Genomic DNA, 72,089 nt, shown 5'->3' on the forward strand with positions numbered 1-72,089 from the left:
GCTCAGCAGCAAGGGAAAAACCCGGGGAAAATCCCGGGGGAAAACCCGGGGAAAAAACGGCGGGAAAAGATGGCGGGAGAGGGACAACAGAGCACAGGGGTACAGAAAGCAAAACACAGGGGCACAGAATGAAAAAACAAAGTGGCACAGAAGCCAAGCGCAGTGGTACAGAAAAAAGGGAGCGAGTAGTCAGGCGGCAAAAGCGGCAACGGAGGTTCAACCCACAGGGGGCTGCGTGGCAGATGGGGGGGCGCGACCTGCCTGGTGACAGGGTCAAAGGTCGCTCTCTACCACCGCTTTGCGGCCTCCATATGAGGGCAGAGGGAGGGAGGAGCAGCTGGGAGGTGGGAGCGGGGCAGCCAATGGGAGTTAAGGGGGCGGGGCAGCAGGGGCTCAGCAGCAAGGGAAAAACCCGGGGAAAAACCCGGGGGAAAACCCGGGGAAAAAACAGCGGGAAAAGATGGCGGGAGAGGGACAACAGAGCACAGGGGTACAGAAAGCAAAACACAGGGGCACAGAATGAAAAAACGAAGTGGCACAGAAGCCAAGCGCTGGGGTACAGAAAAAAGGGGTCGAGTAGTCAGGCAGCAAAAGCGGCAACGGAAGTTCATCCCACAGGGGGCTGCGTGGCAGATGGGGGGAGCGACCTGCCTGGTGACAGGCAATTCATTAAATCTAAGTTAATTATATTTTAATAAAACATTGTTATTCTATTATGAGACATAAAAGTAACTTTATGCGTTCTTCCTAAGAGTTGCATTATGTTGTACCCTAGGGAACAGAAACCAGGGTCATGACCCACATTCCTGTTTGACTGCTTTGAGATACCCGGAAAATATCCGCACACAAAACAGCAAACACGTCCCTGCTGTCCACTCTCAATTATGGGAGCCAGTCATTCTCATTGTTGAGTCATCACTCTGTTCAGGATGATTTCTATATCCCAGGTACTGTGAATAGGAGAGGGTATATTTATCTAAAGGAACGGGATGGCCCTTTACACCCCATGGGTGTCATGCTTCCTCACTGGCCATGCTGCACTCGACAGAGAATTCTCTAATGGCGGGCAGGCCCTCTTCAAAGGCTGAGAGAATGTTCAGGGAAGTGGGGGATCCAGATACAAATATAAATTCCCCTACACCTGTCCAAAAAGAAACAATGCTTTTATTGAGGGGTGGTGAAGGGATGGTTAAAACACATGAGGATTTTTTATGCGACTCATGTCCACATTGGTCGACATGTTTAAACCCTGAAAAGTCTCTATCCAGGGTCTGGGGTTTTCCTCAGGACCGGTCCCCTGCTTATCACTATATAAATCCCTGTCTATATGCTGATACAGCCACTCAGTACACAGACATACATACAATACCAGTTCCTAATTGCTGGTTACACCAAAATGGTTTTGCTCTCTTTCAATATAGGTGTCCTAAAGAAACAGAATAAACAATTATAAATAAATATATATATATATATATATATATATTTATATATATATGTACACACACAATTAAACATACTGACATTACTACAATTGACAGACCAGTAAACAGAAAATAGTAAATTAGTGCATAGTAACTAGGACATGTGTGTTGAAACACAAGGCCAACCGGCGACTGCCAGCCTTATAAAGTCATGCTGTGCAAGTCTTGAGACAACACAGTAAACAATCGCAAAGACTTGCATGTAGTCTAATCCTCAAACCATGCGTTGATCTCTAGTGAGGGGGTGACTTTGTGAAAATAGCACACATACAAGGTCACTCAATCCGTCTCTTACCCTAACTGTGGGATATTCTCACCCCGTGGAGGAGTGAGATGAGGGGAGCCTTGTAGTCACACACTTTTGGAGAGAAGAAAAAAATACAATTTAGCAACAGGGTTTTCATGCTGCCTCCAAACGGGTGGTTCAATAAAGGGGAATGTCTTACTTTGTCAAAGGTCTCTCCGTGTGGCAGCACCTAGTTCTGCGTCCCTAATCTTCCGATGCTGCTGTGTGTTGCCGCAGATCGAGTATTTGTCTCTGTACACGCAGTAAGCGACCACACGCTGGATGATGCAGCGCTCGTTCGGCGACATGCAAACCTAGTGGGAATTGTAGACTCTCAGCCAGTTCTGGGCATTGCTAATAACAACCCAGGCTTTTCACACATGGACGTCTAAAGCCAGACATTTCTGGCAGTGCACGAGAACTGGGCATTACTGGCATAAAAATGTATGTTGAATACCAGCTGTGTGATGTAGCCAATTGGTCTGCCTAGCATACATATTGTAGTTGATACATACCATCATATCCAGATCTATAAATCCCAGGTTGCAAGCCCCTCCATTATTTGATTATTATAACACTGGTATTGTGATCTTGAATTGTAGATGGGTATTATCAAAAAGTGGAATGCCACACGCTGGTCAGACTAAAAGGTGTCCTTCATGCTGCCCAACTATTCTGTGTCCTCCAAGCATTGGAGGTATGACAAGGGGTGTACTAGCCTGATATTACAGAGGAATCCTGGGGGGAGGGAGGGCAACTGTTGCAATAATTCAAAAAAATATATAAATTCATTGTTTCAAAAATTCATTGTTTCAATTGTAGTATTGGTATCTCGTCACTCAGACCATCTATATATGTTTTTAGATGGTATACCCACCGCAGTACCCTTTCCAGGAGTATTCATGACATGTTGGTGAAAGGAAAGGTGGGGGTAACTGGCTCAAGTGCTATCAAGGTCATGTCTTTGCCGTTGTGCTGTTGATCTAGGTAGTGCTTAGTCATTCGAGTGGCATTTTTCCTACAATAGATGGGGCTCTGATGTTCGCTATTCCTCAGGTGAATCTTTCAAGTTGTCATCCCTACATACCTTTGATGACAAGGACATTAGATCAGATAAACCCCATTTTCTGCGTTGCAGTTTGTGTGGTGTTTGATGACCAAGGGATGAGAGGCAAGCTGAGCATGTCCCACATGGCCCATCCCCAGTGGAAGCCCCCACAAAGTACCAGTAGGTTTTGTTGTGATCATACTGTGTACAGTACGTATGTGTACAAGTTCATCTCTCAGGCTCGTACTTCATTTGAAGAAAAAAAGTGGTGGTGGGCAGTCGTTCCACGTTTCCTTCAATACATTCCAAGGTTTGGAAATTATCTTCTTAATCGTATTGTAAATGGGTGTAAATCTGGCAGCACGTGTAAATCTTTCACTCTGCTCTCTGGGATGTAAGTCAAGGAGTGCTTCCCTGTTATTATTCCGAACGCGTTTATTCGCTCATGTAATTATCTCGGTAGGATATCTGCGTGCTCTCAATCTGTCTGTGAATTTGTCAGCTTGTATGTTAAAAGTATTGATGTCAGAACAGTTGGGCCTAATGTACATAAGCTGGCCGAATGCTACGTTCTCCCTCAACAATCTCAGGTGGTGGCTGTCAAATAGAAGTGGACTGTTTTTATCAGTGGGTTTTTCATGAAACATTGTGACCACCTTAATGTCTACGATCCTAATAATTAGATACAAAAATGTAACGGTATCCTTATGATATGGGTACATTTTAGAAAAGGGTCTCTAGTGTTGACCCATGCAGAAAATGTCATTGCTGATTCAAGATCACCTCGCCAACAATCAAAACATTGTAAATGTATCATATAGAGTATGATTTTGCGTTGGTGTAAATGTCAGATTCAAATTGGTGGACATAAAGGCATGCCAGGCAAAGGGGCTCCGCATTGATGTGCTCTTCACATGATGGTAAAAGGTGATGTCATACTCGAAAAAGCTTTCAGTGAGGGCTATCCTGGCACAGGGTAGCACAAATTGGATAGGAGTAAAGGTGCTTTTATGCAAGGTCTGTATGGCCTGAAGGGTTTCTTCCTGTGGTATACTTGTGTGTAATGCCTCAATGTCCATTGTTATCAAGAGATCAGTCTTGGAGTTGAAGCTAAGGTTATTTAAGAGGCAAAGGACATCTTTTGTATCTTTGAAGAAGGATGACATGTTCTTGACCATTGGGCACAAGAACTAGTTGCAAAATTGTGAAAGTGGTTCAACAATGGAGTTAATACATGAATCAATAGGTCTGCCTGGTGGAGGGAATTTGTTCTTATGGAGATTGGGCAAAATATAGAATTGTACAACCCTTGGTTATTTCAGTACCAGAAACACTGCCTCATCTGCAGCTATCCACCCCATGCCCAAAGCTTCTTCAACCATAGATCTTATAATGCTTGTGAGGTGGGGTGGGATTTTCCTCAAGAATCCAATAGCTGCTTTCATCTGAGAAAAGCTGCCTGCATTCTCTGTCATACATCTCTAGGGGTAGGATAACTGTTGCTCCCCTTATCAGCCGGTTGTATCACAATATTATGACTGCCTTCTAGATTTGTAAGGGCTCTTCTCTCTTGTATGGACATAGTGTCACACACATTGGGATTAGTGATATTGATAGCTTCAATTTCCCTTGTGACCCCTTGCTAAAAAGTTTCAACTACTGCGGGGTAGTTTAAGTGGGAGATTGGAAAATGGATGTATTCTTAAGACCTGTGTTTTGGAATCGGTATCAGTGGTAGGACGGTTAGCGAAAAAGACCTTAAGTCTTATCTTTCTGAAAAAATTCAGCCAATTCTCATCTTAACTGGAATTTGTTAATTCTGGGGAGTGAGAACAAAGCCTAATCATTAATGTAGGACCTCAAGCTCCATTTGGTAAAGGATACTATACTCAAATTTGCAACCAAGGTGCTGCTCGATCCGGTCCTGCTTGGTTGTTGTCTCTAGTCATGCTCCTTGTAACTATCACTGTTGGTTGTGACCACTACACTGTTGGTCCTCCCTTTTGCTTTTGTCTTCCTCTGCATCTTGACTGTCCTCTTCCCAAAAAAAGGAAGCCTACCGTATTGAAACAGAAGCCCTTTTTGGGTAAGGGCGGGGCTAAAATCCCATGGGGAACGCTGCATTGTGTGGGCCCATAAGTGTTGAGTGGGTGGAACTGGCCCTCATCATCACTGCTGTAGCTACTATTACTGCCAAAATTGAATGACCAGTCTTGTGGGGTAGGCCGTCTCTTATTGAAGGATGTTTTATTCTGTGGTGGTACTGGGCTGTTTGTCTCCTTTGTGCAGTTCCCATCTGTTATGTAAGGGTAAGTGTTCCCGTGACTAAACTTCTTGATATCTTTTTGCAATTAATTGATCTTAGATTGAGTGAGGAAATCCCTGTGTTGAGTCATCTGTTTGTTAATCTCATCAAGTCTTTTTTGTATCTTGTTATGAAGACTGTGGATTTTAAATTACCCTCACTCGTTTGAATTTGTATGAACATGTAGTCTGATATCCTTTTGGCTGTATTAATGTTTAGCAGCAACCAATCCCCGGTGCACTTCCAAGGGGTATATGACCATTCCCTCCAGAAGGTAATGTCATCTAGGAAGATGCATGCTTTGTTAATCATAATCAAACCGCGGGAGTGCCACTTTTGCCCTCAAGTAGTCTGTCATCATAGCACCATGCAGTGCTGTTTTTATCTGGTCTTTTTGTAGTTGGGTAAGCGATTACCAATTGCTGACCTGCGCCATTGTCTGTGCTACATTAAAATCGCCCAGAAGTGACAGGGCCATTAAAATGTTTGCAACAACCTCCTCCTCAAATGCTAATTCATTTGGTTCAGACATGTTTGAGAAAAAGACAGTCCACAGCTATTCACTATTGTTAGAGTAATTATATAACCACCTTGGGAATATCCCTTGATTGAATGTTTTTATAGGGACTTCAGATCTTCCTGTGGCTGTCTGCCACAGTACTGTAACACACCCTGCCCTTAACACATGAAGGGCTGGGGGAAGGAGAGAGAATGTTTTATAGGGGTTTGAGCTTGATACTCTCCCTTTCAATATCCGCACACAAAAAGAAAATGTGCCTCTGCTATCCACTCTCAATTATAGGAGCCAGTCACCCTCATTGATAAGTAATTACTTTGTTCTGGATGATTTCTATATCCCAGGTACTGTGAATAGGACCCAAGGGCTATTTATCTAAAATAACGAGATGGCCTTGCACACTGGGTGTCAGGCTGAAAATAGCAACAATATGTTTTAACTTGCTTTGTAGGTATAGCTGCATGAATTTTCTTCACTGCAGTGCTCCTGAATTAAGATGTTAAAAATCCAACCTTTTAATAAGATATTTGCAGAGCAAAACTACTTGCCTTTATAACACATCAAGCAACACAAAGATATAGGCCCTCATTATGACATTGGCAGTGACTGTTAAAGTGGCGATAATACCGTCAACAGGCTGGCGGTATTTACTGCCAAACTATGATCATGGCAGTGATAACTCCCATAGACAGCTAATGTACCACAGCAACCGCCAGGGCATTAACACCCCTGACCATGGCAGTAGCCATCAACAGCCAGGCGGAAGACAAGGTACCACCTACGATTTCCAGGGCGGTACGAACGCCATCAAAAGCCTTGCAGAAACACATCACAGAAGACCAAAGACTCACCAACAGAGACACAGAGAAGACCAGCACCACCATGGAACCAGAACTGCAAGACTTCCCGATGCTCTTCTACGCCATGATCCACCTGGAACACCAACGCCGACGAAGACGATGACGGTGAGTACAGCCATCTAGCACACAAGGGAGGGAGGGAGGAAAAGGAGAGTGACACACACACGCACAACACACATCATTCACACACACACCATACACACAACCAGCTGCAGACGTAAACCAATGGCACACAACGCACAGCATAATAATACAAGGACTAATGTTCGGCAGCACTGACATTGTAATAGCAAGGCAACACCCACCACATGAACCAATTTTAGAACAACAATACATGAACAATTGTCCAGAAGGGGCCAATGCCCAGTCCAAAGTACATAAGGCCCACATGGACAGAGGGCACAGTCCAAGCCCAACTTGATCCTGACGAATTCCGCACAACACTGTGCAGGGGCAACATCTCGGAAATGGACAGGCACCTCAGGGGGAAGGGGGTGGGGGTACCTCAGCTGTCTGGAACTTGCTCATTGCATCTGGAGGGGTCTCCATGCCCATTTCCCAATGCTGGGGAGTGCACGGTCACAGTCTCTGAGGTGGGGAACTTTCCCACTACTTCTGGAGGGGGCTCCATGCCCATGTCCTAAAGCTGGGGAACGTAAGGTCACAGTCTCTGAGGTGGGAAACTTGCCGATTGCTTCTGGAGGGGGCTCCATGCCCATTTTCCAATGCTGGGGTGTTCAAGGTCACAGTCTCTGAGTTGGAGAACTCGCCCACTGCTTCTGGAGAGGGCTCCTTGTACAACCGTCCCTGGAGGGTGGCCTACATTCCCTCTGCTGGAGGTGAGGGCTGCTGTGTCACTGCTTGCGGAGGTGTCCCCTGGGCAACCTCTGCTGGAGGTGAGTGCTGCATTGTCTCTGCTGGGGGAGGTGTCACCTGGGCACCCTCTGCTGGAGGTGAGGGCTTCTTGCCTGTCAATGATGGTTGAGTGTGAACCTTTTCTGACATTGGTGGTTGAGTGGGAACCTCTTCTGACTTTGGTAGTTGAGTGGGAAGCTCTTCTGACATTGATGGTTGAGTGGGAACCTCTTCTGACATTGGTGGTTGAATGGGAATCTTTTCTGACACTGGTGGTTGAGTGGGAACCTCTTCTGACTTTGGTAGTTGAGTGGGAAGCTCTTCTGACATTGATGGTTGAGTGGGAACCTCTTCTGACATTGGTGATTGAGTGGGAATCTTTTCTGACACTGGTGGTTGAGTGGGAACCTCTTCTGACATTGGTGGTTGAGTGGGAACCTCTTCTGACATTGGTGGTTGAGTGGCATCCTTCCCTTTTCTGGCTGGTGGGTGGGATCCTTCCCTTTCCTGGTTGGTGGAGTGGGATTCTTCCCTTTCCTGGATGGTGCAGTGGGATCGTTCCCTGTCTTGCCTCCACGACTAGGAGGTTCCTCCACTGCCCCCATGAACTGTTTGGCTGAGGTGCTGGGCTGGGTCATTGGGACACTGCACTTACGGGCAGGACGGGGGAGTGGGAGGAAAGAGGTCAAGACATGGAAGGAGAAGCTTTTCATGGGGTATTGAGGCAGGATGTGGGAGGAGGGATGGGACTGGAGGTTGAGGGTGTGGTTGACGAAGGAGTACGTCTGCTGGACTTGGTTACAGGTGCATGGGCAGTGTGCTGATGTGAGGTGGATGGCTGTTGGGTGCCTGAGTGCCTGCGCTTGTGTCCCCTAGGAAGGGGGGGACAGACAGGGAGGGAGAAGACACAGAGGATGCGTGGATGGATTATGTGGAGGTATCTGCTAGTGAGACGTGTGTGCTGCTTGGTGTGGTGATGCTGGTGGTGGCTGTTAAAGCAGTGCATGCAGGTGTGAGTGCGGACATGACTGTGATGGAGGAGGAGGAGGAGGAGGAGGGGGAGACAGTGGAAACAGTGGATGTGGATGTTTGTGCAACTGTCTTGTGTTTGTGTGAGTGCTTGTGGACTGAAGTGTGGTGCATGTGTTTGACTGTGCCACTCCTATGTGATTTCTTGTGTGAATGCTCATCTGTATGTGTGCATGGGATGGGTTGGGGTTGAGGAGACTGGGAAGTGGTAGTTGGAGGGGGGACGGTTGAAACAGGGACAACGGCTGTCATCAGAGAGGAGGCCAGAGCCTGAATCGATCTCTGTTGGGCCGCCATCCACTGTGGATGCCCTCCAGGAATGCATTGCATTGATGCATCTGGAATGCCAGCCCCTGGATGGCATTCACAATGGTTGACAGGAGGTCAATAGCCTCCTCACACAGGACATCAGGGCTCACTGGGGCAGGGCCTGAGGTGCCTGGGGCGAAGGAGATGTCCACCCTCCTGGATGAGAGGGCACGGGCAACTCGCTGAGGGGCTACTCGGAGGGCGGTGCTGGTACGGGGGTGGCGGCTGTACCTGCAGCTGGGGTAGTCACTGAGGTGCCTGCCACCATCAGGGAGCTTCCATCGGAGGAGGTATCTGAATCAGTGTTGTCACCTCTTGTCTCCACTGTAGTGCTCCCCTCGCCTCCGTCCCACTGGTTCTCTCAGCGTCGGTGGACTCTGCCTCCCGGGTCCTGTAGGATGCAGCTCCCTCTGTTGCCGGTGCCCCGGCTCCTCCACCAGATGATGATAATACACAGATGGACAGGATGACAGAAGGAGAAAGGGGGGAGGGAGAGAAAGGGAGCACTGGGTCAATTACAGCACCAGCACCACTGTTGGTATATACAGCACTGTCACACACTGGGATCAGGATTGAGCACTATGCATTGCACTGGCATTGAATTGGTTAGATGCCAGTGCAAGATGAGGTCTAAACACCACCAATCGCACACCTCCTGGGACCCACAAAGCCCTGACCGACCTGGAATGCAAATGAGCTAGGTTACCTGCATTTGCCATACACCCATTACCCTTGAGCTGGATCCCGCTGCAATGTCTGGCCTGGCATTAAGGGGCACTCACTAACTCACAACCACTACCCAGATCCCATGCCACCTAACAATTATTGTAGTTAGGCCCACTGTACTCACCACCTGGTGGCAGCTGTGATGCCCTCAAGTGTCCATCCAGCTCTGGGTAGGCCACTGCCAGTATGCGGGCCATCGGGGGGTCAAGTTCCGACGGGCACCCCTTCCTCGTTGGGAGGCCATCCCCAGTTGGGCCTCTGAGATCTTCCATGCCCGGTGTCTCAGGTCCTCCCACTGTTTCCTGCAGTGGGTGCTTCGCCTGCTGTAGACCCCCTGGGTCTGAACGTCCTTGGCGATGGCACGCCACAATCCCTTCTTTTGATGGGCGCTGACCTGCAAAGGGAATACAAACAGGAAGACAGCATTACACATACAATCCAGGCTGTCACACATATGGCCTACAAATCCCGTTTCCAACTGAATTTGCACACACATCACCTGGCGCACACCATGTAGACTACCACCAGACATACCATCCCACATATGACACGGTGCCTGCACACACATCTCCATGCAACCCTCCCACATGTATCGTGGCCAAGGTGTTGGCCTGTTGGTCAGGAGGCCCATACAGCTGTCCATACTGGGGCAGGACCCCATCCACCAAGCGCTCCAACTCTATCGAAGTGAAGGCATGGACCCTTTCCCCGGTCACACGGGCCATGGTACGTTCCAGACACAGGTTACAGCAGCACACGCAGTGTAGTTGTTGTCTGGTGGAAAGTCAGGAATCAAGTGAGGTTTTAGACAGAAAATGGTGGTCACGTCCGCGGCGGTGTACACAGTCACTGTCGAAGCTGATCCCCATTGGCAACTGTACTCCATAGAGCCCCATATTAGCCAATTAGAAATTGCACGGGTGGAGGCGGAGTTACCTCAATTCCACCTGTCCCTAGATACAGGACAGGTGGTCGCCATTTTATGGTGGTGTACTACATAAAGATCTTTCATAACTGTGCCATTTATGGAATTTGCACATACTTTGCCATTCCCACTGTCCCATCTCATTAATGTTGTATGCACACTGAGGTGGTGGTTTCATTGTACAAACTGTGACAGCCTACTCACTCTTATGTCCCTTAAATACCTACCACTGCGGATAAATGGGAGGAGGAGACAAACCCCTGTGTACAGACCCGTTGTGGACTTGTCTACACTGGAGGACAGGCACATTATACTCATCTATAGACTGGACAGGGCTACAATCACAGAGCTGTGTGCCCAATTGGAGCCTGACCTGATATCAGCTATCCATCATCCCACTAGGATCCTCCCTCTTGTGCAAGTTCTATCAGTGCTCCATTTCCTGGCAACTTTCCAAGTGACAGTGGGCTTGGCAACAGGAATGTCACAGCCAATGTTCTCTATCCTGCTGGCAAGGGTATTGTCTGCCCTGGTGAAACACATGTGCAGCTAAATTTCTTTCCCCCAGGTGGAAGATTTTGCCACTGTGAAAGCAGGATTCTATGCAATGGGACATATTCCCAATATTATTGGGACGATTGACGGTACACATATTGTGTTTGTCCTCCTCTCCGCCAGAATGAAGAGGTTTTCAGGAATTGGAAGAGTTTCCACTCACTCAATGTGCAAAACGTGTGCCAGTACATCTCTCCCGTTACTGCCAAGTATCCTGGGTCGGTGCATGACGCGTTCGTTCTGAGGAATAGCAGCATCCCAACTATGATGGCCCAACTACAGAGGCACAGGGTGTGGCTAATAGTTGAGCCTGAGTCCCCATCCACTGTATGTCATTGTATGCCTTAAAGTGTTATCCCCATTGCATTGTGTAAGGCTACATTTTGTCCCTCAATACTTGCAGGTGACTCTGGCTACCCAAACCTATCGTGGCTTGTGACCTCTATGAGGAATGCCAGGACAGGGACTGAGAACCGTTATAATGATGCACATGGGCGATCCAGGAGAATAATCGAGAGGACCTTCGGCCTCTTGAAGGCCAGGTTCAGATGCCTGCATCTGACAGGTGGATCACTGTGCTACTCACCAGAGAAGGTCTGCAAGATAGTAGTGACATGCTGCATGTTGCACAACCTGGCCCTCACACCACATGTGCCTTTTCTGCAGGAGGAGGGGACTGTAGATGCCCCTGTGGCAGTTGTGAATCCTGAGCACAGTGAGGATGAGGAGGCAGAGGATGAGGACAACAGAACATCACTTATACGTCAATACTTCCAATGGCACACAGGTGAGACAGCGGAACTGACCATTACTCTGGCTATTGATGTTTTTTCTGTGTGGCTCTAGCATGAAGGCAATCACTTTCTTTGCTTCTCAACCTACTGTCACCTATGGCTTGTCCTTTTATAGATGTTGGTGACATGACAACAGTGTCCTGATGTGTTTACTGCAGACAGCTACAGGTCATTATTTGTATGCTATGTGTTCAAATCATTTGCACTAGATGTGACTGTTCCCATAAATGCACGTTTTCAACACATAAAATGGTGTCACTCAAGTTGTATTCAAGGGTGCTTACTGTAGTGCAAATAATTGACTGAAAAGTGCAATGGAATGGAGTGATTGTAGAGGAAGGTCCAGGGTATTGTTCCAGTCTGTTTGTAGCACAGGCCCAGTGTCCAAGGGGCCATAATAAGGGCAGCAAAGGCAGTTTAAAGTGGACAAGGTGACAGGGTGGGATACAAGGGGGACAATTAGGAAAGTCTCATTTCCTGGCGGTGGTCTTTGTCTTGGCAAGTGTCTCTGGCTTCTGTCTGGGTTGCAGGGAATGTTGGCGGGGTGGTTCACCTTCTGAAGGGGGGGTGCTGGAGGCCTGTGGGTCCTGTGACGGGCCTCCTGCCCACTAGCTGCAGCAGAAGTGGAGGGCTGGTCAATAGACTGGCTAGTGTTAGGGGTCCGCTGGTCTGCTGTTGATTCCCTCATGATATTGGCAATGTCTGCCAGCACCCCTGCTACGGAGATCATGGTGGTGTTGAGAGCCTGCAAGTCCTCCCTGATCTCCGCTTGTTCTACTGCATGTTGTTAAGGATCTGGCCCATCATTTCCTGGGATTGTAGGTATGCCCTTGATGAGTGCCTCCTGGAGAGTCAGTTCCCTGGGCCTGTCCTCCAAAAGGCACACAGCTGTACTCCCAGTGTCCCTGTTGCCCTGTGCCTCTGTCCCCTGAACGGTGTGCCCACTACCACTGACCCCAGGTCCCTCATTGTCTTGGGGGCGAGGTGTGGACTGGGGTCCCTGTACAGGTAGGCAAACTGCTAATTGACCTGTCCTGGGGACAGAGGTGTGGGGATGTTAGGTGGGTGCTGTGGTGTTGGATACTGAAGGGGGAGGCTCTGTGGTTGACCGACTGACCAGTGGTCCCTGATGGGCCAGGTAGTTCATCCAGATCCAGATGTCCAGAGTTACTGTCATTAATGGGGGCATCTTCTGTTGGGGGACTGATTTGTCGTGGCACCTCCTCTCCGCTGAGATTAGCTGGGACACCTGTGGGGATGTAAGTGATGTATTATGCTTCATGTTTGTGGCATATTGTATATTCCTAGCTTCCCCTCTATCGTTACTGTTGCCCAGCAACCTTAGTTTGTGTATAGTGATGTATTGTTGGATTGTTAGTTCTCCATGCTGTGCATGCTTTTATGATGGATGTCCATGCAGGGCTGGGAGGGCTGTCCATGCATTGGTATAGCATGCAGGGCTTGGCATTTGGATTAGTGCAGTGTGTGGGATGGAGTGGAGTGATGGGAGTGAGGGTGAGGGTGTGAGATGGCATGCAGGTATGGGGGTTGAGTAAATGTTGACTCACTAGTGTCCAGTCCTCTGGCAACTCCAGTGAGTCCCTCAGGATGCAGTAATGCCAAGACTTGCTCCTGCCATGCTGTGAGCTGTGGGGGAGGATGTGGGCGTCCACCGCCAGCCCTCTGTATGGTGAGCTGGTGCCTTGCTGCCACGGAACGTACCTTCCCCTGTAGGTCGTTCCACCTCTTCCTGATGTTGTCCCTTGTTCTTGGATGCTGTCCGAAGGCGTTCACCCTGTCCACGATTCTCCACCATAGCTCCATCTTCCTGGCAATGGATATTTGCTGTACCTGTGCTCCAAACAGCTGTGGTTCTACCATGACTATTTCCTCCACCATGACCGACAACTCCTTACCTGTGAAACAGGGGTGCTTTTGTGGGGTCATAGGTGTTGTGTGGTGTGTGTGTAAGTATGTGGATGTTGGGTACTGTGATTGGGTGTGTGAAGTGGGGTGCGTGAGGCATGTATGGGTGTACGTGGTGTGTGTGTCTAGTTGTCACAGTGGTCTTGGTGTCAGTCTTGTGGCAATAATTTGTATTAGTAAAGGGTTGTGGGTAATGTGGGTGTGTGTTTTATAGTGCTGTGGGTGGGTGGGTGTGGTGTGTGTATGAGTGTCAGGTGTGTGTATTTGTTATTGGCCAATGTTGTGTAGCTTAGTATATGGGTGTCCATTTTGAGCGTGCAGGTGTGTACCGCCAATGGTTTACCGCCATTGAATGTCCACCATGGTGATTCATGGGTCATAATATGGTGGGCGTAGTTTTCTTGGCGTAACTGTATGGGTGTTGGTACCGCTACTTTAGCACTGACCTCTGGGCTGGCGGATTAGTGTATGTGGCAGTATTCTGTCAGATTGGTGTGTGTGTGTGTGTGTCATAATTTGGTGAATGGATGTTCGCCTCCGTGGCGGTATGTTGGTGGCCGTCACCATGGCGGCAGGCGGCATTTACCACCAATGGCATAATGACCACCATAGTAACACAATGGGGATCATTCCAACCCTGGCGGTCGGTGTTAAAGCGGCGGCTAACCCGCCAACAGGCTGGCGGTTAAAAAAATGGAATTCTGACCCTGGCGGAAACCGCCAACAGAGACCGCCACGGCGGGACAAACAAACAGCGCGGTGGTCACCGCCAACAGACGGGCGGGAAACAATGTACCGCCCACCCTATCACAACCCACCAATCCGCCACCTTTTCCGGGGCGGTAGCCCCGCCGATGAAAACACGGCGGAAACAGCCATGTCAAACGGAAAATGCTCACCTCCATACACCCGACGAGGAATCTGGACAGCATGGAACCCGAACTACACATCCTCCCAGCTATTGTATTCCTGCTCCTCTACCAGGAGCACGAACGCCGGCGCAGAAGACAACGGTGAGTACTGCACCTACGACACAGGGGAGGGGGAGGAGAAAATATTACGGGCACACACATACGCGACACACCCACCCCTACCCTCACCCACTACAACACACACATCAATGCATAGCAATACATCACAGTTACAACCCCCAAACCCCCCGGAAGAATGCAAAGACAAAAGGAAATGATCATAAACAGTCAAATATATTGTATTACTGGCTTATAAAAATATCACACATTTAAAACTATTATATACATAAATATTAAAAGTCCGATCATTTTTGCAGGCATTGTCCGTGGACCACTGGGCCCAAATCACATGGGAAAAGCCCACACAGGATACCTGACACCAACGGAGAGAACACTGCAGGGGCATCAGATAGCAAAACTACAGGCACCTCAGGGGGAAGGGAAGGGGGGGCAACTCAGCCACATGAGTACACGACGCCAGATCCACAATGGGCCTCCATGGCCACTGTGCCATCCTGGGGAGTGCAAAGCCACAGTCTCTCAAGTCCATACAGTGGGTGGGCTGCCCACTGTGACATCCTGGGGAGTGCAAAGCCACAGTCTCTCAAGTCCATACAGTGGGTGGGCTGCCCACTGTTACATCCTGGGGAGTGCAAAGCCACAGTCTCTCAAGTCCATACAGGGGGTGGTTTGCCCACTGTCACATCCTGGGGAGTGCAAAGCCACAGTCTCTCAAGTCCATACAGCGGGTGGTTTGCCCACTGTCACATCCTGGGGAGTGCAAAGCCACAGTCTCACAAGTCCATACAGTGGGTGGTTTGCCCACTGCTGCATCCTGGGGAGTGCAAAGCCACAGTCTCACAAGTCTCTACAGTGGGTGGGCTGCCCACTGTGCCATCCTGGGGAGTGCAAAGCCACAGTCTCTCAAGTGGATGACAGTCTCCACTGGTTCTGGAGGGGGATTGGTGCCCAGAGTGCTTCGTGCAGCCCTGCCCGACACAGATGAGGGCCTGCCCCTTCTACCAATGGGCCAGCGGTGCTTGAGAGGAAGGGCCCAGTGCAGCGGTGCTTGGGATGAAGGGCCCAGTGCAGCGGTTCTTGAGATGAAGGGCCCAGTGCAGCGGTGCTTGAGATGAAGGGCCCTGTTCAGCGGTGCTTGAGATGGCGGTGCCCTGTTCAGCGGTGCTTGAGATGAAGGGCCCAGTGCAGCGGTGCTTGAGACGGCGGTGCCCAGTTCAGCGGTGCTTGAGATGAAGGGCCCAGTGCAGTGGTGCTTGAGATGAAGGGCCCAGTTCAGCGGTGCTTGAGAGGAAGGGCCCAGTGCAGCGGTGCTTGAGACGGCGGTGCCCTGTTCAGCGGTGCTTGAGATGAAGGGCCCTGTTCAGCGGTGCTTGAGACGGCGGTGCCCTGTTCAGCGGTGCTTGAGACGGCGGTGCCCTGTTCACCGGTGCTTGAGACGGCGGTGCCCTGTTCAGCGGTGCTTGAGATGAAGGGCCCAGTGCAGCGGTGCTTGAGACGGCGGTGCCCTGTTCAGCGGTGCTTGAGACGGTGGTGCCCTGTTCAGCGGTGCTTGAGACGGCGGTGCCCTGTTCAGCGGTGCTTGAGATGAAGGGCCTAGTGCAGCGGTGCTTGAGACGGCGGTGCCCTGTTCAGCGGTGCTTGAGACGGCGGTGCCCTGTTCAGCGGTGCTTGAGATGAAGGGCCCTGTTCAGCAGTGCTTAAGACGGCGGTGCCCTGTTCAGCGGTGCTTGAGACGGCGGTGCCCTGTTCAGTGGTGCTTGAGACGGCGGTGCCCTGTTCAGCGGTGCTTGAGTGGAAGGGCCCAGTGCAGCGGTGCTTGAGATGAAGGGCCCAGTTCAGCGGTGCTTGAGAGGAAGGGCCCAGTGCAGCGGTGCTTGAGACGGCGGTGCCCTGTTAAGCGGTGCTTGAGAGGAAGGGCCCAGTGCAGCGGTGCTTGAGATGAAGGGCCCAGTTCAGCGGTGCTTGAGAGGAAGGGCCCAGTGCAGCGGTGCTTGAGACGGCGGTGCCCTGTTCAGCGGTGCTTGAGATGAAGGGCCCAGTGCAGCGGTGCTTGAGATGAGTGTCCAGGTCAGCGGATCCGGCCATGGCATGGATGTCACTCGCCACCTGACATGTGGCTGGCGGGGCCTTCCTGCCCATCTGTCTGTTGGCTTGCGGGGCCCTCCTGGGCTGCAGTACCGGGCCTGTGGGTGTCCTCCTGCACACCTGGGATGGGGCTGGTGGGGCCCTCCTGGGCAGCTGGCCTGCTGCCGGACTTGTCGGGCGTGCTGCCCTTCCCACCTTTCCCTGGTCGTCTGTGGCCCTTTCCCACCTTTGGCTGTGTGCCAGGTGGCACCCCACTTCCTGCCGGAGCCAGGGTAGGGATTTTGGTCCCTGGTGTCTTTGGCCTCTTGCGCCGGGCACTGGCAATCTTTGGGTGCCTTTCTGGGGGTGGGCTGGCCGTGCCTTGGCTCCTAGCAGAACTAGCTGCCCTTGAGGGTGGGGGACTCCACAGACCTTGGCAAATAGTCTTGATAGGTCCTGGTTTTGTAGTGGCTGAGGAGCTGATTGGAGTCTTATGAGATGGACGGGGTGGGGGAGTTGTTGGAAAGAGGTCAAGTTTGGAAAGGAAAAGCAATTTAGAAAGAGAGGGACGGGTAGGTGTAGTGGGTATGGGAGTGGAGGAAGAGGATGTGGTTGTAGGAGTGTGAAGTCTGGTGTCTTTGGGTGCAGGTGCTTGGGCTGGAGGCTGTCGTGAGGTGGATGGCTGTTGGGTGGGTGGCTGCCTGCGTTTGTGTGGTTTGGAAGAGGGGGTGACAGACACACTGGGAGAGGACACAGGGGACGTGTAAATGGTAGTGGGGGTGGTGACTGCACGTGGGCGGAGTGTTCTGGTGGGTGTGCTGGTGATGGACGTAGTGGCTGAAGATGTTGTGCATGCAAGTGTGAGTGGAGACGTCACAGGGAGGGAGGAGGGAGACGAGGAGGAGGGGGACACAGAAGAGGCAGTGGCTGTTGGTATGTCTGCATGTGGATGTTGCTTGTGTGAATGCTTGTGTGATGTGTGGTGCTTATGTCTGGATGAGCTTCCCTTGGGTGTTGAGGTGTGTGCAGGCTGGTCTGATGGTGTGTCTGGGATAGGCAGAGGTACAGGGATTGGGTCTGGGTGGAGGAAGTTAAAGGGGGGAGGCTAGAGACAGGGACAATGGCTGCCGTCAGTGCTGAGGCCAGAGCGTTGAACGATCGCTGATGGGCAGCCTGACCAGAATGAATGCCCTCCAGGTATGCATTACTCCGGTGCACCTCCCTTTTTACACCCTGGATGGCATTCAAAAGGGTAGACTGCCCAACAATGATGGTCCTCAGGAGGCCAATGACCTCCTCACTGAGGGCAGAAGGGGTGACAGGGGCAGGGCCTGAGGTGCCTGGGGCGAAGGAGATGCCCACCTTCCTGGGTGAGCGGGCACGGGGCAAATGCTGAGGGGCTGCTGGGAGGGCGGTGCTGGTGCGCTGGGTGGCGGCTGTACCTGTTGTTGCGGGGGGCACGGATGTTGCCGCCAACACAAGGGAGCTCCCTTCAGAGGACGAGTCGCTGTCACTGACATCAGCACGAGTCCCCGCTGTGGAGCTCCCCTCGCCCTCCGTCCCACTGGTGTACTCAGAGTCCGTTGCATGGCCCTCCAGGGCCATGTGGGATGCAGCTCCCTCGTGCTCCGATGCCACTTCTCCTCCGCCTGATGATGCTGATGCACACATGAACAGGAAGACCACAAAAAAGGGTGGGGGGGAGAAATAAAGACATGTTGAGTGCATGCATAGGTGACACCGTTGGCGGAGAGGACAGACACAGAAGCCCCCTGCACCACACCGCACACTTGGGGTCCACTACTCAATCAGTGGGACATGGCCTACAAGCCTATGGACGACAACTGCACACATAGATGACACAGGGCCATGGATACCTGTACTTGGCACCCTACAGAGGTGGGGGGCGGGGGCACAGGGCCATGCCTTACGGAGGGGCCTAGCCTACAGAAATCACCCTGGCCTAGGGATACCCACAGCCCTCCTCCCCCACCCAGACACCTCCACTGTGCGAAAAGTCAGCAGAATGTGCTTGTACTCACCCCCTTGTGTCTGCTGTGATGTCCTCACGTGCCCATCCAAATCGGGGTAGGCCACCGCCAGGATCCGGGACATCAGGGGGGTCAAAGTACGACTGGCACCCCTCCTACGTTGGGAGGCCATCCCCAGCTGAGCCTCCGCCATCTTCCTGCTCCAGCGTCGGATGTCCTCCCACCTCTTCCAGCAGTGGGTGCCCCATTTGTTGTGGACCCCCAGGGTCCGGACGTCCTTGGCGATGGCACACCAAATAGCGACTTTCTGGCGGGCGCTGACCTATGTGACATGTACAGGGGGAGAAAAAAAATCATCACCTTCTGCATGCTCGATGTGAGTGGCCCCCCATCCCCACCCTTGCCATGTGGCACATGCTCTCATCTGTCGTTTGATGCATGCCTCAATCGCTCCCCTCTCCACCATCTTTCATCCACCCGACTCAACACAGGCATTGGCCACAAAGCATGGTCCCAGTGTACTTACCTGTTGGTCTGGAGGACCGTAGAGTAGCGCATACTGGGGGAGGACCCCATCCACGAGTTTCTCCAATTCTTCAGAAGTGAAGGCAGGGGCCCTTTCCCCAGTCGCATGAGCCATTGTCTCTTCCAGACCGAGGTCACAGCAGCACTTGCAGTGTAGGTCCTCTCCTGTGGAAGATCAGGTATCGAGTGATTAAGCAGATAGAAAATGGCGTCACGCCCGCGGCGGTGCGTACCGCGGCGTTGCGTACTGCGACCGCCGGCGCACATCGTCATTGGCTCCTGAAACCCATAGGGTTCAATGTTAACCAATGCGGCTTTGCGCCGCGGACATCGACCGCCTACCGCCACGGTGTGCCATGCCAGCGCATTGACCTCACATCCCACTGGCGCACTTCAGAGGTCAGGCAGCCGCCATTTCAAGGGCCCACATGGCTTAATACTACTGCGTCACACATACCTAGGCCTTGCATCAACACTAATACAAGCCATTCAATGCATAGTGAATAGTGTTATGTGCAAGCTGTGGGAACGTACATGTGGGTTGAGTGACTCTGTGCTCGCTGTTGTCCTTCATAGGCACCGTCCGCTGGGACATGCGAGGAGATGGAGGAATCTTCCCGTGTACAGACCGCTGGTGGACCTGTCGACAATGGAGGAACGACATGTCATACTGACATACAGGCTTGACCGAGCCACTATACAGGAACTGTGTGCCCAGCTGGAGCCAGACCTGATGTCACCCATCCGCCAACCCACAGGGATCCCCCCCTCTAGTGCAGGTGCTGTCAGTACTCCATTTCTTTGCAAGTGGGTCATTTCAAACAACAGTGGCCATATCATCAGGGATGTCCCAGCCCATGTTTTCCAAGGTGTTGTCCAGAGTGTTGTCTGCCCTGCTCAAACACATGCGGAGCTACAACATTTTCCCTGAGGTGGGGGATTTGGTTACAGTGAAGGGTGATTTCTATGCCCTTGGACATATTCCCAACATCATTGGTGCCATTGATGGGACACATGTTGCTTTGGTCCCCCCCAGCAGGAGTGAACAGGTGTACAGGAACAGGAAGAGTTATCATTCCATGAATGTACAGATGGTGTGTTTGGCAGACCAGTACATCTCCCATGTTAATGCCAAGTTCCCTGGGTCAGTGCATGACGCCTACATCCTGCGGAATAGCAGCATCCCGTATGTGATGGGTCAACTCCAGAGGCACCGTGTGTGGCTATTAGGGGACTTTGGTTACCCCAACCTGTCATGGCTACTGACCCCAGTGAGGAATCCCAGGACCAGGGCAGAGGAACGGTACAATGAGGCCCATGGGCAGACTAGGAGGGTGATCGAGCAAACCTTTGGCCTCCTGAAGGCCAGGTTCAGGTGCCTCCATATGACAGGTGGATCCCTAATGTACTCACCAAAGAAGGTGTGCCAGAACATTGTGGCCTGCTGTATGCTTCACAACCTGGCTTTGCGACGCCAGGTGCCTTTTCTGCAGGAGGATGGTCCAGATGGTGGTGTTGTAGCAGCTGTGGAGAGTGAAGAGGAGGAAGCCGAAGAGGACGACATAGGGAACAGGAACACAGTAATACAGCAGTATTTTCAATGACACACAGGTAAGAGTACACACCGGCATATTACATTTACTTAAAGACTTCTACCTCTCTACTGTCTGACTTTTTCCCCCAGTGTATGGTAACTGTGTTGTGACTTTCCCTTCCGTTTTCAGAGATGTGGGCCCCACTGCGTGACATCTGCTTTGTTTCCCCATGGACTACAGCTGTGTGACAGCGGTTTGTTGGCATCACAATGTGAATGAACATTTTGGCACGGTCATGTCTAATACATTTGTTAAAATCACAGACAGACTCCAGATTGTTTATGTGCAATAAGTGTGTTTATTCAAGTGCTCTAAATTGGATGGGTGGTTGCAAATCGGTGAGGGGTGATGGTGGAGGATTGTCCATGGCAGAGTCCAGACTATCAGTATCACAGGTGCATTGTCCAAATGCCTGTGGAAAGTGGAGCAGGGGCAGTTTAAAGTTGGACAGGGTGACAATGTGGGAGAGTGGGATGACAATCAGGGCGGTATCCTTTGATGGCGGGGGTCTTGACATCTTACTCTGTCTTCTTCCTGGATCTCAGGGCCCGCTTGCGGGGTGGTTCTCCTTCTGCAGGGGTTCTGGTGGCCTGTTGGTCTTGTGTCGGGCCTCCTGTCCACTAGCGCCGGCAGAGGTGGTAGGCAGTTCTTGGTCCATGCTAGTGTCAGGGGCCCTTTGAGGTGCCACAGTGTCCCGCAATGTGGTGACTACCTGATTCAGGGCCACTACGATGGTACCCATAGCGGAACTGATTTTTCTTAGTTCCTCCCTGAACCCCATATACTGTTGCTCCTGCAGAAGCTGGATCTCCTGAAACCTGGCCACGACCGTCACCATCGTCTCCTGGGAGTGGTGGTATGCTCCCATGATGGAGGAGAGGGCCTCGTGGAGAGTGGGTTCCCTGGGCCTGTCCCCCCCCTGTCGCACAGCAGCCCTCCCAGTTCCCCTGGGCCTCTGTCCCCTGGACCGTGTGCCCACTACCACTGCCCCCAGGTCCCTGTTGTTGTTGGGGTGGTGGGTTAGCCTGGGTTCCCTGTAGTGGTGGACACACCGCTGATTGACGTGTCCTGGGGACAGAGGTATGGGCCCGCTGGGTGGGTGCTGTGCTGGTGTTCCCAGAGGGGGGAAGGTCTGCTGTGGCCTGTGGCTGTCTGAGGGGAACCGACTGTCCCGAGGTCCCCGATGGACCAGGCTGGTCATCTAGATCCAGGGAGACAGAGCTGCTGTCCTCACTGTGGGCCTCTTCTGGGGGTGGAGTGGACATTTGTGGACCCTCCTGCACGGTGACCTGGCGTTCGGGGCCTGCAGGGGTACAAAAGTATGGTTATTGCTTCTGTGTGTGCCAATGGCGTGCAATGGGTGGGTGCCCGTGTACCCCAGTGCTGGCATTCCTTTGTGGGGGCTGTTGTGACAGTGGTTTGGGGGGGGGATGGGGATGTGCAGTGGGCATGCTTTGGTGATGGGTGTCCATGCTTTGTGGTCGCATGCAGGGCTAGGTTTTGGGATGGGTGGGTTGTGATGGTGAGACATTTGCAAGGAGTAGGTGTGATGGGGGTGGGGGTGAGGGTGGGGGTATGATTTGGCATGCTGGTGGGGTGGGGGGGATGAAGTAGTGAAGATGAGACTTACCAGAGTCCATTCCTCCAGCTACTCCTGCGAGGCCCTCAGGATGCAGGATGTTCAAGACCTGCTCCTCCCATGTTGTAAATTCTGGGGTAGGAGGTGGGGGTCCGCCGCCAGTCCGCTGCACCGCGTTGTTGTGCCTGGATACCATGGAACGCACCTTCCCCCGTAGGTCGTTCCACCTCTTCCTGATGTCGTCCTGATTTCTTGGGTGCTGTCCCACAGCGTTGACCCTGTCGACTATTCTGCTCCATAGCTCCATCTTCCTGGCAATGGTGGTGTGCTGCACCTGTGTCCCGAACAGCTGTGGCTCTACTCCTACAATTTCCTCCACCATGACCCTGAGTTCATCATCTGAGAACCTGGGGTGTCTTTGAGGTGCCATGGGGTGGTGTGGGTGATGTGTAGGGTGGATTGTGTGGTGCTAAGTGTGGTGATGTGTATTGTTGTGTTGTGTGAAGTGCGTGCTAATATTGCTGAGTGACAGTGAATTGGGCGTCTGGGTGCTCGGATGTCTTTTCTCGGTGCGTATTCACGAATCTCTAGGAGAGGAAGTTTGTGGGTGATGTGAGTGTGTGTTTTATATTGTATTGGGTGTGTGGGTGTGGTGTGTGTATGTGAATCAGGTGTGTGTATTTTGAATTGTCCAATGTGGTAGTGTTGTGTACAAGTATGTGTATTTCGAGTGCGGCGGTGTGTACCGCCAATGAAATACCGCGGTTGAAAGACCGCCGCATGGATTCGTGTGTCGTGATAGTGTGGGCGTATTTCTGTTGGCGTGACGGTGGAGGTTTGGTCATCGCCAGTTTCTCGCTGCCCTTTGGTGTGGCGGACTTTTGTGGATGTCGGTATTTTGGCGGTTTGCCTGTTGTGGGTCAGAATGACCGTGGCGGTTTACCGCGACCGCGGCGGTGTTATGGCGGTCTTCTGTCTGGTGGTAAGCACCTTTTACCGCTGAGGTTGGAATGACCCCCAATGTTTCTTGGGCCATCCCAGTATTTCGCCTGGATGACTCTTCTTCTATGAGCGTTCTAATACATTTCAAAAGAAAATGAACTGCATGAGGGTTAGATGATCAAAGGCAACCTACTGCCCAGCTACTCACCCCTTGGCAGCAGCTGTACCAAAAAACCCCAAGCATGTCCAGCCAAAACACCACCATCACCAGAATTGACAACACACCCTTTGGCACAAAGTGAACCATGCAAAAATATATTGCACCCATATGCATAACAAATGCAATGCCAGAAATGACACCCTTCAAAACACACCCAAAAAACTATTGATTAACCACATACCCCATACCCACCAAAAAACGATGTAAGGACTATAGCCAACCAAGCGAGATGCTTTCGCAGAGTCATAGAAAAACAATGACTAGTATTCATTGGCATAAAAGAAACTTGCATAGGTCACTCGCAGGAGCTCTTTGCCAGCACTATTTTGCCAACGAACAGTGCTCCTTACAATATCAACTGATTGATTGGGGTGGAGGTTTAACATTCGAAAACAGAATCAAACTTATGATATATCCATTCCTGCTACAAAATTAATTACAATATTTGGGGAAAATATAATGAGAACCAAATTCATCAACTCAGTAGTACTAAAGTACAGATCACTACTAATTACACCATTTTAAACAGTAAACTCCTAATGATGATTCCAGATGCCACTATAGTCACTGACACACTCATAGTCATACTTATTCTTTTAGCAGCAACAACGTGCCAGGCAATCACTCCATCCAAGTAAATTACCAAAAATAAATGTGGGCCCTACTGCAACTTGCCAGTTTCACTACACATAGGTCATACTCAAGTAGACCCTCAGCTCAAGAGACAATCATCCAGCCATCCACAAGCGACATGAGACTTGGCCTCATTCCCAGAATACATTTTCAATTCACCTATTGTAGCACCCTATAGTTAACACATCGAGTGGAGCACATAAAGGCAACATTGTCTTTGAGCCTGCTGTTGTCAAGATCTTTAAAGGAAATTGATGAATCTTAGCTCTTGTAATGGCAGCATTACTCCACACCTTATTTGTGGGTTTTGTAAAGCATTCTCTCCTGTCGACTTGTGGCTGTTGATAAAGGTTTAGTTAGTATTACCTCTGATTATCCTTTTGCCCCACATCGCTCCCAAAAGAAAATTCTACTGCAAAAAGTTGATCATGAAGTTTAAGTTGCAGCAAAATAAATAACAAAAAAATCGTATAAGGGTGCTTTACTCATTTTTACTGATATGTAAGTGTGCAATATAATAATTTGTTGGGTCCTTTGCTTTCAAAGCTAAATTTCCAAACCCCAGGCTCATCCGCCCATTGTTATGTTCGTTATTAAAGTGATACCCACAAAAATTCCACTTGACAACTCTTTCGGATTAGGCACCACAGAAGCCTGAAAATCTGGCTTTGGCCAGCGATTTGGCTGGATGTCAAAATAAGCTAATCAGATAGCTGACGTGGGTGGCTATAACACTGCTTTCTTTTATAAACACAGTTGCCTTACTATTGGTCCTCAAAATTCCTTTTGAAGTGTATGTCATAATTGTCACTGAAAATGCAGGTCTCCACAAATCATCCCAACTTGAGATGTACTGCACACTCTGACCTCACTACCACCATTTTAACTCAATCACGAAAACCTTACAGATAAAGTAAGATGTAAAATTGCATCCATATGGAAATGACATCTAGTCCCATCAAGATTCAGTGGCAAAACAATACACAGTTTACATTCCTTCTGTAATCATTGATCATCTGAGAATTCATGGTAAATAAATGGTTCAGGTTCATCAATGACTAGAAGATCAAACTATTTATTCGCACAGAGAGCAGTTCAATTCAATACACACTTGCATAGCTATACCTCACACGGAGTGGAACACATATAACCTGCTTCCCAAAGACAAATACCTGAGGTCCAGCTTAGACCCCTAGGTAATTATGGGAAAAATGTAAACAGTGTACTCAGAGACTCTCACGACACTCAACTCCTTCGCTCCCTCAAAGGAAATGATGCCTAGTATCTGGGTCAAGTTCAATACCTACATTACTAACATTGCGTGCTGGGTGAAGACCAACTGTCTGAAGATGAACATCAACAAGACCAGAATCTTGATCTTCACGATAGGCACTTCATTGTATGACTTAACCTGAAAGCTAACAGAACTAGGACAGACACCCACCAACCACGCCAAGAACCTTGGGATTGTCACCAACAACAAACTCAACATGAATGCCCAAGTCAAGGCCTTCACCTCCTCATGCTTCCATAACGTGAGGATGCTTAGAAAGATTTTCAAATGGCTCCCAATCAGAATGCAGATCATTCAGAATTCAGTGGCCAGAATCACTCTAATTCTCCTACAGTGGACTCACATCACACCACATCTGAAGGAGTTACACTGGCTCCCCATACACTATCGGAGGAAAACTCCTCACCCACACTTTCAAGGCATTATATAATATTGGCCCAGTATACCCCAACGATTCCATCTGCTTTCAAAAACATTCCAGACAACTCCGCTTGTCCTAACTCCTTCTTTCACATGTACCATGCATGCGAAAAAACAGATATGGTGCTCAGGCCTTCCTGTACATTGCTTATAAAGCGTGAAATGACCTGCATCTACACATAAGAGCCGCCTCCTTGCTTATTGAATTCCACAGAAGCTGAAGATCTGGCTTTTTGAGTAGTCCCCCAAGGCCTTTGGGTTGGCTAGACTCATCCTGCTCAGGACCAGGATACCCTCCTGGGTGTCAGTGCACTCTATAAATCTGCATAACATAGCAAAACAGAGATTAAACTCTTATGTGAAAGAGAAACTAAATTAAACGTCTTAATAATATGAAGAAATTCATGTGAACTAGAATAATTCTTGAAAATAATAGGATTAGGGCAGCATCCTTAACTTGACAAAAATATTCCTCGATCACAAAGGATCTGAAAGGCAGCAACAAAGCAAGCAGTCAGGTCATAGCCTAGGTTTGCCCACATAAATGTAACATTTAAGAAACAGCATTGGCTATATTTGGATTCAACAATAAAATGCAAAGCCAGAACATCAGTATACACAATGATAAATGTTCATGTACCATGTAAATAGGATTACACTGTAGAAATCCGAAAAAACCCTTAGGTCAATAGTACACATCCTCCAGCTCATTGATTCGTAGCCCATAAAGACCCTGGGCAGTGGGAGGCACAGCACTTCACAGTGTGGCACAATATAACAATGAACAATCAAATACAGGAATTAACATCTTCAGAGAATCAGTTACATCTGAGTAGTAATAATTTGGGGACACCAGGGTCAATAAATGGGCACAGACTACAGAAGGTCTTTGAGAAAGCATTGCTTAAGGGACCCTTGGAGGTTGAGATTGAAGGGGTTGGTCAGATATGTATCAGGAGTGAATGCCAAATTGTTTCTGCTTAGCTAGAGTACGAATCTTTGAGATAGAGGACCTTCTAAATCTGGGAGTGTTCAACTTAATTCAAGTTTGGCTTCTTAGTAGTGTATTTTTGCTAGAAAGATGAAGTTTTGGTGTTAGGTATTCATATTTATTTAGTCAGTCATTAAATCTTTATTCGGCTAAATTCCATAAAAGATACATTTAAAAAAAATCATCATATAATTACTATAATATAAATAGGGCTCCCGGTTTGACGGTGTTTATATTTTTAACATTTCCATCTGTATTTATTCATATTTATTTTGTGTTTTAAGACTAAATGGAGTCATAAAATGGTATCTATCCACATCTGTTTAACTGATAAACATGTGCCCATACTATGATGCCTGTCGCATTTTCGCAAATTAAGCTGCAAATATAGCAAACCACTACACCCACAGGAAACCATCAGTATTATACTACAAATATATGTTAAAACATGGCCGTATTTAGGGAAATCTCAGCCTGTTTTTTAACTGCCCGTGCTGTCTATCTGCTCCACTGTTGTCCTTGAATTCACAAAAGCCAGCATGGAGAGTCACTCACAAGCACCATTTTCAGTATTTTATCGCCTTTAAAAATAAATACCGACAGGAACATTGTTTTGTTCCTGTATTTATCTGTAAAAAAATGGAAGACATGAAGTCTTAAATATAAAGCAAGTGATTATTCAATTAAAATATTAGTTTGAAAACCCAACAACTAATCAGTCGTCCTATATCTTAACCCCTAGCATAATATAATTTGTTTTGTATAATAAGTTATCTGGGTGATTATATGCTACCTACACTTTGTTTGAAAATTACTTTTATGGACACACTGAAGAGCACAAGTCCACCAAAACTACAAAGGTCCATTCAATAAAAGCTGTAATTTAAAACCAATTATTGTACAATAAAACACTGATTATGAGACACCAGATTCAGAATTTATCATATATATTAGCTCCTACGAGATTTTAAACTGTTTCAACAGTACATTTTCTAGATGGTTATATGCGTTCCTGTGTTTTACAATAGAAGAGATAAATGTAGAAAGTACAAAACACAACTCCACTGAGTCTAGCTGACATAAATAAAAAATGCCTCTTTATAATAAAACAGTTTATATGCAATAAATAATGATTTTAAGTAGAATTTCCTAATATCCTGATAACATTTACAAAACAAGACCACTTGTAAAGTGGCCTATGTAGATGAACCATCACAGAGGCATGTATGAAGATTTTCATTCAATGCACTCATTTTCAGAAATACTACCAAAAAGTTCAATGTGTCTAAACAAAGTATTGTGAGATAAAATCTATCCTGTGTACTTGATACAAGGGTCAGGTACCTCTGAGGTCCCTTTTGCACAGGGCCTTCAAAATATATCTGAACTTCTGTTTTGCCCTTTTATAGATTATCTCTCCTGGCTTCTCTATTCCTGATCAACAGTGACTTCAATTCTTTTTTCAACTAAAGTTCAAAATACTAACTGGATCATCTAAGCTGGAATCAATACCTAAGATTTTTCACATGAGCTAACCAGTGAATTTTATCTCTGCCATCTACAGCCAATCAATCTGTAATTATCCTTTTAGTAAATTTTGTTCCAGACTTGCTCAAATGCTATGCCAGGTTAAAATCATGCTAATGGCAATAGTGTTCTCTAAATAAGGGACCATTAATTATGTATGCATTATATGCACAGACGTAGAACAGGGGAGAGCCAATAATCTGGATAAGAATTTATTTTCTAGCATCTGCAGTGACTTTCTACTTACCATACCCCACAGTGCAGCCCCCTATACAACACTACCAATACATTTGCTTTTACTTTTATAAAGCTGTAGAATCTCTCTAATGGGCTTAGTCCCAATTTTAGCTGTGAATCATAAAAATAGCTTCAGAGGATCGCACAATTTTTATTAGCCCAATTTTTAAATGGGGACCCCAAGATCCAGTATTAGAAAAAATATACACCAGGTAGCTGAAACTTTGAATTTCAGCTATTATCTCTCCGTTAACAAGATCATTTATCTTCTTTATTTTGCCATTGTCACACGTGCCATAACAAATGTTTTAGTTAAAATAACTTTCATGTCTTTATCCTCCATGAATGTGACAAAGCTTTCTATCAGATGTTGTAAGCCAATGGCGGTTCATAATATTAAGAGAGCATCATCTGCATGAAGGAGGATTAGGGTTGGGCGCACACCAACTTTGGGAGGATCGGCACAGTTCGATGTTTCAAAAATGTGTCCACCCCATTAATATAAAGAGTGAACAGAAAAGGCACAAGGACAAACCCTTTGTGAATTCTTCCTATAACTCTAAATCTAGGGGTGCATTCTCCATTTGGGCCATAACGTAACCGCGTATTTAAACAATTATATAACTGGGACAAAAAAACAAAATCTTCAGGGGCACCTATTTGTTTTAAGTTCATCCACAAATTAGTGTGGATGACCAGATCAAACGCACTAGTTAAATCAACAAAACAGAAGTGGATATAGCCTTTTTTGCTACAGTGTACTTGCTTATAATCAAGTTTAAATGTATACACTGTTTCAAGGTGCCAACTTCCCTGCTGAAAGCAAATTGCTAATTGGTAAGTACATGATTTTCCCTTGCCCATGTTTCCAATCTATCAAGTAAAATTCTACCAAAAATGTGGCAGATGAATCAAGGAGGGAGATCGGTCTAGAGCATTGTGCATCCCCCTATTCCTCTTTTTAAAAATCAGGACTATAATGCTTTCTGCCCAACTTGCAGGGACATAACCTTTCCCTATTGCCAAACACACCTGTGTTAAAATAGGAGACGGTAATGCAGATACAATTTACAGGCATCTACAGGTACCCCGTCAGGACCAGGAGCATTTCCAATTACACATTTTTCCGATGCCATGTTAACTTCTTTAATAGTGAGGGGTGTTAGACGGAGGAGGGCCTATCATAAAGATTTTATCAGGGGGAAAATCCGTGGGCTCATTATCTGGATTACAAATCCTGCCATAATGTGTTATCGAGTCTGCTGGAGGGACATGTGACTCTAGCACAGGGATGGAGGAATCTCTAAGAAATGGCTGATATTACTTTTCTAGAACTGGGTGGTAGCTTTCAATTCAGCTGCCTTTACTAAGTCATCCCAGGCCCTCTCTCAAAGAAAGGATTTTCTAGTTTCAAGTGCTTGCTTGTGAGCTAGTCGAAGACATTGAAATTCCTCCCTGTTCCTTGGTGAGGCCTGTAAGGCACTTTTAAGCTTATGGTTGGCACGTGAACAGTTGTGGTCCAACCAACCAGTCTTTTTCAGCTTATTTTTCCTTCCTACTTTTAAACTAGTGGGCATCGAAGTAGTACATTTACAAAAAAGCAGTGAGTATGCACGGGCAAGTATCCCTGTCAGTACATAATGAAAATTAATCTTGTTGTGCCTCAACATTTTTTCAAGGAAAGTTGTTTCATTAATACCCGCCCACCTCAGGCTTATCCATTATTACCCTTTGCTTTGATGTGGGCAACCAAATGAATTCCATCCTTATGTTGGGTCTTTAAACTTAAAACAATAAGTAATGGATGGCGATCCCTAAAGTAACTTGGACCAACCCTGAACGATTCGAACATTGCCGTCCCACTTTTAGAGATTAAAATATGATCAAATATTGACAAGTGGCCACCCCGACCCAAAGTCGGTAGCTTTGTATTCCATTTGCACAACTCTGAACCATCAATTCTAAATCATACTGGTACATCATTTCATTTAACAAGTCCCCGTGTGAATCATGTGGAAAGTGGTATTGACCATTTACAAAGTCATCCCTAAGCCCACAAACCTTGTCCACTGCTAGTTGACATTTAGTGGTACTATAATCTCCAACCCAAATACCGTAGTAAGCCTCCTAAATACTACCAACCAACAATCCATACTCTTTCTTTAGTTGTGCACGAACCATACATTTTGTGGAATCAAATCTGTTATTATATTAATTTATCAAAATAAAGCCCAATTTTTTAGATTGTAAATAAAGGATCTGGTAGTAGGATGAGCTAGTCAATAGATTTTACCAAGGTTAGTGGGGCTAAGGTCAGTATCAGGACAGCACGGCCCCCTTTCGCTCTACAACTAGGGGAAGGTATTGCTGACATAACAATGAAAGAACACCCTTCAATGTGAAGCTTCCCCTTACGCTGAGTTTCTTGAAGGCATACCAGGTATGATGATTTTATAAGACCCTGCCATTCCGTGTCCCCCAGTTTATTATTTACACCTGCTATTTTCCATGACTTAATTACTGTTTTCGTATACTGGGGGAAGTATACAAATCACGAGTACCAGACATATAGGACCTCCTTATGAGGCTGGCAGTCCTGGGACCTTCAGAGTCATAGTGTCGGGAGGACCGCTGCGGTCGTGGCGATCCTCCCGCCATCTTATGAAGATGGCGGAGCTGCCATGTTTGAAACGCCGCCACCACCAGGCTGCCAGCAGCCTGGCAGTCTCGGTGTTTGTAATCCTCCAGGGTGGCGCTGCATGCAGCGCCACCCTGGGGATTATGAGTTCCCTTCCGCCAGCCTGTTCTTGGCGGTTTACACTGCCAGGGAAAAGCTGGCAGAATAGGTGCGCCCCTACACCTGGCATGGACCCCCATGCACAGCCCTGTCGTGCATGTCACTGCCCGAATTACAGGCAGTGAAATACATGACGGTTGCTACTGCACCCGCTGCACCGCCACATTGGCTCTGGCTCCATTAAGAGTCGACGTCAATGTAAATGTCCTGTTTCCCGCCAGCCCAGCGGGAAAATCATAATAGGACCAGCGGGGACTTCACAGCACTGGCGGTCAAGTGGCGTCCATGAGTTCAGCAGGCGGCGGTGGCACACGCAGAACGTATAATGACCCCCATATTCTTCTATTGGCTTTTCCCGTTGGTTTCGAAAATCCCCTCCTTATATTGGGAACACTGATTGTCAATGCTGTTCATCGCAGCTTCTGAGGGGGGCAAATCTATTACCACTTCCATGCAGTCTCTGTAACTTTGTTTCCTAGTATGGCCCACCCACGCTACCCATCTTGCCTTTATAATCTCTCTACTTATAGCGTTTGGGTCACATATCTGGACAGATAGCCAATGAACTAAATTATTATGAAGAACTCTCCAAGTGCCAGGAACTAGTCTTGGCCAATCCTTCACAACACGTATGGGGTTGCAGCCGGAGGTAGATGTAAAAAATCCTCTATGGGGTCCGGTAGCCTTATGTTCGGGGTCCAGTTGCGTTCTTGTAGTGTGGGCCCCATTCCCAGACTTCTAGTTAGTGGGCAAGTGGTATGATTAATGGGAGAGGGACCACTTCTATATTTTCTGCTACAAATGGCAGCAACTCCCCTACTTGGACCCATGTCTGTTGGGGGTTAAGTTGCTGTTGTCATACAAACCTGTGTCACATAGGTTCTCATTATGCTAATGAGGCTACTGGATTTGAGTGGCAGAATCACATGGATTGTGGGTACTAAGTACGATTCCACACCATATGACACCAATCCAGGTTTTCCGGCTAACTGGCAGCGTCTCATCTCTGGCCAAGATGAATGTGGCAACGGGCACATGACAAGAAAGACGCCTCAGGGGAATCGTGGTCAATCAGATCTCATCCCTTTCTCTCAGTTACCAAAGTCTCACATAAGCAAAGACAACAGAGGCAGAATATAGTTCAATAAGGATTTATTGAAGGAACTGCATCTTAGATAAAATAGCATGTATTGCAGAAACTAGGATGATAAAACACAATAAAAGCAAGCAGGTGACTAAAAGGGTGAAACACAAAAACAGTCTTACCAAACTGTCACTAAGAGTGATCTATAGTTCTGCTCCCCACGCTATGTTTGAGCACAGCATAATAAGCCTAATCCGCCCTTAAGGTTACCACGATGGAGAATATCATACCTGGAGAAAGAAGCCTGTAGTCTAGAGAGACACTGTCCCCATGTGGATCAGAGGTTCATATCAAGTTGAATATTATTAGAAGTAGGCTGACCATTAACTGTTGTTACATGCTCATTAACGACACCAGCTATCACGTTATGTGAAGCACTGTGGGTGGCCACTAATCTTGCTTCAGCATTAACATTTTCATCCTCTATCAGGCCCATTGCATCTGTAAGGTAATTAGTTATTACATTACCAACTCTCGCTGGTATCATGGTTTTACTTGAAGGCTCATAGGTTAGTTTCCGTTTGCCCATTTTATCAAAAAGGTGGCAAAGCTCACCTCGGTAATAAACAAGTCTTGCAGTCTTACCAGGTATGCCCAAGATCTTAACCAAGGAACATAGTGCAAGCCATCCTTTGCCTCCAGAAATATCACCCCTATCTTCTGCTGACCCCCATGAATCCACTTACAGAAACTGGGAAGTAAAAACCTACCCTGAAAGATTCAGCACTGGAATAGAAAGGTCAGCAGGTGATAAGATGAGCGCAACTATCAGATGACTCCAGTTAGCAGGTCCAAGAGACGGGGCCCATCCCAACCATGTCCGTCCTCGGATGGGCACAGATGAGCCCATCATGGCCAAGTCTTCGCCCGGGCGTGTGCCCGAGCGTTTTCCGCACCATGGTGTTAACAAGTGCTTTTATGTGCACAATATGAGCCTGCCCCTTTGGCCCAACTGATAGGGAATGGCACAAGGTCTTCTGAAGAACATAGTCCCACCACAGCAGGTCAGTCCGATGCAAAGTGTGCTTGAAAGGTAGCCTGTTCAGGATAGTGCGCGTCCCATGTCGCGGTGTTAACAATCGCTTTTATGCCCACAATATGAACCCGCCTCCTCTGGCCTAACAGACAGGGATGACATAGTCTCACCCCAGCAGGTCAGTCCGATGCCAAGCATGCGTAGAAGATAGCCAGTTCAGGGTAGTGTGCGTACCGTGCTGCGGTGTTAACAAGCACTTTTATGCGCACAATATGAGCCCTCCTTCTCTGGCCCAACAGACAGGGATTTACACAAAGTCTCCTGGGTGACGTAGTCCCACGCCAGCAGGTCAGTCTGATGCAAAGCCTGCATGGAAGGTAGCCAGTTCAGGGTAGTGACAAGGGAAAGCAACCTAATGTTGTAAGGACCAGTATGATGGCAGAAATATTTTGATATGTGAGACCAGATGGATTGCCGAATAGAGGAATTCTGAGAGTGAGCGGAGCCAGGCAAGATTTGGGCCAGCCAGTCAGTAGGGCATTTCCATAGTTTATACATAAAATGAATAGGGCTTGGACAACCAGCTTACAGTCTTGCTCTGGGAAGTAAGACTTAGGCACAGATTTTTAGTTGTAAACTGGCATTTTTCCATCTCTTTGACATGGAGATCAATGTGGAGTTACAAGTTGAGTTTGAGTGCAAGAGAATTTAATCTGGTGAATGGTTTTGGTGTAAGACCCATGTCTTGGGCACACATTGAAACATTCTTGTATTTTATTTGGAGAGAGAAGGAGAAATTCAGTCTTCTCAGGGTTTAATTTTAGCTTCATTTGTCATCCAGTTCTAAAGAAAAGGTGAGGGTTTGAGGCATTTTTAATGTGTGGCTGAGTAACATCCACATATTGTAAAGAACAGAAAGCATGTTCTATTATCAAATCGCCTAGCAATTCCCCTGAGACTGAAGAGCACATGGTGAGGATGGTGTCCTTACACATTCAAGAGACTTTGACAGGAGCACAGAAAGAACCTCCTGCTTTGCTAAAATACTGCTGGACCAGGAGGATCTAAACATTTCTAGCACTGATCCATTATTATGCATCCTGTTTCTTAGGGTTTTAGGAATGGTGTAACGATGAATGCTTCAAAAGGCAGCCTATAAACCAAGAAGAACCAGGAGACAGAAATGTCCTTCAAGAAAGAGACACATAGCATAAACTACAATTCTGAGGATGGAGGTTTCAGTTATGTGTCTCGAAAAGAAACTAGATTGTTAATCACCCAAGAGGTGATTGTTACTGATGTAGCCCTATAGATGACTGGCTAGACATCTTTCAGGGATCATTTAAAAGGGGAGGGCTGTGATGAACCTCTAGTTGCCAACCACATCTACATTAGATGTCTTAAGAAATGCAATGGCGGCTACTTGTCAATTGGGGTGGTGGGCAGGGGGATATAAAAAATATATTTAAAACCACAAAAAAAAAACTTTTATTTTGGAAGAGATGGTTCCGTCTCTCCTTCCTCCTCGTCTTATCGCTGACTCCTGGAAGCACACAGGCTTCCAAACTCCCCTCCAATCATGACGCTGCTGTCACCAGCATGACAGCAGTGTCACGATTGGTCTGAGCGGCTTACTTCGGTGCTCAGACAGGGAGTAGAGTCCTGTACACTTTCTCCTCCCAGCTGTTCAATACAGCTGGATGGAGAAATGCAAAGTGCGCATAACTGTTTGGCCTGCCCAACACGGCCGGCCAAAGCACCATGCACACTTAAGTGCACAAACCACTCCTCCAGCCCTCCTCCTCCAGCACAGCCCTGCCCTAACCCAGCTCCAGAGGAAAAATAAAATGATAATAACACGTGTTATTATCATTTTATTTTGTCCTTTCCTTCACTGCATAAAGCAGGGCGGTGACGCTCCTCTGTCTTAGTGGAGGAGATGCAGCTGAAGAAATGGATGAGTATGCTCTATATTGAGGGAATAAGGAGAGGGACATGGTTGTGGGGGTTGATAAAAATGTAGTCAGAGAGGGGGGAGGTCATTGGAATGATTCTTGGCTAGAGGTTTTGGGAATGGGTTTGAAAGTTAGATCACTTTGGTCCTCATAATGACATTGGCGGTGACTGTTAAAGTGGCGGTAATAGCGCCAACAGGCTGGTGGTAATTATTGCCAAATTGTGACCATGGCGGTGATACCTCCCATAGACAGCCAAAGTACTACACCAACTGCCAGGGCCTTAACACCACTGACAACGGCGGTAGCCATGAACAGCCAGGCGGAAGTCAAGGTACCGCCCACCATATTATGACATAGCAAACCGCCAGGATTTCTGGGGCGGTATCAACACCATCAAAAGCCTGGCAGAAACACAGTACAGAAAACATAAGACTCACCATCAGGGACAAATAGGACTCTGCGACCGCAATGGAACCGGAACTCCAAGTCTTCCCGATTCTCTACCACGACATGGCCGTCCTGGAACACCAATGCCAACGAAGATGACGACGGTGAGTACAGCCGCCTAGCACACAAGGGAGGGAGGGAGGAAAAGGAGAGTGACACACACACACGCACAACACACATCATTCACACACACACCATACACAGAACCAGCTGCTGAGTAAAATGAGTGTCACAGGACCCACATGAAAATAATGCAAGGAAAACAATTCTCATGTACGAACACTGTAATGTGGTGACAACAGCCACCATAATGAAACATGAAATGTAAATGCAGGTGACAATGTCCAGATTGGGCCAATGGCCAGTCCAAAGTACCAAAGGGCCACATGGCCACCGGGCACAGTCCAAGGCCCAACTTGACCCCTGACATAATCCGGACTCCATTGTTCAGGGGCATCATGTTGGAAATGGGCAGGCACCTCAGGGGGAAGAGGGTGTGGGGGTGTAACATGCCCACTGGTTCTGGAGGGTGCTCCTTGCCCAACAGTCTCTGAAGGGGAGTGAAAGGCCACAGTCTTTGGAGTGGGTAACATGCCCACTGGTTCCGGAGGGGGCTACTTGCTCAACAATCTCTGGAGGGGAGTGAAAGGCCACAGTCTCTGGAGTGGGTAACATGCCCACTGGTTCTGGAGGGGGCTCCTTGCTCAACAATCTCTGGAGGGGAGTGAAAGGCCACAGTCTCTGGAGTGGGTAACATGCCCACTGGTTCCGGGGGGGGGGGCTCCTTGCCCAACAGTCTCTGGAGGGGAGTGAAAAGCCACAGTCTCTGGAGTGGGTAACATGCCCACTGGTTCCGGAGGGGGCTCCTTGCCCAACGGTCTCTGGAGGGGAGTGAAAGCCCACAGTCTCTGGAGTGGGTAACATTCCCACTGGTTCCGGAAGGGGCTCCTTGCCCAACAATTTCTAGAGGGTGGGCTACATGCCCTCAGCTGGTGAAGGGGGCTCCGTAGGTGCCTCTGCTGGTGAGAGGTCTCCTTGCCCTCTGCTGGTGGATGGGGCTCCTTGGGTGCCTCTGCTGCTGGAGAGGGCTCCTTGCCCTCTGCTGGTGGAGGGGGCTCCTTGGCTTTCTTTGGTGGTGGAGGGTGATCCATGTGTTCCCTCTTGTTACGGCCCCACTTGGCCTTTCACATGTGACTTGTGTCCTTACCTCCAGGTCTAGGAGGTGCCTCCATTGATTCCGTCCTCTGTCCCTTGGGTTTCCCCACCCTAGTCCTACCTTTCTGAGGCAAATGTGTGCACTTACTAGGAGTTGCTGCTGTCACACTCAGGGGCCCCTTCGCAATAGCAGTTGATTTTAGGGTGGGAGCAGTGGCAGACTGTTTGGCTGAGGTGCTGGGCTGGGTTGTTGGGACCCTGCTCTTAAGGGCAGGATGGGGGGCTGGAGGGGGAGGGAAGAGGTCAAGTTGGGCAAGGAAAAGCTTCTTAGGTACATTGGGCTGTGATGTGGGAGGAGTTATAGGAGTGGAGGTAGAGGGATTGGTTGTAGGAGGTGTACGTCTGCTGGACTTGGGTGAAGGTGCATGGACAGTATGCGTGTGTAAGGTGGATGGCTGTTGGGGGCCTGAGTGTGAGCGTTTGTGTTTCTTAAAAGGGGGCAGACAGGGTGGGAGAGGACAAACAGGATGTGTGGATGGATGTTGTGGAGGTGTCTGCAAGTGAGGTGTGAGTGCTGCATGATGTGGTGATGGTGGTGGCTGTTGATGCAGTGCATGCGCGTGTGAGTGCGGATGTGATTGTAAAGGAGGAGAAAGGGGAGGAGGAGGAGGGAGAGACAGTGGAGGCAGTAGATGTTGTTGTGTGTGCAACTGTCTGTTGTTTGTTTGAGTGCTTGTGCTTGAAGTGCGCTGCTTGTGTTTGTCCCTGCCACTCTTGTGTGATGTGTTGTGTGCATGCCTGTCTGTATGTGTGCATGGGATGGGTTGGGGTTGAAGAGACTGGGACTGGGAAGTGGTAGTTGGAGGGGGGACAGTAGGACCAGGGACACTGGCTGCCATCAGAGAGGAGGCCAGAGTCTGAAATGATCACTGTAGGGCCACTAACCCACTGTGGATGCCCTCCAGGTAGGCATTGCATTGCTGCATCTGGATTGCCATCCCCTGGATGGCATTCACTATGGTTGACTGCCCTACAGAGATGGATCTCAGGAGGTCAATAGCCTCCTCACTGAGGGCAGCAGGGCTCACTGGGGCAGGGCCAGAGGTGCCTGGGGAAAAGGAGATGCCCACCCTCATGGTTGAGCGGATACGGGCAACTCAGTGGGGAGCTACTGGGAACTTGGAAGGCGGTGCTGGTAAGGGGGATGGCGGCTGTACCTGTAGCTGGGGTGGTTTCAGAGGTGTCCGCCACCACCAGGGAGCTTCCATCGGAGGAGGAGGAATCAGAGTCAGTATTGTCACCACTTGTACTCACCGTGGTGCTCCTCTCACCCTCCGTCCCACTGGTCCCCTCGGCATTGGTGGACTCTGCCTCCTGGGTCCCGTGGGCTACAGCTCCCTCAGTAGCCGGTGCTCCTGATCCGCCGCCAGATGATGCTAATGGACACATGGACAGGATAACAGAAGAAAATAGGGGGGAGAGGGAGAAAGGGGGCACTGGGTCAATTACAGCACCAACACCACAGATCGCATACATATAACCATCACACGCATGGATCAAGATTGAGCACTATGCACCGCACTGGCATTCCATTGGCTAGGTACCACAGCAAGATGAGAGACAACCACCGCCATCTGCACCCCTCCTGGGACCTACTAAGCCCTGTCTGACATGGAATGCCACCTAGCTAGTTAACAAGATTTTGCCATTCATTCATTACCCTGAGCTGGACCATTAAGCAATGTCTGAGCTGGCATTAAGGAGCACCCACTAACTGAAACCCACCACCAGGAACCCATGCCAGGCAACAAAGATAGTTGTTACACACACAACTCACCCCCTTGTGGCTGCTGTGTTGCCCTCAAGCGCCCATCCAGCTCTGGGTAGACCACTGCCAGTATGCGGGCCATCATGGGAGGTCAGGTTACGATGGGCACCCCTCCCTCATTGGAAGGCCATCCCCAGGTGGGCCTCTGTGGTCTTCCGGGGCCAGCTTCTCAGGTTCTCCCACTGTTTCCTGCAGGGGGTGATACGCCTGCTATAGACTTCCAGGGTCCGCACGTCCTTGGCGATGGCATGCTACAATCCCTTCTTCTGATGGGCGCTGACCTGCAGGGGAAATACAGACAGGAGAACACCATTAACCATGCAATCCAGCCTGTCGCACATATGGTCCACAAATACCATTTACCCTCAAATGGCACACACATCACCCGGAGCCCTGCGTGTACACTACCACCAGCCATACCCCCCACCCAAATTACACACTGCCAGCACACACACATCTCCATGCAGCCTTGTCGCATGCATCATCCCCATGGTGTACTCACCTGTTGGTTTGGAGGCCCATACAGCTGTCCATACAGGGTAACGACCCCATCCACCAGGTGCTCCAACTCCTCTGAAGTGAAGGCATGGGCCCTTCCCCTGTCACATGGGCCATGGCAGGTTCTAGACTCAGGTCACAGCGGCACACGCAATGGATGTTTGTCCTGTGGAAAGTCAGTAATCAAGTGATTACAAAGAAAATGGTGGTGACGTCCGCGGCGGTGTACACCGTCACCGCCGCTGGTCACCCTCATTGGACACTGTACTCCATAGAGCCCCATGTAAGCCAATGAGGAATAACACTGCAGTGCAAGACTGCCTTCCGTCATGACGCTGGTGGAGTTACATCACTTTCATTTTATGGTGCTGGTCAACATTCTGAAATTGAAAACTGTGTCAATTGCTGTCAATTGTACATACATTGCCATTTACATAGTCCAATTACATACAAGCTCAATGTACACTGAGGTGGTGGTTCCATTGTTTAGTTTGTCACTCCCTTCTCACTCTTGTGTCCCTTAGGTACCTACCACTGTGGAGGAATAGGAGTGGGAGGCAATCCCACGTGTGCAGACCCCTTGTGGACTTGGCTACACTGGAGGACAGGCACATAATACTCATCTATAGACTGGACAGGACCACAATCACAGAGCTGTGTGCCCAATTGGAGCCTGATCTGATATCTGATACCTGTCATCCCACTGGGATCCCCTCTCTTGTGCATGTTCTATCTGTGCTCCATTTCCTGGCAACTGGCTCTTTCCAAGTGACAGTGGGCTTGGTGGCAGGAACGTCACAGCCAATGTTCTCAATAGTGCTGGCAAGGGTTTTGTCTGCCTTGCTCAAACACATGTGCAGCTACATTGCCTTACCCCAAGTGGAAGGTTTGGCTACTGTGAAGGCTGGATTCTATGCAATGGGACACATTCCAAAAATTATTGTGGCCTTTAACGGAACACATATAGCATTTGCCCCACCCCGGCACAATGAACAGGTGTTCAGGAATCAGAAGGGTTTCCACTCACTCAATGTGCAAATGGTGTGCCTGGCTGACCACTACATCTCCCACTTCACTGCCAAATATCTGGGTTGGTGCATGATGCTTTCATTTTGAGGAATATCAGCATCCCAAATGTGATAGAACAACTACTGAGGCACAGAGTGTGGCTAATAGGTGCGCCTGACTCCCCACCCAATGCATGTCAGTGTATGCCTTCAGGAGTCACCCTCCATACCATTGTGCAAGGCTAAAGTTTGTTCCTCAATTCTTGCAGTTGACTCTGGCTACCCAAACCTGTCGTGGCTCTTGACCCCTGTAAGAAATGCCAGGACAGGGGCTGAGAAGAGGTATAATGATGCTCATGGGTGAACCAGGAGAATAATTGAGCGAACCTTCGGCCTCCTGAAGGCCAGGTTCTGATGCCTCCAAGTGACAGGTGGATCCCTCTAGTACTCCCCTGAGAACGTCTGCCAGAAAGTTGTTGTATGCTGCATGTTGCACAACCTGGCCATAAGACAACATGTGCCCTATCTGCAGGAGGATGATGGTGAAAATGTTCCTGTGGCAGTAGTGGAGCCTCAGGACAGTGAGAATGAGAAGGCAGAGGATGAGGATGTGGACAACAGGACATCAGTCATCTGGCAGTACTTCCAATAACACACAAGTAAGACAGTAGAACTGACCATTCCTCTGATTATTTATATTTTCAGTGTGGTTGTAGCATGATGGCAGTCACTGCCTTACTATCCCAACTGACGGTCACCTATGCCTTCTCATTTTGCAGATGTTGGTGTGGTTACAACTGTGTACTGATGTGATGGCTACAGAACACTTCAGGCCATATTTGTATGCAATCACAAAGTTCAGGACAATTTCACAAGATGAAACTGTTAATATCATTGCACATTTTTGTCACATAAAGCACTATCACTCAAGTTGTGTTCAAGGGTGTTTATTGTAATGAAAAATATAGAAGAAATAGTGCAATAGAATGGGGTGATGGTACAGGTAAGTCCAGGGTATTGGTCCAGTCTGTTTGTAGCACAGGTCCAGTGTCCAAGGGGCCTATAGAAGGGGAGTAATGGCAGTTCAAAGTGGAGAACGTGACAGAGTGGAACACAAGGGGGCCATTCAGGAGGGTCTCATTTCCTGGCATTCTTGGTCTTGGCAAGTGTCTCTGGCATCTGTCTGGGTTGCAGGGAATGTTTGCTGTGTGAGTCACCTTCTGCAGGGGGAAGAGTGCTGGTGGCCAGTGGGCACTGCGGCAGGGCCACCTGTCCACTAGCTGCAGCAGATGTGGAGGGCTGTTCAGTTGACCTGCTAGTGGAAGGGGTCCGCTGGTGTGACGTGTACTCCCTCATGATGTTGGCCATATCACCCAGCACCCCTGCTATGAAGACCATGGTGGTGTTGAGGGTCTGCAGATCTTTCCTGATCTCCTGGTGGTGTTCCTCCTGCAGCCGCTGGTTCTCCTGCATGATGTTTAACATCTGACCCATCTTGTCCTGGGATTGTTGGTAAGCCCCCAGGACATTGGTGAGTGCCTTCTGGACAGTCCGTTCCCTGGGCCAGTCCTCCACGGCGCACAGATGTCCTCCGTGTGTCCCTGTCCGGTTGTGCCTGTGTCCTCTGAACGGTGTGTCCACTGTCACTGCCCCCAGTACCCTGATTGTCTTGGCTGTGAGGTGTGGACTGGGGTCCCTCTACAGGTGGGCACACTGCTGATTGACATGTCCTGGGGACAGAGGTGTGGGGACGTTGGGTGGCTGCTATGGTGTTGGATACTGAAGAGGGAGGCTCTGTGATGGAATGGGTGTGGGCTGGGGTAGCCGACTGACCAGTGGTCCCTGATGGGCCAGGAAGTTCATCCAGATCCAGAAGTCCAGAGTTACTGTCATCACTGGGGATATCTTCTGATGGGGGACTGGGTAGCCATGGCACCTCCACACAGCTGAGACTGGATGGGGCACCTGTGGGGATGTAAGTGGTGTATTATGCTACATGTCTGTGACATTTTCTACATTCCTAGCTTCCACTATATTGTTGCTGTTGCCCTGCTACCTTTGTTTGTGTATGGTGATGTCTTGTGGGATTGTTAGTTCTCCATGCTGTGCATGCATTAGTGGTGGGTGTAGATGCAGGGCTGGGAGGGATGTTCATGCAGTGGGTATGGCAGGCAGGGCTTGGCATTCAGGTTAGTCAATTGTGGTGGTGCACTGTGTGGGATGGAGTGGAATGATGGGTGTCAGGGTGAGGGATGGTGGTGGTATGCAGGTATGTGGGGGATAGGTAGTAAATATTGACTCACCTGTGTCCAGTCCTCCGGCAACTCCAGTGAGTCCCTCAGGATGCAGAATTGCCAAGATTTGCTCCTCCCATGCTGTCAGCTGTGGGGGAGGAGGTGGGAGTCCACCGCCTGTTCTCTGGGTGGTGAGCTGGTGCCTTGCTGCCATGGAACGTACCTTCCCCCATAGGTCGTTCCACCTCTTCCTGATATCTTCCCTTGTTCTTGGATGCAGTCCACGGCGTTCACCCTGTCCACGATTCTCCGCCATAGCTCCATCTTCCTGGCAATGGAGATTTGCTGTACCTGTGCTCCAAACTTCTGTGGCTCTACCCTGACTATTTCTTCCACCATGACCCACAACTCCTCATCTGTGAAACAGAAGTGCCTTTGTGGGGAGATGGGTGTTGTGTGGTGTGTGTTGTGCAGTGGGTGTTGAGTAATATGGTGGGTTGTGGGGTGCGTGATGGGTGGATGGGTGCTTGTTGTGTGTGTGTAGTTGTGTCTCTGATTTCTGTGGGTATCTCATGGCTATTTTTCATGCTTGTAAAGGGTTGTGGGTAATGTGTTTTTTTTTTTTAAATAGTGCTGTGGGTGGGTGGGTGTGTTGTGTATATCAGTGCCAGGTGTGTAATTTTAGTTTTGGCCAATGTTGAGTTGTTATATATGTGGGTGGCCGTTCTGACCACACCAGTGTGTACCACCAATGGTTTACCGCCGTTGAATGTCTGTTGTGGTGATTCGTGGGTCATCATGGGAGGACGTTGTTTTGTTGGCGTAACGGTATGGGTGTGTGACGGGCTGACACTGCCTCGGTCAGACCCACCATACCTCTGGGGCACCGGTACTGTCGAGTTTCCCGACCCGGATATCCTCCGGTTGGCAACCAATCAGGAAGGACTTCTGGGTGACGGCAGGCAGAAACAGGCCCTTCGCACCGTCACCGGGGAGGCAAAGAGGAGGAAAGAACTCGGTGGCGTCACAGTAGAAGAAGGCGGAGAAGAACTCGGTGGCGTGAACAGAAGGGAAAGCAGGAACAACCTCAGTGGCGTTTTGGCAGTGGAGAGCGGGGAAGCAATCCACAGCGTCCAGGGGAAGGAGAGCGAGGAAGACACCTGGACCACCAGCGGCGCCACAAGATGCAGCGGAGGACCAGGAGGCAGAACACCTGAACTCCGGCCACGGTCTGGGGAGAGCGTGGCCTTGGCAGGTACGTGGGGCAGGTCTCAGTAGTTGTAGGAAGCTGGAGGGGAAAATGGAGGGGAATTAAAATCGAGGAGCGGTTACCAGTTGGGCCATTGGAATTTCTTTGTTGTTTGGTTATTTTTTTATTTGTTTCCCCCCCTTCACGTTTGTTTTTCTTTTTTTTCTTCCAGCATTTTTTTTTTCAAGACACCAGGAGCGGGATAGCTCCAGATAGTCAAGAGTAGCATAGGAAGAACTTGACACCCCTGAAACAAAAGGAAGATACTGTGACCGGGTGGTTCAATGAGGACATGAAGTCAGCGGATTGCTGGTTCAGGTGAGTTTTATTTTATTTCTTTTTTTGGTGTGTAAGATGAGTATTTGATGATATCCAGTCCTGTTCTGGTAACCGCTACGCTTCAGTTCTCCTTTCTGTTTCTCTCTTCTTCCAGGGCTCCCGGGAGGCGCATGGGAGGAAACACAAGATAAAGCACTGGTAAGTTGCTTATCCTCTTTATCTTGTTTCTCCCTCTTTCTGTCTTCCTTTTTCCCTTTTGGTCTAACTTCCTCTTTTTCCTTACTTTTCCTGTCCCTGCTTTCTTGGGGTTTTATATTTGTCTCCTCCTCCCCCACCCCTTCTTTCTCCTGCTTCCTTTCTTCTTTTCTTGTTGCCTGTTTCCGGATTACTCCTCTGTAACCTCTCTCTCTCTTTTCCAATCTTCCTGTGCTTCTGTTTTGTCTTTTTGGGTTCCGCCTTGGGTACTTTTCGTAGCTACATTTATCTGGTCCCTCTTTTCCTCTCTGTCAGCCTTCTTTTTAGCGGTCTCTGCCTGTCGTTTTGTTTTGTTTGTATTTCCTGTTCTGGGTTTTTTCTCTATTGTACTGCCCCTTCTGTGGTTTGGGCGTACAGCGTTTCTCCCTTCCTTCTTCCCCCCTCCTCCTCCCTCTAGTTCTCCCTCTAGACCTGCCCTGCACCCTAATCCCAGCCACCCTTGCCTTTTCCCATCCAGCAAAGAGGACGCACCTGGAATGGCCACGCTTCTCCTGAAGCGTGGCTGGGAAGTTCACAGGGCGCCTCCTGCGCCACTGGCCCCACCTTGGACTCCTCCGGGCCGCTATCCGATTGATCCTCAACTCCGCTTGACTCCTGCTCGCTCTGTTGTTGTTCCTCGCTTCCTCCGTTGACACCACTCGTTTCTCCTGCTCCTCTTTCTCCTTTTTCGGACACCCGCGCTCTCCATTGTTTTATTGTCCGGAAAGCGCGCCGTCTCTGCCGCTGCTCATTTGGCCCCAGACGTCAAAGGGGAATGGTTACTGATCCATCCCCTTCTGGGTTAGAGGTGGCAGTGGCAGCCGTGCTGCCGCCTTGGACGGGTCTGTTGCCAACAGCCCGTCACAGATACCTAAGCCCATCTCCTAGTAGAAGTCTTATTCTACAGCAAGGAACAGGAAGAAAGAAAAGAAAAGGAAGGCTCAGACGAAGAAAACAGACCCAGAGAAAGATAGAAAGAAGAAAAAAAAAACTCAAAGAGCAGAGAAATAAAGAAAATAGAAAAAAGAGAGGAAACAGAATAGAAAGAAATAGAACAAGAAAGCAAAAACACTTACCACGCCACTTACCCTTGTCTGTCTCCGTTTTCTTCCCACATGTGCTTCCTGGGTGCCCACCTGGAAAGAAGAAGACAAGAGAGGAACACCAGATGAAGAACGGCCAAACAACGGAACATACAAGTAAAGAGTTAACTGTAACCTTAAATAAAGACCGCTTGTGTACTATCTGACCACGGACTTAGTGTCATCATTGCGCAACCCCTATTACAGGGTGTTCGTACCAACACTTTACCACTAACCTTTGGTCTGGTGTTATGTGTTTGTGGCAGTATTCTGTCGTTTTAGGGTGTGCCTGTCATAACATGGCAAACTGATATTCTCCTCGGCAACGGTATGTTGGCGACCGTCACCGTGGCAGTAAGCGGGGTTTACTGCCAATGTCATAACGAGGGCCTTTATGTTCCGATTGCCATTTTCAGTATATTAGCAGTAAAGATCTGTAAGAATTCTCTACAGTGCTTTGGAGCATGTTTACTTTTTAGTTTCTGCAATGTAGTATATGAGCTGATTATTAAAATTCCTAGACATCTGTAGGTTGTACAGGTGGGTGGAAGTGGGTATTTTCCTCCTTTTATGTGTATTAAGATTTTCTTGTCCAAATAGTCAATATACAATTTCACGTTTAGCCTGGTTGTTTTGATTTTCTTGGCAAGAATCATATTGTCCATGATACTGATGGTCTATAAGACCTGTCAGCCTTAGGATTGTCTCCCCCACAAACGTTTTGCTTTACTCCTCTACTTTTTTGCTGATCTTGTTTATGTTGGCCTTAGGTCTCTTCACAGTTTACCACTGCTAATTAGTGCTAAAGTGCTTGTGCTCTCTCCTTTAAACATGGTGACATCAGTTTATACCCAAATGTACTTGTAAGTCCCCATTAAAGAGTTACTACATGTATACAAGGCCTGTGAATCAAATGGTACTAGTGGGCCTGCAGCACTAATTGGCAACCCACTTATGTAGCCCTTTTTATACCTGTCTCAGGCTTGCGGTTACAGCCTATATGTACTGCCATTTCCACCTGGCAAAATAAACCTTTTGCCAGGCCTAAACCTTCCTTTTTAATGCGTATAAGATACCCTGGGTGGTGCAGTGTATTTAAAAAGTTGGACATTTACTTTTAAGGCTTACATGTCCTGGTAGTAAAAAAGTCTTACATGTGTGTTTCACTACTGTAAGGCCTGCCTCTCCCATAGGGTAACATTGTGTTGAAAATCGATGCACAGCCTGCTGGGAATGATGCCCAGTCCGCCTTGCGATGGGAAAATCACTGCACAGCCGAACCGGAATGCTGCCACCCGACTTCCGAGTGAAGAATCAACGCAGTGCCTGCCTTGCAGCCAGAAATTCGATCTAGAGCCCTACCGGGACAACACACAGCTGAACTGGAACAAAGCAGTCCGACTTCCCAAGTGAAGAACCGACTCAGAGCCTGCCGTGCGACAGAAAATTCAACGCATCGCCATACAGTATTGACGCAATGCCTGTGACTCCATCCTGCACACCCTACTTTTCCACGCATCTCCTCCTCTGCGGTCTCCATGCGCGTTACTTTTGACGAAACCAGGTACTTTGTTTGAACAAGAGACAAGTGTTGATTTCTAAGATTTAAGACTTTTTAATCTTGCAGAAGTGATATCTCAACTTGTGCTTATTAAATCTTTATCGCTTTGATCCTAATTTAACAAGATAAATATCTTATATTTTTCTAAACCTGTGTGGTGTATTTTTGTGCTGTTTTCACTGTAATACTGAATGATTTATTGCACAAATTGTTTAAACATTGCCTTCTAAGTTAAGTCTGACTCCTCAGAGGTGGGCACAGGATAATTTGGATTGTGTGTGACTTACCCTGACTAGGATAGTGGTCCCTATTTGGACAAGGGTGTATACCTCTGCCAACTAGAGACCCATTTCTAACAGAATCGTAATAAAGCGGATGGGATATCTGTCATATTTGTGATGGAGTAACCCACTCCGTGAAACTGTAGATCAGGCCCTAAGACTGCAGGGGAGAACTAGCCTCCATCATCATCTGGCTGATTGGGGATGCATCTGTACAAGTGGGCCCTGCTCATCTTTAGTCCTTCCTGAAGATGCTAATAGCCAACGCCAACTTCTTCCACTCAGTGCAAAAGTTATGCCCCATTGTCACTTCACAACTGCAGAACCTGCGACCCCCAACACACAATACTACTGCTGGAACCCACAGGTGAGCTGCTTGTGCTGCTGTATATTGCCATTCCATATGGCATAAGCAAGCAAGCTCACCCTCTCTGCCTCCAGACATCCCAGCATCATAAAGCTGACAGGCCAACTCATGCGTTGCCTGCGATCCGGCACCACGGGCGCGCCCCCCTACAATCTGTCTTCTCCGGATCAATGTCTGACACATCAGACCCTCCTGGTCACTCTGGCAGTGTAGCGGTGCTTGAGGACAAATTGGACATGGTGCTGGTGGCTATCAAGAAATCAAGACTCTCAACTGAAAACAAGATTGACACATTGCAGCAAACTTTACTCTCCTTCATGCTGATCACCAGAAACTGGCAGAAAGGGTAATTTAACAGAACAGTCACTAGCCATCTTGCTGCCTCAGGCAAACGCTACAGAAACCCAACTCAACCACCTCACAGACCGCATATGCTTCCTCAAGTAAAGGGCGGATAATGCAGAAGGCAGCTCCAGATGAGACAGCGTCCAAGTCGTGTGCCTTTCGAAGAACGCTGATGGCCAGGATGCTGTTGCATTGAACAATGGATCCTTGGATTTATCTCCCCATCAGACCTCTCACCGTTCTTCTCAGTCAAGAGAACCCACTGTGTACCTGCTCCCAGACCATCAACAGGGGCCAACCCTAGACCACTGGTCTTTAGGATGCTGCATTATCAGGATTATGACCTCATCCTCAGAGAGCGTCGCAAGACAGCCGACCTTACTGTGGACAATGCCCGAGTAATGCAGTGCAATGTCAAAGAAGCTCGTTCATATCTGTTAAACACTGATTGTGCAAACTTGAAGCGAAATATTCCCTCCTGTCCCCAGCTAAACTGAGGGTCAGTATGGATGGGAAATCTTATTTCTTCACAGACCCCAAAGAGGTGTAGACTGGATTGATGCAAAGGGAACTGCGTTGCAGCATCCTTCTCTGCCCGCAAATAGTACACCAGGACTTTCACATCAAGACTGATGTTGTGGGAAGTGTCATAGGAAGAATCACACACCCAGTGTTAGGTCCACTCCCAATCTGGAGCAGGTGATCCAGGAGCAGTGACACACAATGCAGATGGCTACCAAAAACCGGGAACATACAACCCAATCTGACACTGACAGAAAATCGATTGGGTCCTCCAGTAAGGATGACTCCTCCACCATCTGGCCCCCCAATCCAGACACACTGACACTGTCAGAAGTCATGCAGCAAACTGCTGATGAACTCATTTGAGTACAGAGGCCACCATACCACACACCTCCAGACTCATATTTAACAGTCATGACTTGACAGCAGCACATAAGTATGTGCACATAAGACATTGGCTCCTAATAGGTCATACATGCATAATGCCCTTTGGGGCACCTGCTTGACACTTGCCCTTGATGTGGGTGCCTCACAATGTGATTCCTTAGCTTGTAGACACAAAATTGACTCCTGTATAGTGCTGACTACAGTGCTGTTCATCGGGGTGGTGTCACCCGCCTGCACCCCACATACCACCCTAACTCACCTGGTTGGTTTGTTTCTCTGAGTGTGTTATGTTACACAGTTTGGACAGACAGATTGTGATTCTTCCCTAATGGTATTATATGTTTCATTCTTATGGTTCTTACGTTTGTTGTTGGTTTCCTTGTCCGCACCCAGTCGACACCCACAACACATCAGATTTGGTACTTGCCTCGCTCAGCGAGGTCAGGCTTTGACACATGCCCCAATCATTCCTAGCACCTAAGTGATTACAGGGAATGTTCAAGGTATGCATACCCCAGAGTGAAAGCATGCTGTGTACTCCTTCCTCCGCCGCCATAATACTAATATTGCTTCCTTGCAGGAATCACACTTGATCACTGCTAAGGCTAACAAGCTGCAAAGGGGCCGGCAAGGGCAGGAGTTCTCCACTAATTTCTCAATATATGCAAGGGGAGTACTAGTGTCGATCAAGGCAGGAGTCCCCTTTCAGGTAGAAGACACCAGGGTTGACCCAGACAAACGACATGTCCTAATCAAGGGCAGACTAGGCGGTAGACAATGTGTAATCAGAAGAGTATATGCTCCTTACACAGATCAAAGCAGCCTTCTTAACTAAGTTGTCTGACACACTTTCGGTCTGGATTGGCCTATACTGGTTGCTGGAAGGAGACTTCAAGAGTGTCCTGAGACTTGACATGGATCGTTCTCCCCCCCTCCCAACACGATTGCTACGACTAATGCCTAACATCTCAGGAAATGGCTCAGAAATTGGCACTTAGTAGACATTTGGGGAGCAAGTAATACGTAATGCTATTGCCAGAATATACTCCTTCTAGTCCTGCCTACATGATTTATATGTTCACATCAACCTCATTGTCGGCTCCACAGTTTTTCTCCGACATGCCATGTACATTGCTTATGTGGGGCGCACACACTCTGACCAAACCCTCAACTCCTGCATTTTAACTGAGATTGGAATGCTCCATCTATATCTATTTGGCGTCTAAAACTGACGGCACCAGAAGACCCCCCTCCGCACCTTCCTAGACACTGCCATAACTGACTATTTAGGGGCAAATTCCAGTACCGCAACATTCCCGTCTAATTGCCTTTAAGGTAACAATAAGGGGACTATGCGTTGGCACCAATTGAAACATCGCCACCAACTAGAGAAATACGTCGTGAAAATAGAACAGCACCTGCCGAAACATGAAACGCACGCCTTACAGATCCCCGCTCACTGGGATCGTTTGACACATGCACAACAGGAAAACACAGCCCTACTGGAGTGACTTCGCTGCCTCAATAATGCAGCCCACTCGGCCAGGACGTATGCCGGGGCTGACAAGTTTGGAGCACCGCTGGCTTCGGTAATCTGACAGGAGCATCCACGTCACCTGATAGTGGAACTGTGTGGCCCAGGGGGATTTCCTCCGCACTCAGTGCAACATACACGCAGAACTGACCACTGACCCCTACTCCGCATTGTACCGATCGGTTTCCAGATCTTGTACATCTGATATAGACGCATTCCTCACTGGCATCATTGTTCAACAAATCACACTAGAACAGAAGGCAGAATTCAACAGTCCCCTTACTCTCTTTGAAATTCAGAAGGCCATCGGCTCCTTATCCACTGGCAGATTGCTGGACCCTGATGGTCTGCCCGCCGAATTCTACGAGACATACGCATCACTATTGCCCCCCCCCTGTCTTCTGACCATCCAGGTTTCTTGCTTGCTGGCTTCTCTGCACTAAGCATTACTTATATCTCTCCCCAAACTCGACAGAGATCCTACAGCACAAGGCTCCTACAGGCCATTAGCTCTCTTAAACACTGACCACAGGATACTGGCCAAGATACCTGCTAACCGTTTGGTGTTGATATTAGTACGCCCAGAACAAAATGGGTTTGTTCCAGCCCGTAGCACCTTGCCTAATTTGTACAGATTCTTTAGGGTTCAGTAATATGCCCATATCTTCTGGCCACAATCGGGCTGCATGGTACTAGATCTGGAAAAGACATTTAGTTCTCTAGAATGGCCCGTCCTGTTTGAAGTTTTACAGCACTATGGCCTTGGGAGACATTTCATTCTTCTGGCCAAGGTCCTTTACACTCTCTCATTGACACCGGCAAAAAGCGGTGCCTCCATCTCACAACCCATTTCATTTGCCAGGGGCGCACATCAGGGATGCCCCCCTCTTGCCTCTCCTTTTCTTACTAGCCATCGAACCGCTGGCACTAGCAGTCCGAGCCGGCAGTCTCACCTGGGGAACCCCACTAGGAGATGCCCTACCCTCAGTATCTCTGTAGGCTGATGACCTTCTATTATACCTCAGGGTTGTCACAGTGAGACCAGAAATTATGGCTTCTATATTTAAAACATTTGCAGCCATGTTGGGACTGAAGGTCAACTGGACCAAATCCTGCCTATACCCATTCAATCCCACAAGAGCAGACCCCACATACACACTAAACGATATTTGTTTGCCTTGGCAACCCCACATGTTCTGATATTTAGACACTTGCATCTATCACTCGCATACAGATCTATGCAACAGGAATCTCACCAGAGCAGTAACATGCGCGCTCAGGTTAGGTTTTGGCAGCCTCTCCCATTTTCAGTAGCAGGCTACGTCGCCTTCATTAAAATGATTCTGCTTCCCTGGTTCCTTCAATACTTTGCTTCCCCTTTACATATCGAAGTCCTTTTTCACCACACTAGAGGGATTAATGTGATCACTGATCTGGCATAACACACTCTGCCGAGTAGTGCTGTGTAAGCTCTGTCTCATCACAGTTGACCCCAACTTCCAGCAATACTATTTGGCCTCTCAACTGCAATAGGTAGCCCGATGGATGGCTAGTTCATGCCTAGCAGACACTGCCAATGTCTCCCCAGCCTGGGACCGGTCAACACTACCTTATTTATTTCACCGCTGCACACAGACCTAGGTACCTATCCCCATGCTTCTGAAAGTCGCTTACTTTTGCTATAAACATTGCCTTTTCCTCACCAAGCATATCCACCAATATTTGACGCAGCTTCCGTTACTTGGAACACCACGTAGCGGATCAATAACATTGCAGGCTGAACTGACCACTTGGCATGCTGCAGGGATCCATAGACTTATAATGAGATGGTGCCCTTATACCTCTAGAGTCTCTGATTGAGAATGAAGGACTGCCTCCAGTGCAGTTCCTTCTCTACAACTCGCTGGTAGGAGTGCTAGGGAACAGCTGAGGGGGCATACAAGAATGTCCCTCGCATCTCACTATATTTCATTTAACGTCACAGGAGTGGACACAGACCTGATCCACTGGTTTGCTGCTTCCCTATCCACACACACAGCGTCATCGTGTCTCCCTTGTGCCGCCACTGGGAAGCAGATTTATACCGCCCATGCACAGACAAGGAATGGGACATAGTTCGAAGGCGTCCCAGTCGCATTCCTGCAATGCCCTCTCCCACCTCATACAACACTATGGCCCTCATTACAACCCTGGCGGTCGGTGTTAAAGTGGCCGTAATACTGCCAACAGGTCGGCTGTAAAAAAAATGGGATCACAACCATGGCAGAAACCGCCAACACAGACAGCCACTTTAACACTCTGACCGCCAAGGCGGTAGCAACAAACACCGCGGCTGTAACTGCCAACAGCCAGGCGGAAGACAATGTACCGCCCACACAATACAAGACACCAATCAGCCAGCTTTTCCGGGGAGGTACCAACGCCATCAAAAGCACAGCGGAAACAGTACATCGAAGGGAAACCACTTACCTCTCCACACCCAAGGAAGAACTAGGACTCCATGGAGCCCGAATGCAGATCCTACCCATGTTGCTGTATCTCTTAATACCCCACGAAGTGGAAAGAAGGCAGTGCCAGCGACAACAACTGTGAGTACTGCACCTAGCACACACGGGAGGGGAGGAGGGAAAAGAGAGTGACATACACATGCGACACGCCACACCCCACCCCCCACCCACAACAACATACACACACACATATCCAATAACATCACGGAAACACCTCGTCACTCCCTAGAAGAACGCAAGGACCAAACAAAATGAGTTTAACTAGTGTAATATTCCAACAATCAGACAGATCAAGAGAACAGCAAATAATCAGTATACACAAATATTTACAGCAAGTACACAAGTCTGTACACTGTCCGATGAAATTTCCGTGGACCAGTGGTTCCAAAAAGCATGGGCGAAGCCCACACATGACACCTGCCTCAAAACGGAGAGAACACTGCAGGGGCATCAGGTCGGAAAAAAAAACCAGGCAACTCAGGGGGAAGGGGAGGGGGGCACCTCAGCCGGATGATGGTACGACGCCACTGGTCCTTGAGGGGGCTCCATGCCCTGGGTGGTTTGCCCACTGCTTGGTCCTGGGGAGTGCAAAGCCACAGTCTCTCAAGTCTCTCAAGTGGGTGGTTTGCCCACTGCTTGGTCCTGGGAAGTGCAAAGCCACAGTCTCTCAAGTGTCTCAAGTGGGTGGCTTGCCCACTGCTTGGTCCTGGGGAGTGCAAAGCCACAGCCTCTCAAGTCTCTCAAATGGGTGGTTTGCCCACTGCTTGGTCTTGGGAAATGCAAAGCCACAGTCTCTCAAGTCTCTCAAGTGGGTGGTTTGCCCACTGCTTAGTCCTGGGGAGTGCAAAGCCACAGTCTCCCAAATGGATTCCTTTCTCCACTGGTTCTGGAGGGGGCTTTGTCCCCAGAGTGCTTCATCCTGCCAAGGATTGGGTGAGTGGATGCCTTTCTTCACTGGTTCTGGAGGGGGCTTTGTGCCCAGAGTGCTTCATCCTGCCAAGGACTGGGTAAGTGAATGCATTTCTCCACTGGTTCTGGAGGGGGCTTTGTACCCAGAGTGCTTCATCCTGCCAAGGACTGGGTGAGTGGATGCCTTTCTTCACTGGTTCTGGAGGGGGCTTTGTGCCCAGAGTGCTTCATCCTGCCAAGGATTGGGTGAGTGGATGTATCTCTCCACTGGTTCTGGAGGGGGCTTTGTGCCCAGTGATGCTGCACCTGGGGTGTGGCAGTTAACTTTGTCTCACCTGGGTGTCTCAGCCACACGATGTACCTGGAGCAGGTAGCATGATACTCCATGGAGGCTGAGACACACACAATCCTGCTGTGACTTAGGCTGACAATTGCTGGTTTGTGTCAGTGCTGGAGGTGGTGTCTCAATTGGCGTGTCCAGGGTCCAGGACGTCACCTACAGACTCTGACGGCTGCACACTGGGTTGGGGCTGACATCTGACAGAATGGCATTGGCTGTGCACGTGGCGGTGCTGATGGTGGTGCAGGTGGCAGTGTCTGCGCCGGAGATGCTGCCAGTGCTGGCCGTGGTGCAAGTGACTGTTGTGGTGGATGGAGACACCATACCGTCTCCGGCAGCCTCGGATGGCTGATCCTTGGGGAGGATGCTGCAGACTGACGTTGTGGCAGCGGCGGTGCAGGTGGCGGTTGGAGCAGTGGTGGTGACTGTGGTACATGTGGCTGCCATCCCTGATTATATGGTGGTCACCAGCCCCTCACCAGGAGACATTGTTCCCAAAGGTGATGTGCCCTTTGGCTTGTGGCCCTTCCCCATCCTGACAGTCGCTGCAGGGACCTTGGCACTGTTGACTTGGTGTTTGGGCGAGGCCTTGCTGGGTAGGTGGTGTGACTGTCCCCTTCTGGAAGCCGGCCCCTTTTTGACCTTTGCAGGTGGTGGAATAGGGTGGTCCTTCTTTTCTGGTGGTGGCACACTGGCAGCTCTGACGGGTGCCCCCATAGACCGTACTGGAGTAGCAGGGACCACAGCGGATGCAGATTTGGTGGCTGAGGTGCTGGTCTGGGATCTAGACATCCTGGCCCTAGGAGAAGGACGGGGGGAGGTGTAGGGAAGAGATTAATGTTTGCTAGGAAAACGTTTTTTTGACACACTGGGACGGGAAGATGGAAGGGGTGTGGGAGTGGAGGAAGAGGTAGTGGTTGTAGGAGGTGTATGTCTGCTGTGTTTGGGTGAAGGTGCATGGGTTGGAGGCTGTTGTGAGGTGGATGGCTGTTGAGTGGGTGTGTGCCTGCGTTTGTGTACTTTGGGAGGAGGGCTCACAGACACACTGGGAGAGGACACGGGGACGTGTGAATGGTAGTGTGGGTGGTGATTGCACGTGAGCGGTGTGTAGTGATGTGCGTGCTGGTGATGGAGGCAGTGGCTGATGATGTAGTGCATGCAGGTGTGAGAGGAGACGAGACTGGGAGGGAGGTGGAGGATGTGGAGGAGGGAGACACAGTGGAGGAAGTGGATGTTGGTATGTGTGCATGGGTATGGTGCTTGTGTGAGTGCCTGTGGGATGTGTGGTGCTTATGTTTGCCTGAGCCACTTTTGTGTGTTGATGTGTATGAATGCTGGTCTGATGGTGTGCTTAGGATAAGCTGAGGTAGAGGGGATTGGGTCTGGGTAGCTGAAGTTGGAGGGGGGAGGCTGGACATAGGGACAATGGCTTCCATCAGTGCTGAGGCAGAGCCTGATATGCTCTCTGTTGGTCCGCCACGCCAGAATGAATGCCCTCTAGGCATGCATTTGTTTGCTGAAATTCCTCTCGACACCCTGGATGGCATTCAGAATGGTTGACTGCCCAACAGTGAGGGATCTCAGGAGATCAATAGCCTCCTCACTGAGGGCAGCAGGGCTAACTGGGGCTAACTGGGGCCTGAGGTGCCTGGGGCGAAGTAGATGCCCACCCTCCTGGGTGAGCGGGCACGGGAAACACGCTGAGGGGCTGCTGGGAGGGCAGTGCTGGTAGGGGAGGTGGCAGTTGTACCTGTTATTAGGGTGGGCACCGAGGTGTCCGCTACCGCCAGGGAGCTTCGATCAGAGGAGGAGTCGCTGTTGCTGGTATTCCCACCTGTCCCCGTTGTGGAGTTCCCCTCCATCCCACTGGTGCCTTCACCCTCCATAGATTCACCCTCCAGGGCCATGTGGGATGCAGCTCCCTCTGTCGCTGGTGCCTCTGCTCCTCCGCCAGATGATGCTAATGCACACAAGGACAGGGTGACAAAACAAGAAGGGGGGGGGAGACAGAAAACACACATGGTCAATGCCAGCAACACCACTACCGTTGGTGGACACAACACAGAGGGAGCAGCCCTATGCACTAGGCCATGCACTAGCAGTTAGTAGGAAATTCACCAGGCCATGGGGTACTATGCCTAACACCATTTGCTGCACACCTGGAACCCACAGGAGTCTGCCCAGTTGTAGATCCCCACTAAAAATATTGGGGTTGGAGTGCCTCAGAGCCTGCCCAACATGGGACCTACCCTACCAAGCCTAGGGGAACCCACAGCCCACATCCCCCACCCAGACACTTTGTAAAGCGCGCAGAGTCAGCTTAATGACACTGTACTCACCCCATTGTGGTTGCTCTGATGGCCTCAAGCGCCCATCCAACCCCGGATATGCCACCACCAGGATGCGGAACATCAGGGGGTTCATGGTGCGACGGGCACCCCTTCCACGTTGGGGGGCCAGCTCCAGCTGTGCCTCCACCGTCTTCTTGCTCCAGCGGAGCAGGTCCTCCCATCTCTTGCGGCAGTGGGTGCTCAGTCTATGATAGACCCCCGGGGCCGCACTTCCTTGGCGATGGCACGCCAAATACCCTTCTCCGGTGTGCGCTGACCTAGAGGAAAGGTACAGGAGGAAAGGATATTACTCACCCGTCCGGACCATCATACTCATTGCCCACCAGTTCCCACCCATGCCCTGACGCACATACACTCGCCATCATCACATGCAGGCCTCAGCCCCCCCACATGTATTTTCCATCCACACCACTCCAAACAGGCATTGCCCATGCATCATGCTCACAGTGTACTCACCTGTTTGTGTAGAGGACCGTAGAGTAGCGTGTACTGGGGGAGGACCCCATCCACCAGTTTGTCCAACTCCTCTGCGGTGAAGGCAGGGGCCCTTTCCCCAGATACTCAAGCCATTGTCGCTTCCAGACTCAGGTCACAGCAGCACTTGCAGTGTAGGTCCTCTCCTGTTGAAGGTCAGGTATCAAGTAAATGAACAAATAGAAAATGGCGGCCACATCCGTGGTGGTGCGTACCGTCACCGCCGGCGTACATCGTCATTGGCTCCTGGAACCCATAGGGCCCAATGATAACCGATGCTGAATTGCGCGGCGGTCTCCGACTGCCTACCGCGACGCTGCACAACGCCAGCGCAGCTACTTCATTTCCCCTTGTCCCTCCTCACAGGTCAGGCAGCTGCCATTTCAGGGGGGCACATGGCATGGCACCTAACTTCGTCACATCACAATTTGGCAGCTATATGGACAAACTACGCCACACATGGATTTACTCACATACTGCAAACACACTTGTGCAACCTATGTGGTACATGACCCTCTGCTCACCATTCTCCTGCATAGGGCACATCCGCTGGGGCAGATGATGAGATGGCATCATCCTCTGGTGTACAGACCCCTGGTGGACCTGTCAATAATGGAAGGCAGACACACCATTATCACCTACAGACTTGTTTGTACCACAATCCAAGACCTGTATGCCCAGTTGGAGCCAGACCTGATGTCAGCTATCTGCCATCCCACAGGAATCCCCCCTCTAGTGCAGGTCCTCACAGTGCTCCATTTCCTGGCAAGTGGCTCCTTTCAAACTACAGTGGCCATCGCATCTGGGATGTCTCAGCCAATGTTTTCTAACGTGTTGACCAGAGTGTTGTCTGCCCTGCTGAAACACATGCGCAGCTACATCGTGTTTCCACAGGTGGAGGATTTGCCCACAGTGAAAGCTGACTTTTATGCCCTGGGACATATCCCCAACATTATAGGTGCCATTGATGGTACACATGTGGCATTGATCCCCCCGCTGAAATGAACAAGTGTACAGAAATAAAAAAAGCTACCATTCGATGAATGTGCAGATGGTGTGTTTGGCAGACCAGTACATCTCTCATGTGAATTCCAAGTATCCTGGCTCTGTGCATGACGCCTACATTTTGAGGAATAGCAGTATCCCTTATGTGATGAGCCAACTCCAGAGGCACCGGGTGTGGCTAATAGGTGAGCCCAAAGTCCCCACACAGTATGAGTAGGTGTCTGGGTATGGGGTATGGGGTAGTCCCTAAGGGTTAGTGTGTGTCTAACAGGTATCCCTTGACATTTGCAGGTGACTCTGGTTACCCCAACCTCTCATGGCTAATGACCCCAGTGAGGAATGCTAGGGCAGAGGAATGCTACAATGAGGTACATGGCCGAATTAGGCGTATTATTGAGAGGACGTTTGGCCTCCTGAAGGCCAGATTCCGGTGCCTCCATCTAACAGGTGGCTCCCTATACTACTCACCGGTGAAGGTGTGCAGGATAATCGTGGCATGCTGCATGTTGCACAACCTGGCATTGCGACGCCAGGTGCCTTTTCTGCAGGAGGATGGGCCTGATGATGGTCTTGTGGCAGCGGTGGAGCCTGTGGACAGTGAGGAAGAGGAGGCAGAGGAAGAAGATATTGACAACCAAACGAACATCATCATGCAGTACTTCCAGTGACACACAGGTAAGAGACTGTCACTGCTCCCCACATTTCTGAATACTGTAGGACATTGGACAAGGCAGCCTCTTCACCTCTGTCTATGGACACTGACAGTTCACTTTGGCTTTCCATTTTTCAGATCTGGGTACCTCATTCTGCCTTCTGCTATATGTACTGCTGCCCAACAACTGTCATACATTGGTATGAGCAAATGAACATTTACATTGATATTTGTTGGTGATGTTGTAATAATACATTTGTGAAAGAACAGACTGACTCCAGATTGGTTTGTGAGTCAAGGGTGTTTATTTAGGGGCTAATGTGTATAGGGGTACGTGCAAGGGGCTGGGTTGATGGTGGAAGAAAGTTCATAGGATAGTCCAGTTTCTTGGTATCACAGGTGCATTGTCCAATGGGGCATAGGAAGGGGTGTAATGGCAGTTCAAGGTGGACAGGGTGACATAGTGGGACAGAAGGGTGACATTCAGGAGAGTCTTATTTCCTGGCGGGGGTCTTGGCAATGTTCTCTGTCTTCTGTCTGGATCGCAGGGACCGTTTGCGGGGTGGTTCTCCTTCTGCAGGGGGCGGGGTGCTGGTGGGCTGTTGTTCCTGTGGCAGGGCCTCCTTACCACTAGCGCCGGTGGAGGTGGAGGGCTGTTCCTCGATTTGGTTAGTGTCAGGGGCCCTTTGTTGTGCCACTGCCTCCCTCATGGTCTTGCCTATGTCAGCCAGCACCCCTGCTATGGTGACCAGGATGGTGTAGATGTTGGTGAGGTCCTCCCTGATCACCATGTATTACCCCTCCTGTAGCCGCTGGGTCTCCTGAAACTTGGCCAGTACCGTGCCCATGGTCTCCTGGGAATGGTGATATGCTCCTGTGATGTTTGATAGTGCCTCGAGGAGGGTCGGTTCCCTGGGCCTCTCCTCCCCCTGTCGCACAGCAGTCCTCCCAGCTTCCCTGCTGTCCTGTGCCTCCATCCCCTGAACCGTGTGCCCACTGCCACTGACCCCAGGTCCCTGATCGTTCTGGGTTTGTGGGGTTGCCTGGGGTTCCTGTAGTGGTGGACACACTGCTGATTAACCTGTCCTGGGGACAGTGGCATGGGCCCGCTGGGTGGGTGCTGTGGTGGTGTTTCCTGAGGGGGGAGGTTCTGTGGTGGTTTGGGACTGTGGCAGGGGAACCCACTTTCCAGAGGTCCTTGATGGGCCAGGCTGGTCATCTTGATCCAGGTGTGCAGAGATGCTGTCGTCACTGTGGGCCTCTTCTGTGGGGGGACTGGATATGACTGGCACCTCCTGCCCGGTGACGCTGGGTAGGGGTCCTGTTGGGGTGTAAATGCATTGTTATTTTATCTGTGTGTGCCATCTTGTGCAATGGATGTGTTTCCCTCTATTACTGTGCTTGCACTATTGCTGTGGCCCTTGTGTGAGTGGTGATTGTGTGCCCTGCGTGAGCCTCTCTATTGGACATGCTTTGGTGATGGGTGTCCATGCATGTCTGTGATCGGTGTCCAGGCATTGCTGTTGCATGCAGGGCTTGGTTGTGGGAGTAGCGGGGCGTGATGGTGGGGTGTGTGGGAGATGGTGGAGTCATGGGAGTGAGGGTGAGGGTGAGGTGGGGAGTATGTGATAGCATGCAGGTAGGTTGAGGGATACAGTAGTAAAGATTTGACTTACCAGAGTCCAGTCCTCCTGCTACTCCTGAGAGGCCCTCAGGATGCGTGATCGCCAAGACTTGCTCCTCCCATGTTGTTAGTTGTGGGGGAGGAGGTGGGGGCCCACCGCCAGTCCTCTGTACGACTACCTGGTGTCTGGATATCACGGAACGCACCGTCCCCCATAGGTCGTTCCACCTCTTCCTGATGTCATCCCTTGTTCTTAGATGCTGTCCCACTGCGTTGACCCTGTTGACAATTCTCCGCCATAGCTTCATCTTCCTTGCAATGGATGTCTGCTACACCTGTGAACCGAATTGCTGTGGCTCTACCTGGATGATTTCCTCCACCATGACCCTGAGCTCCTCCTCAGAAAACCTGGGGTGTCTTTGAGGTGCCATGATGTGGTGTGAGTGATGTGTGAGGTGAAAGTTGATGTGATGTGTGGGGTGATGTGTTGGGGTGTGTGGTGTGTTGTGCGTGGGTGGTGTATGAGTGATGGTGTTGTGTGCCTCTGGATGCTGGTGTGGTCTTTGCTTTTCTCTCTCTCTGCTTCTTCAAAACTTTTCGGTGTAAGGGGTTATGGATAAAGTGTGTGTGTGTTTTATAGTGTTGTGGGTGTGTGGGTGTGGTGTGTGTATGTGTGTCAGGTGTGTGTAATTTGAATTGTCCAATGTGGTGTAGTTTTGTAAATGTGTGTGTATTTTGAGCGCGGCGGTGTGTACCGCCAATGGTTTACCGTGGTTGAAAGACCGCTGCGTTGATTCGTGGGTTGTGATACTGTGGGCGTATTCCTGTTGGCGTAATGGTGTAGATTTTGCTATTGCCAGTTTATCACTGACCCTTGGTCTGGCGGGCTTGTGTGGGTGTCTGTATAGTGGCGGAATTCTCAGTGTGGGTCATAATACCCGTGGTGGATTTCCGCCGCGGACACGGTATGTTGGCTGCTGTCGGCACAGCAGTTAGTGGGATTTACCACCAGGGTTGTAATGAGGGCCTATGTCCTCCACAGAGCCTACCTTTCCCCACATAAGATCAATCGGTATTTTCAACCCACTGATGCCCCTTGTTCCTGATGTAGTATCTTCAACGGTGACATAAATCACATGCTTTGGGCTTGCCCATCCTTACACTCCTATTGGCATGAGGTCACAGCCCATCTGGCACAGTGTACGGAGAGTCCAGTACGGCATGCGTGGGAAGTATGTATATTGGGATTGTGCCAATATGACAAAAAACACAGAGGCACAAACCAGTTTCTTGACCTAAGTCATTTATTAGCCAAGCATCTAATCACAGGGAAGCGGACATCCCCACTTCCATTGCCTGGGCTCAGGCAGAAAGTGTCACCCTGCACAGAGAAGACACACTGGGGTGATGTAAATACCCCTTAGCTAACAGCTGGGATGCTATACTGGCGGACTTCCAGGCAGCCGCTTTACCACCAGATACTTCACAGTGACCTCCCCGACTGGGAACCACATGTCTCAGTGATCAAGCTGTTCCTACACAGGTTTACACAGCCTGCCCCCTTGATTAAATAACGGTGTTCCCATGCACCTTTACACCGATAGTCATATTATGCTATTGGTCAAACACTCAATGATACCCAGATTGGGTGGGGTTTAGTTTAACATTCATAGGTTTACCAAAGTTGACATTTTGTTTGTATTTTAACATGCCTGACTGTGTATTGTGGAAACAACCAGATAACACCTGCCGCAAGACTGATCCATGAAGAGTTGACACGTGTGTCACCTTTGTTATGTATATGTTCAGCGCCACATGTGACGCATTATTAATGGACATTCAGGCAAACAAACTGTGCTTTACTGCTTTCAGTTGTTTTACATGCAAAATATCTGTTTAATGATACTATGATGCTTTTCGAGCTACTGTTATGCAAGCAATTTGTACTACGGAAAACACAAAATGTTAATAAAAACATTTAAACAAAAAAGTAAGGTATTTGATTAGTTGCTTATGGGTTTCTGTTTATTTTATTTATCTATATCAATACTTAAATATAATCATAACAATTGTATCTATAGGTGTTTCACTACTGAAATACTGAGAAAAATGTAAAAAGAAAATAAATATATCAAAAGAAAAAAATACCCAAATAAATGAGCTTTTACATACTGTCATGCGCCTCAGTGCGCGGTGTCATTAAGGTGGAGCGCATAGCCTTTAAGGCCATGTTCTACACCTGGACTACTGCTCGTCTTCAGTTCCACTTCCACCTTCTTGATTTGGGCACGATGTACTTCACCACGTCCTATGAGCGCTCAGCATCTGGTCAGTGATTTTAACTGCGGGCAGTTTCTTGTTCAGTCCTGCACCTCCCTGAGCCTGCCTGCAATATAAAAAGGGACAAAAAAACAAAGATTACTATGCTTCAATCTACTCCTGGTAACATAAAAATCCTATTGTTCTGATACAGTCAAAAAAAGGAAGTACTTATCTGATGGAACTCCTTGGTGAGCCAGAGTTACGTTGAATCCTTGCCTGCAAAAAAAAGACAAAAGAGACTGAGTTAGTTGTTCCTACTCTTCTAAGAAGTAATTAGGAGAAACACTTAGCAGACAAAAAGAAGTTATTCATTAGTACTGATATTTAGGTATTCATAGAACTTGTTCTGACTTAACTGTTTAGTCTAAAAAGATAATTTGCAAAATAATCTTGTGTGAATTTACCATTGCAGGGAAAGAGGAACATATAGTTGAACACAACTTAAATTTTGTGTTGAGTTACATAAATAAGATTACATATGTGCAACACCAAGCCATTATATTGTCACACGTCTGTTCTGTATTATGAGATAGTAATGTTTTCAAGTCTTTTCTAGATACAGTTGAATTTATCACATTCCACACCAGGGCTTAGCACCATTAAGAAAGGGAGAAGGGATGTGAGGTAAAGCACTATTTTGAACAACAAGATAAATGCAATGCATTAAAAGTCTTAGGGCTAAAGGTATTCTTTATTTATGTTTTCTAGAAATCAAAGGTCCACCTGTCATCCTAGTGAAGCCTGATTGGATCCTGGTTTATGGTTCGTCCCTTCATCCTGTTGAGCCAGACATGACTTCTTAAGTCTCTTTGTCTTATTGGGAATCTGGGAAATTGTTTGTATGATGGAATCACGCATGCAGCAACCACGCATGCCTGAACAACAAGGTTGGAACAACGACCGCATTGTTTCCAAACATGCCTTTACCACGCATGAATTTGCAATGATTTTTTGTTGTAAAGGCATGCATAGTAAAGGCATGTGTGGAAACGGCATGCGTTGTTGCATGCCACCCGACCCTAAAAACATAAGTACCCTGACCCCCCCACCCTTAAAAACTACCCCGATACACCCCACCGACCCTGAGCCTTAAAACTGACCCCATCCCCAAAAATAAAACAACCCAATTCCTAAAAACAAAATTACCACCACCCCCCACCCCTGCCCCTAAAAACAGAAGTACCCCGACCCACAACCTTTAAAAACTACCCCAATACCCCCACCCACCCTGAGCCCTAAAACCGCCCCCACCCTCCAAAAATAAAACTACCCAAACCCTAAAACAAAATTACCCTGAATGCCCCACCCGCCCCTAAAAACCTGACGCCCGCCAGCCCTGAATGCAAAATTACCCCAAGCCCCCACCCCTGCCCCTAAAAACCTGACCTCTCCACCTGCCCTAAATACAAAATTACCCCGATTCCCCACCCCTAAAAACCCACCCCGCCCTAAACACAAAATTATCCCGACCCCCCAGCCCTAATAACCTGCCCCACCCATACTAAATAGAAAATTACCCCAACCCCCACCCCTAAAAACCCACCGCTGCTCTAAATACAAAATTACCCCAACCCTCCACCCCTAATAACCCACCCCACCTGCCCTAAATTCAAAATTACTTCAATCCCCACCCCACCCCTAAAACCCCAACCCTTCACCTGCCCTAAATACAAAATTACCCAAAGCCCCATCCCTAAAAACCCGCCCCCACCTGCCCTAAAACATAATTACCCCAACCCACAAATACAAAATTACCCTGACCCCCCCACCCCGCCCCTAAAAACCCGACCCCCTACCTGCCCTAAATACAAAAATACCCCTACCCCGCCCCTAAAAACCCAACCCCACTCCCCCTAAATACAAAATTACCCCACCCGCCTACCCCGCCCCTCTAAACAAAATAACCCTGACCTTCCACCCATCCCGAAAAACCCTATTACTGACCCACCCACCCCACCCCTTAAAAAAAAAAAAAAAAACTAATTAACCCCAATGCCTTCACCCTCTCCCCACCCCTAAAAAGTACCCCCAGCCCTGCCCCAGCCCCACTTACCTGTCCGCATCCTCTCCCGATGGATCTTCCTTTTTCTCTGCCTTAACCACGCATGTGCGTTGTTCAGCACATGCGTGGTTAAGGCAGAGAAAAAGGCCTGCGTTGTTCAGGAAAATGTTGTTCCGCTTGTATGAACAACGCAGGCCAGGTTCCGAATGCGTTGTTTCGGATCTTTCCCTGGGAAATTACATTCCATCCATTTAATTCCTGCGGAAAGATACCACCCTGGCAAATACAGCAATACCTGAGAGTCTGAAGTTCTAACAATCTATCCATACATTAATATGTGGAACTGTTCGCAATGCAATTTTATATCTCTTTAGTTTTTTCCTTATAAATGTATACCCTTTCTATGTTGTTATGCATCTATATGTTTATTACTTTGCCCTATTGTTGGAAGAAAAAAGCCTCAACCCTTGTATATGTAAATGTATATCCTCTACCTCCACTCTCTGACTCAACAAAAACCTCATTCTATTTTTATGATCTCCCAAGAATCCTTTCTTGTCTTTTCCCTCCTCTATCCCTCCTTGACTCACCCCAACCCTCATTCTGTCTTTCTGATGTCCCATATTACCCTTTCTGGATCTTCCCTCCTCTGTCCCTCCTTTACTCACCCCAAGCCTCAATTTACTACAATGATCTCCCTAATAACCCTTTCTAAACCTTTCTGTCCTTTCTCCCTCCTTCGACTCATCCCAAACCTCATCTGACTAATGTGTATTCCCAAATAACACTATCAAGACTCTGCCCTTCTCTTTCCCTTCTTTATCCTAGTCAATCGAAGTAACAGACGCACACGTCCACCTCTCAAATTGACAATTTTCATCTCCCTATACTAATCCACCACTAATCATTTGGGTTACTGTGGATTGTGCTACTTGCCGAAAAGTGCTTCAATGTCAAGGGTAGTAAGTACTATGGGGGTCATTCTGACCCTGGCGGTCTTGGACCGCCAGGGTCACGAATGACGGAAGCACCGCCAACAGGCTGGCGGTGCTTCCCATGCCATTCTGACCAAGGCGGTAAAGCCGCGGTCGTCCCGCCGGGGCCGGCGGTTTCCCGCCGTTTTTGCCCCGGCTGGGAGAATCCGCCAGGGCAGCGCTGCAAGCAGCGCTGCCCTGGGGATTCTGACCCCCGTACCGCCAGCCTGTTTCTGGCGGTTTTCACCGCCAGGAAGAGGCTGCGGTAAGGGGTGTCCTGGGGCCCCTGGGGGCCCCTGCACTGTCCATGCCACTGGCATGGGCAGTGCAGGGGTCCCCTAACAGGGCCCCGGCCAGCTTTTCACTGTCTGCCTAGCAGACAGTGAAAAGCGCGACGGGTGCAACTGCAACCGTCGCACGGCCGCAACACCGCCGGCTCCATTCGGAGCCGGCTCCTGTGTTGCAGGCCTCATTCCCGCTGGGCCGGCGGGTGCTAACATGGTTAGTGCCCGCCGGCCAAGCGGGAATGTTGGAATGGGGGAAGCGGTATTTTGGCCGCATGGCGGCCAAATGGCGGTTCCCGCCTGGCGGGCGGCGGAGTTGGAATCACCCCCTATGTGTTTACAATTACAATTACAATTAACCTGGAGGTAATAAGACATCGAATAATGGTATGGTGGATGGGCTAAACCAGGTTTCTTTCAAACTTAAGTACATTTGTCATGGTCAAACATAAGTGGAGATGTGTTGTTAGAAACAGTAGACCTACCAATTAGGAGGGGAGCATTAATGCAACGGGTGGGTGTTAGTTTGATGGTCGGAGAGACTGTGATACTTCTGATGTTATCTGGGTGGGTACATCTTTGTTTCTGCTTTTGTTGCCTAGATCTTAAGGTGCTGTGTATGTGATGTGGGGCATACATGTGAGAGTCTTGCAATGTGGCTAGTGTGTTTGAGGTAACCTGTCTGTGGATTTCAAAATGGGAGTGGGGGTTGGAATCGAAAGATGAAGGGGTGTTCTGAAGTACTTGATTGGCCTTATTTTGCGGATCCTCGCTGGAGGAATTAAAGGACCGATATGTGGTTTGTACAACAGAACACATTGCTCTTAACTGCATTGCTCCAAACTAAAACAAAGAACCCGCTCTCTTACACAAATAAGTGAAATGCTTAGCACAGACAAACTTTAGCACTACGGTGCAAGCACTGGTCCTCTTTTGCCAGGATGGACTCAGCACTCTGCTTGTTGCCCTTCATGACACCACATTGCCTCAGTTAAAGGCATCATCCATGCAGTGGCAGTCTCACCAAGGGCTTCAAGAAGTTCAAACGCATCACCCCAATTGTGAGTGAACTACATTGGCTCTCCTTCCTGGCTTGAATAATCTTTGAGGCAAGCTGCATCACCCACAAGGAAATCAACAGCACCATCCCTGCATACCTGGCTGAGCAGCTAACCACCTCAGGCTTACACAAGCAGTAGGTGGAAGGACATCACCCGACTGGAGCTGAGAAAATGTGCAAATGAAAATACCAAAAAGGAGGATTTATCCGACTATACACCCATTATGAGGAATAATACCCAGGTCGACAACATATCTGTTCCTACTATCGTGGAGCTCAGGAGGAAATTAAACACACATCTCTACAAAGTTCACTACCACCCTTTAAGAAAGGAGCTTCCATATTTACAACCTCATTGTAAATGTTCAGAATTGTACAACAGAGATCTCGTCTACTGTCCAGCAGTCCGGGCAGTTTTGCTCTTTGTACGTGCCACATACATACATGCATACTCTGCCAGAATAAAGCACTGAGTACACAAGACACCCAGTGTTGGAAGGGCACACATGACAGACCCAGACATCAGCCAGCACCCCAGACTGTTGAAAATGAGCTGAGCCACAGCAAAACAACTGGATGTGCCAAAATAAAAACAAGGGGACATTTTTCCCATCTGGGTGTATGAAACAACTAAACTTAGACAAAGACAGCAGTGTACAGCTGTGCAACGTGTGTGCAGATGGAAATGTAACTTGCAGCAATAGACAGTATGTAAACCATTTTACATTCCTATACGGATGTCGAATCACAAATATGCATCGAGCACAAATGCACTTCAGTAGCCAGCAGATGTTATTTGGCCCAAAAATGGGGTGGTGCACTGCTTTATAGGACTGCAGAATGTACTATCCTTTTTCATCCACACGATTTGTTGCTGATTATTGAGATCCAGCCATGGATAGACAACAAAGTATGAAGTGGTCTCTGGAGCAGACACAAAGGCCCTCATTACAACCCTGGCGGTAAATCCCGCTTACCGCTGTGCCTACGGCCGCCAACATACTGTGTCCGCAGCAGAAATCCACAAGGGTATTATGACCCACACTTAGAATTCCGCCACTATGCAGACACCCACACAAGTCCAGCACACCAAAGGTCAGTGATAAACTGGCGATAGTAAAACCCACACCGTTACACCAACAGGAATACGCCCACAGTATCACGACCCACGAATCAATGCAGCAGTCTTACAACCGCGGTAAACCATTGGCGGTACACACCGCAGCGCTCAAAATACACACACACTTACAAAACTACACCACATTGGACAATTCAAAATACACACACCTGACACATACACACACCACACCCACACAGTCACAACACTATAAAACACACACCCACATTACCCACAACCCCTTACAGCGAAAAAGTTGGAAGAAGCAGTGAGAGAGAAAAGCAAAGACCACACCAGCATCCAGAGGCACACAACACCATCACTCATACACCATCCACGCACCTAACACCACACACGTCAACACATCACATCAACCATCACCTCACACATCACTCACACCACATCATGGCACCTCAAAGACATCCCAGGTTTTCTGAGGAGGAGCTCAGGGTCATGGTGGAGGAAATCACACGGGTAGAGCCACAGCTATTCGGATCACAGGTGCAGCAGACCTCCATTGCAAGGAAGATGGAGTATGCATGTATGTATGTATGTGGACAGTGTCAACACAGTGGGAGTGCATCCAAGAACAAGGGATGACATCAGGAGGAGGTGGAACGACCTACGGGGGAAGGTACGTTCCGTGGTATCAAGAAACCAGGTAGCAGTACAGAGGACTGGCGGTGGACCCTCACTTCCTCCCCCACAACTAACAACATGGGAGGAGCAAGTTTTGGCGATCATACATCCTGAAGGCTATCACATACTCCCACCCTCACCCTCACTCCCATGACTCCCATGACTCCACCATCTCCCACATACCCCACCATCACGACCCACCACTCCCACAACCAAGCCCTGCATGCAACAACAATGCATGGACACCCATCACAGACATGCATGTACACCCATCACCAAAGCATGTCCAATAGAGAGACTCGCCCAGGGCACACAATCATCACTCACACAAGGGCCAAGGCGATAGTGCAAGCACAGTAATAGAGGAAAACACACCATTGCACATGATGGCACACACAGATAAAATAACAATGCATTTACACCCCAACAGGACCCTTACCCAATGTCATCAGACACGAGGTGCCAGCCATATCCAGTCCCCCCACAGAAGAGGCCCACAGTGATGACAGCATCTCTGCACACCTGGATCAAGATGACAAGCCTGGCCCATCAGGGACCTCTGGACAGTCGGTTCCCCTGCCATAGTCCCAAGCCACCACAGAACCTCCCCCCTCAGGAAACACCAGCACAGCACCCACCCAGCGGGCCCCTGCCACTGTCCCCAGGACACATCAATCAGCAGTGTGTCCACCAATACAGGGACCCCAGGCAAACCCACTAATCCAGGACGATCAGGGACCTGGGGTCAGTGGCAGTGGGGACATGGTTCAGGGGACAGAGGCACAGGACAACAAGGAAGCTGGGAGGACTGCTGTGCGACAGGAGTAGGACAGGCCCAAGGAACTGACCCTCCACGAGGCACTATCAAACATCATGGGAGCATACCACCATTCCCAGGAGACCATGGGCACGGTACTGGCCAAGTTTCAGGAGACCCAGCGGCTGCAGGAGGGACAATACATGGGGATCAGGGAGGACCTCACCAACATATACAGCATCCTGGCCACCATAGAAGTGGTGCTGGTGGACATAGGCAAGACCATGAGGGAGGCAGTGGCACAACAAAGGGCCCCTGACATTAGTCAAATCGAGGAACAGCCCTCCACCTCCGCCGGCACTAGTGGACAGGAGGCCCCGCCACAGGAACAATAGGCCACCAGCACCCCACCCCCTGCAGAAGGAGAACCACCCCGCAAATGGTCCCTGCGATCCAGGCAGAAGACAGAGAACATTTCCAAGACCCCTGCCTGGAAATAGGACCTTCCTGATTCTCACCCTACTGTTCCACTAAGTTACCCTGTCCACCTTGAACTGCCATTACTCCCCTTCCTATGCCCCATTGGACAATGCACCTGTGTTATCAAGAAACTGGACTCTACTATGGACCGTCCTCCACCATCACCCCAGCCCTTGCACATACCCCTATACTCATTAGCCCCTAAATAAACAGCCTTTAGTCACAAACCAGACTGGAGTCAGTCTGATCTTTCACAAATGTATTATTAGAACATCAGCAACAAATAGCAATGTAAATGTTCATTTGCTCATACCAATGTATGACAGTTGTTGGGCAGCAGTACAAATAGCAGAAGGCAGAATGAGGTACCCAGATCTGAAAAATTTAAATCCAAAGTGAACTGTCAGTGTCCATAGACAGAGGTTAGGAGGCTGACTTATACAATGTCCTACAGTATTCAGAAATGTGAGGAGCAGTTACAGTCTCTTACCTGTGTGTCACTGGAAGTACTGCATGATGATGTTCGTTCGGTTGTCAATATCTTCTTTCTCTGCCTCCTCATCCTCACTGTCCACAGGCTCCACCACTGCCACAAGACCATCACCATGCTCATCCTCCTGCAGAAAAGGCACCTGGCGTCGCAATGCCAGGTTGTGCAACATGCAGCATGCCATGATTATCTGGCACACCTTCTTCTGTGAGTAGTATAGGGAGCTACCTGTTAGATGGAGGCACCGGAATCTGGCCTTCAGTAGGACGAACGTCCTCTCAATAATACGCCTAGTTCGCCCATGTGCCTCATTGTAGCGGTCCTCTGCCCTTGTCCTGGCATTCCTCACTGGGGTCAGTAGCCATGAGAGGTTGGGGTAACCAGAGTCACCTGCAAATGTCGAGGGATAACTGTTAGACACACACTAACCCTTAGGGACTACCCCATACCCCATACCCAGACACCTACTCATACTGTGTGGGGACCTTGGGCTCACCTATTAGCCACACCCGGTGCCTCTGGAATTGGCCCAAAATTCCTCAAAATGTAGGCGTCATGCACAGAGCCAGGATACTTGGAATTCACATGAGAGATGTACTTGTCTGCCAAACACACCATCTGCACATTCATCGAATGGTAGCTTTTTTGATTTCTGTACACTTGTTCAGTTCAGCAGGGGGGGATCAATGCCACATGTGTACCATCAATGGCACCTATAATGTTGGGGATATGTCCCAGGGCATAAAAGTCAGCTTTCACTGTGGGCAAATCCTCCACCTGTGGAAACACGATGTAGCTGCGCATGTGTTTCAGCAGGGCAGACAACACTCTGGTCAACACGTTAGAAAACATTGGCTGAGACATCCCAGATGCCATGGCCACTGTTGTTTGAAAGGAGCCACTTGCCAGGAAATGGAACACTGACAGGACCTACACTAGAGGGGGGATTCCTGTGGGATGGTGGATAGATGACATCAGGTCTGGCTCCAATTGGGCACACAGGTCTTGGATTGTGACACGATCAAGTCTGTATGTGATTATGATGTGTATGTCTTCCACTGTCGACAGGTCCACCAGGGGTCTGTACACCAGAGGATGCCGCCATCTCATCATCTGCCCCAGCGGTTGTGGCCTATGGAGGAGAACGGTAAGCAGAGGGTCATGTACCACATAGGTTGACAAGTGTGTCTGCAGTAATGTAAGGTGTAGTTAGTCCGTATGTGTGCCAAAATGTGCTGTGACGCAGTTAGGTGCCATGCCATGTGCCCCCCTGAAATGGCAGCTGCCTGACTTGTGAGGAGGGACAAGGGGAAATGAGGTAACTGCGCTGGCGTTGTGCTGCATCGTGGTAGGCGGTCGAAGACCGCCGCGTAATTCAGCATTGGTTATCATTGGGACCTATGGGTTCCAGGAGCCAATGGTGATGTACGCCGGTGGTGATGGTATGCACCGCCGCGGACGTGACCGCCATTTTCTATCTGTTCACTCACTTGATACCTGACCTTGAACAGGAGAGGACCTACACTGCAAGTGCTGCTGTGACCTCAGTCTGTATGTGACAATGGCTCGAGTGTCTGGGGAAAGAGTCCCT

The sequence above is a fragment of the Pleurodeles waltl genome, chromosome 6 (genome assembly GCF_031143425.1).
Source record: "Pleurodeles waltl isolate 20211129_DDA chromosome 6, aPleWal1.hap1.20221129, whole genome shotgun sequence".
NCBI lineage: Eukaryota > Metazoa > Chordata > Amphibia > Caudata > Salamandridae > Pleurodeles > Pleurodeles waltl.